The 55324-nt window shown below is 42.0% G+C and overlaps 1 protein-coding gene across 1 annotated transcript; it reads right to left on the reverse strand.

Moving 5' to 3' along the window:
- Positions 1–21846: 21846 nt before the first annotated feature.
- UHMK1 (U2AF homology motif kinase 1) lies at positions 21847–46644 on the reverse strand. The gene is made up of 8 exons (XM_047704706.1): positions 46209–46644; positions 44580–44872; positions 43484–43675; positions 41407–41501; positions 35678–35754; positions 35429–35527; positions 32790–32878; positions 21847–28715 (listed from the first exon to the last, which is right to left on the reverse strand). The coding sequence occupies exons 1-8, from the start codon at positions 46474–46476 to the stop codon at positions 28569–28571; spliced, it is 1260 nt and encodes a 419-aa protein (XP_047560662.1). The 5' UTR covers positions 46477–46644; the 3' UTR covers positions 21847–28568.
- Between the last annotated feature and the right edge of the window lie 8680 nt (positions 46645–55324).

Consider the following 55324-nt stretch of genomic DNA (forward strand, 5'->3'; position numbering starts at 1 on the left):
TCTGCTTCTCAGCTCAATACACAGGACACACACAAAGTCTATCACAAGTCATTCGTGTCGGGGATATCTTCCCCACCTATCATTTCTTTAGGACTCTACCAGAGATGGAATCTGCTTTATAGTTCCTAGGTAAATAAGGACAAGATAACAAGGGGACATCGCCTCTAGGAAATCTCAGGCAAAACAAAAAATTCCTCCACATATTTTTGTTCCAGGCCACACAACTCCATTTGGCCTGAGTTACTTAATGTTAACAGAAGAAAGACCCCGATATCCCAAAGTCTCTGACAGCACTAAATGGCTTGGCCTCTAAACTGAGTTACAAAAATATGGTCTTAAAACTTACGTAGGTCTGTCAGAACTGCTGGGTAATTATTTCCTGTGTCCCTCAACAGCCTTCGTTGATGCACTGACTTTGTTTCTGACAGCTTAGCACACTACTCTGAGTATACAGACTATATGAGTGTGGACGTGGAAGCCACAAGTGTGAGCTGAGTCCCAGTTCTGCACTTACTTAACCCCCCAGATGAGTTCACTGATGTCTCTGGCCCGTCTCTCTTCCTATCCGCAAAATGGAGATCATAGTGGGACAGACCACTAGTGTTGCTGTGGGGACCAATTTAAAGTGCTTAGAACAGTTTCTGACTCAGAACAAAAGCTCTGTAAGTTTTTGTTTAAAAGAATACGATTTCCTAAGTTTGGCTTTCTTGGTATCAGGTATTGGGAATTGAATGGTGTGGCAGAGAGACTCTAAGGGGTCACCCATAATTCTTACCTTCTGGATTGAATACACCCTTCCCCTTGAACATGGGAAGGACCTGTGACTTGCTCCTAAGTAACAGAATAAGGAGACAATGATGGATGTCACTCCCATAAATATGCTCGGGTAATGGGTCCCGTAACTGGGTTCCATTAAGACTTCTTGCCAGAGAGCTCACGCTCACTCCCTAGTGGGGCCCTAAAGAGACAAACTGCCATGAAGCAAACGGCCTGCAGACAGGGCCATGTGCAGGGAACTTCAGGCATCTTCTGGGAGCTGACAGGGGCCCGGAGCCAGCAGAAGTAGAAGCCAACAAACAAATCCCATGATGTCTGCAGTCCTACAGCACAAGGAAATAAATGCCACTCCAGTCCAGCCTCCAGATGAGCATGCGGCCCAGCCAGCACCTTGGCTGCAGTCCAGTGAGACCCAGAAACAGAAACCCGCTCAGCCTTGCCCTGTCTATTTACTGCAGCCTTATGAGAAATGCTGAACCGGAAGCTGAAGACGTTGAAGAAAACACACAACCATTCTGACAGGTCTCACTTTAAATTCATAACCACTAGCCAATACTATATACTCTACTTCCCTAGTCCACTCTTGTTCTTTCTTCTAAGTGACCGTTTCACACATTTTCTCCCTCAGAACTCTGGGATAACCTCCCCCACACTCGCTCTTGCCAGATATCCTTGCATCTTGTTGCTGAGAAAACTGAGAACTTGCCTGAGCTCCCGCCACCCCATCCATTCATCTCCCTCTATCTGTACCCATATTTTTTACTTTATCTCCAAGTATTTGGAATAAACAGTCCACTGTCCAAGCTCTCTACCTATGAGCTACAGCTCATCTTCTCCTGCCCACCCAAAGGTATCACTCCAGTACTTGGCTTGCTAAAAGGCATCTCAAAATTAACATGTCAAACTGAACCCTGATCTATTCCTATCATCCCACCCCATCCCACTTCTTACCACTCCTTATCTCTGTTTTTACTCCATGCTCATGGTTTCTCAGACCAAAAACCTTAGACTCATCGTTGGCACGTTCTCTCATCCCAGATCCAATCTACATGCATCCCATGGGCTCTGTCTTCAACATGTACGTAGAATCCTACCTGCTCTCACCGTCACTTTCTCTCATCCTTCTCTAGTCATCATCATCACTTCCCTGGATCATGCCAGTAGCCTCCCAGGAGGCCTCCTTGCTTCTACCCTTACTCCTTTCAGGCCATTCTCAATGGAGCAGCTAGAGTGATGTCTGAGTTACATCACTCCTCTGCCTAAAACCTTCAAAGGGCTTCTCATTTCAGCTGGAGTAAAATGCACAATCGTCAAACAACCCACAAGGTCCAACAGGGTCACCAACACACACGCTTCTCTCCCTAACTTCTCCCTTTGTGTTCTCCATATCCTGCCCTGCTTTACCAGACCCGAGCCAGACTGGAGATTAGAATCGGTCCTGAGAGTGGTGGGAAGCTTCTGATGCGTTCTGTAAGCCACGCTTCTATCTTCTCTGCCTATAATGTGGGACAAAAGATGGAAGATGTCACAACCTGTGCACCCCATGGGCATCCGTCTCTTATATCATAAAGTTGTTGTGATGAGCCTTGCTGCCTCCAGCAAGGGCACAAAAGTCCCCTTTGCATAACTGGCATCGCTTGGGACTCCTTTCTTAGTTTCCTTTTTGTGGTGAAAAAAAAGATGAAAAGCAGAAAATTCAAATACCAGAAATTTTTAGTATTTTTAGAAACTCTTCTTAATTTTATCAGACAAGTATTACAAACATTAAAATTCAGAATGAACCAGAGAGAAGGATAGAAGGGAGGGAAGGGGGGAGGGAGAAAGGACGAGAGGAAGGAGGGAGGGAGAGAGAGGAAGGAGGGAAGAAAAAGGTAGAGACGAAAGGAAAAGAAAATCCCCCCAAGGGCGTGCGATAAAAAACAATTCCTACCCACAGTTATGGTTTCTAAGTACTTTTCTGAACTATCGCCACCTGGATGCTGCCCAGGCAACTGGGAGGAGCAGAACCTTCTCAGAAGTGATTTCGTGTAGCTCATCATTCCCTGCCCTAGCCGAGCTCACTTCTCACCCACGAGTTTCCGAACAGACATCCTGGAGTCTGCTTATGAACCCACGACTTTTCTGGGTTTTCATGCAACTAACTTCTGACTAGATTTGTCTTGGCCATAAGGCTGCTGTTAAAAGAGATTCCGGTTCTTCTCTGGAGGGGAAAAGAATGACTTCAGCTGCGCTGTATTTTCAGCAGTTACCTTGAATAAGTGATAAAATATGAATGGGGCGAATGGGGCACCCAGGAATAGACTAAATCCTTTTGGGGCGCCCGGCTGGCTCAGCCAGTGCAGCACGCAACTCTTAATCTCACGGTTGTGAGTTCAAGCTCCACGTTGGATGGAGAAATTACTTAAAAATCTAAATTAAGTGGCGCCTGGGCGGCTCAGTGGGTTAAAGCCTCTGCCGTAGGCTCAGGTCATGATCTCAGGGTCCTGGGCTCGAGCCCGGCCTCGGGCTCTCTGCTCAGCAGGGAGCCTGCTTCCCCCTCTCTCTCTGCCTGCCTCTCTGCCTACTTGTGATCTCTGCCTGTCAAAAATTTAAAAAAAAAAAATCTTTAAAAAAAATTAAATTAAAAAAATTTTAATTTAAATTAAAAAAACAATAGAATAAATCTTTTTTTAAAAAATTTTTATTTATTTATTTGATGCGGGGCTCGATCCCAGGACCCTGGGATCATGACCCAGAGCCAAAGGCAGAGACCTTAACCGCTGAGCCACCCAGGCGCCCAGAAGAAGTCGCTTTGATTGAAGTGAACATACAAACTCTTCCACTCCTAAGAATCCCTGATTAAATTACATGATGATTCAATTCCACTGATATCCCTTTGAGCTTTTTAAAGATTGGTGTGGGGACACCTGGGTGGCACAGTAGGTTGAGCAGCTGACTCTTGGTTTCAGCTCAGATCCTGATCTCAGGGTCTTGGGATCGGCGGGCTCTACCCTCAGCATGGAGTCCGCTTGAGAGTCTCTTTCTCCCCTTGTGCCCCTCCCCCCATGAACAAACGAACACATATTGTTGTGTCCTTTTGTTTACATATTTGGTGCTGAATATACTATCCTGTTGATATTACGGTTTTTTAGGTTCTAGTACCTCTATTTTTAATTTATTTTTTATTTTTTTAAAAGATTTTATTTATTTATTTGACAGAGATCACAAGTAGGCAGAGAGGCAGGCAGAGAGAGAGGGGGAAGCAGGTTCCCTGCCAAGCAGAGAGCCCGATGCGGGGCTGGATCCCGGGACCCTGGGATCATGACCTGAGCCGAAGGCAGAGGCTTTAACCCACTGAGCCACCCAGGCGCCCAAATACCTCTATTTTTTAAAGCTGTGATACTTTGGCTTAGAAGTCATCTTTTATTAAATAACTGTTTAAAGATTATTTGTTGTTAGCCACAAAAGACAACAGTTGTAGGCCACACTTTAGTACACAGAAAGAGTGATTTGCTGAAAAGTAATTTAAAATTATGAAAATATAAATAGAACTTTCCAAACAGCAGTTGGTGATTCACCTGATTATAAATGGTTTGGATTATTTTTAGGATGAAGAAAGCAAGCATCAAATTAACCTGCAGTGTGAAATATTTCCAGTTATGCGCTTGGAAGTTTTCTGACCACAAAAATTAAGAAACTTTTCTCATAATCATTTTGCCTATTTTTTCCATCACCCATTGTCTTCACAATTAATCCAATAAAAGTGCCTATGAACTATGTCCTAAACATGATTTATTGTTCCAAGATGGGCAGATTTCCAAAATTTCAATATTAAATATATTGATAACATTTGATATGCACAGCAAAGTACATTTTGGACAAATTTCACCCAAAATTTGCTTAAATAATGTATGCAAATCCTTTAGTAATTTATAAACTAAACTATAGATAAATTTCCACTATTTCTTAGATGCTTGGAAATATTAAGTGACTTTTGCCCAGTGCTCTTCATTTTCCCTGTGGATTCTCTGGTTTGCTGTCCTCTCCTCTCAGCCTGCAGCACTTCCTTTATGATTTCCTGAAGCCGGCCAGCTAGCAACGACGTCTCTAAGACTTTCTTAGTCTGTGGATATTTTTAATGTGCCTTCATTTTTCAAGGCCTAGTTCTCCTGCCTATGAAGGCCACCCACTTATTTCTGAGCAAATTTGCTGATTCTACAGACCATGTCATTGGCTCTTGCTTTCCTCCTAGATCAATGCAGCTCCCTCCAGCTCTAAGTCTGCTTGTGATCCCAGCCTGCCCCACCTCCGGGACGTTACCACACCAGTGTGGCTGGGAGAGGCATCCCCGTGCAAGAACACTGAGTTGTTCACTTTGTGTGCAGAAGTTCAAGGTCAGCAGTCTCAAAGACACATGCTTCTTAATTTGCTGTCTGTGGTCTTTGAACAGAGCCCTTGAAATCATTGTTTTTCAACATTTTTGCCCAGTTTTATAGTTGTTTTCTGAGGGAGAGGATTTGCTTCCAGAAGGGCTGCTCTCAGATTTATACAGAATAGACTCTCCAAGGGTTGAATCTTAGAACAGTCCTTGATTTATAATTTTGGCAGCTTGGAGCAGCGGGGGTGATGGTCCTATCCTATCAAAGAAGCTTATTGCTCTAGATGGTCTCATGGTTACTTAATCTCTCCTGCTGGAATTGTAGCTGGTTCCTTTTTTATCAGAGATAATAGGGGACTCAAATTTACTGAGCACATATGAGGTTACTGACCTCATACATTCTCGCAGATACGATTTCTCTGTAAAATAATGATAAATGCAACATGTACTTGTTTTTGAAAATTTGACAAATACAGAAAAGATTCCCTTCTCCAGAAGTATCTTATAATGCCACCTAGAGAAAGACATACTAATACTGTAATTTATTTCCCTTGGCCCCCCCCACCCCAAGTGTGTGTGTGTCCATGTTGCTGTGAGATTAGCTGTAGAAGGTGAGAAATAAATTTCCTACTCCTCTCCCTGCAAAATCATTGCCCTCTCCTTAGGAGATGTATCTAGAAAAAAGTTGCCACGGCCAGTGTCAAAGAGGTTATAAGCCTGTGTTCTCTTCCAGGAGTTTCACGGTTTCAGGAGTCACAGGTCTTTCATCCATTTTTAAATTCATTGTTGTGTGTGGTGTAAGAAAGTGGTCCCATTTCATTCCTTTGCACGTAGCTGTCCAGTTTTCCCCAACACCATTTGTTGAAGAGATGGCCTTTTCCCCATCGCATACATTTGCCTCCTCTGTTGAAGAGTAATTGACCATATAATCATGGGTTTATTTCTGGGCTCTTTTCTGTTCCACTGATCTATGTATCTACTTTTTTATGCCAGTATCTTGATGTTTTGATTTCTACAGCTTTGTAATATAACTTGAAGTCTGGAACTGTGATGTCTCCAGCTTTGCTCTTCTTTTTCAAGATTGCTTTGGCTGTTGGGGGTCTTCGTGGTTCCATACAATTATTACAATTGTTTGCTCAAGCAAAAATGCCACTGGGATTTTGATATATATTAAATGTGTAGATTGTTTTGGGACGTGTAGATGTTTTAACAATGTTTGTTCTTCCAAGCCAAGAACATGGAATGTCTTTCCATTTCTTTGTGTCCTCTAATTTCTTTGGTCAATGTTTTACAGTTTTCAGAGTACAGGTCTTTCACCTCTTTGGTTAGGTTTATTCCTAGCTATCTAATTATTTTTGGTGCAATTGTAAATGGAAAGGAAACAATGAACAAAACTAAAAGATAACCTACTGAACAGAGAAGGTATTGGCAAATGACATATCCAATAAAGGGTTAGCATCCAAAGTATACAAGGAACTTATAAAACTCAACACCCAAAAAACAAATACTCTGATTAAAGATGGGCAGACGACATGAACAGACTTTTCTTCAGACATACTACTGGCCAACAGACACATGAAAAAATACTCAACATCACTCAGCATCAGGGAAATACAAAGCAAATCTACAATGAGATACCACCTTAGTCAGAATGGCTAAGATCAAAAACACAAGAAACAACAAGGATTGGCGAGGATGAGGGGAACCCTTGTGCACTGTTGGCGGGAATGCAAACCAGTGCAGCCACTCTGGAAAACAGTATGGAGGTTCCTCAAAAGGTTAAAAAAGAAAACTGCTCTAAGATCCAGCAATCTCACTACTGGGTATTTACCCAAAGAATATAAGAGCACTAACTCAAAAGGATACATACACCCCTATATTTATAGCAGCATTATTTACAATAGCCAAGATATGGAAGCGGTTCAACTGTCCACCACTTGATGAATGGATAAAGAAGATGTGATGTGTGTACACAATGGACTATTACTCAGCCGTCAAAAAGAATGATATTTGCCATTTGTAATGACATGGATGGAGCTAGAGAGTATAACCTAAGCAAAATATGTAAGAGAAAGACAAATACCACACGATTTCACTCATATGTGGAATTTAAGAAACAAAACAGACAAGCAAAGAGGAAAAAGACACAAACCAAGAAACAAACTCTTACCTAGAGAGAACGGAGAGGAGGTGTGTGGGGGGAGGGGTAGAACAGGTGATGGGGATGAAGAAATGCACTTGTGATGAGCACTGGTGATGTGGGAAAGTGCTGAGTCACTATACTTGTACACCTGAAGCTAATATTACACTGTATGTTAGCTGGAATTAGAATAAAATTTAAAAAATGAAAAGATCGGGGTGCCTGGGTGGCTCAGTGGGTTGGGCCTCTGCTTCAGCTCAGGTCATGATCTCAGGGTCCTGGGATCAAGCCCCACATCCAGCTCTCTGATCAGCAGGGAGCCTGCTCCCCCCTCCCTGCCCCCCGCCCCGCCTGCCTACTTGTGATCTCTCTCTCTCTGTGTCAAATAAATAAATAAAATCTTTAAAAAAAGAAGAAGAAGAAGAAGAAAAGATCATGGTCTTCTTCTAAGATTCTGAGGCTTATAAAAACCTTGTTCTCATCCCAGCTGCCACACCACCCTTGAGCTCGAGTGCTACAACATCCATTTTGGTGACACAAAGACAAAGCAAAGATTCTACTCTCTCAGGACAAACCAAACGTTTAGCTCCAACAAAGTGCATTATTCTCTATACCTAAAATGTATGGCCATTGTCAATACATGTTTTAGCCTCTAAGAAATTTTTTTTACTATAAATATGGATTGAGCTGCTTTGCTCTTAAGAACTATTGTTGACACCATCAGGAGAAAGCGTGGACTAGAGAAGAAAAGAATTTCAATCTGAGCTGGTGCTTCCCCTTCTTTTTAGGAAACAAAAAGTAATTTACAGTCAGGCGCGGGAAAAAGCAAATGCTTCAAGAACCAAGGTGGGTTATTCAGAAGAAGCAGCCGGATCAGCAATCTTGAAGGTCTGGCTCAGTTTTCTCACTTTAGACGTAAGGTTCCCAAGCCAAAGAGGGTGGGCTGCTCTTGGTTCGTTAGTATGGCGCTCATCCTCCAGGTGAGGTCAGCAGGAAATCCTTGGCTGCTCTCACCAGGGGGGGGAAGCTGAATAGAAAATAAACACCCCTGCCTCCCCGCCACCCACACCCCAGAAAGGAGAGTTGGTTCCTCTTCCCCCAGGAACGGACCCTGACTGAGTGCTAGAGGGCCATCACTTGCATCTAGCCCAAGCCTGAGGCGTTCTTCTTAAATGCTGCAGACAGGACCGAGAAGAAAAAGTTCCTTCTCCAGTAAGTGGGACAGAATTTCCCCAGAGAACAGGAGCCTAGTGGGCACTCAGCTGAGAGACTCTGAAGGCCAGCCTCTAGGAGAAGAGTGGCTGCGGGAGGAGGGGAGAAGGTGCCTGTGAAGTCCTAGGTCGGTCAGTGCATGGACTCTGGGGAGGTTCTGCTCCGGACTCCATCCTAGGGAAGGGAGCAGGCTAAGGGCACGTGGGTGCTACGCCAGGGTTAAACACTGTATCAGAGGGACCCAATATGCGGCCCAACTGTACTGAGGCTTTTTAACCACCGGAAGTAACATATTTTTATTATCCTAATAAAATCAGCCCAAAGGCAGAAAACCAGGTGACCACCTGACGCTGTCTACCTAAGGAGCACATTCTTGAGTCCACGGAGCCGTTCAGCTCCTTACTTCCACACACTAATCGTTGAGGATCTCTACATAGCCCGAAGGCCCATTAAACTGCTTCCCCAGAGAAAAGACAAATTCTAAGGAGAGCTGTAAAGGGCAGCTTAGAAGACTGTAACACTTTTACAACCTGCGATGGCCACTGAAAAGCTCTTTCAAAACTATTTGTTCAGGGCTTCTACCTAGGATCTTAATGATCCCATCTAGAATATATACCTTTTAAATTCAATGGCGATGATCCTAGCATCCTGGGATCAAGTCCCGCACCTGGCTCCTTGCTCAGCAGGGAGCCTGCTTCTCTCCCTCTGCTCGTGTGTCCTCTCCCTTTCATTTTCTCTCTCGTGCTCTCTCTCTCAAATAAATAAAATTTTAAAAATAATAAATTCAGAGGTGATTTTAGATAGGAAATGTCCAAACAGGAAATGGAATTTTCATATAGGATACACGTTCCCTGACTAGAAAGCGGAGGCTTGTGCTGTCCCTCGGGCTCAGGCTGGACTTGGGGCCAGGCTGCTAACTTGACGCGACCAGGAAAACCTGCTCTCTGCTACCTATGGTCTTTGAGCGGCCGTCAGATTGTTCTGACAGAGCTAATAGTCACTGGGTTTACCCTTTAGAGAGAACTTTATTTTTCCAACAAAAGGCTGTGGTTTCAAGTTGCTAAGGAACTTTGGAAGGGCTGAGCATGGAGGGGTGTGAGAACAGTGAGAAGCCTGGGAACCCAGACAACCAGAAGGTTGAGACCCGTCACAGTTGGATCCAATTCATGTCTGTCATTACTCACCTCTTGTTTTCCCTTGAAAACTGAAAAATTAATGTCCCAGATCATGTTCCTGGAACTCCAAAGAAATATCATGAGTAATGAGTAAATGTGACTTTTACCCAAGAAATGTCGTCTATCTACATAGAGCGTGTGGACGTTGGGTACACACAGGAAATTACTCAGTTTCATTAAAGGCAATTGTGAAAAGTAGAATTAAAGAGACTTAGGGCTTGAAATTCTGGCCACACTGGGGATAGACTGAAGGAGGCCACGGCATTTTACTGCTGACATATTAACCAACTTCAGAAACAACTGGCCCCCACAGGCCCACACCAGCATCAACAGTAAAATATCATTTGTAAATTAGTCATCCGCCAACTTACCAAGTTTCTCCTCCTAAAGTAATAATTCTCTTTCACCTATTCACACAGCTATAAGCTATAAGCAAATGAAGGGCTCATTATCTTGGAAGGAAAAGGTATTATTAAGATTCCAAACCAAAATCTTGTCCACATCCACACTTAAACCTGACAGTGAAATTGTATTAATGAGATTAACGTTAATATATAGTAATTTTTATATGAAGTAAAAATTTGATGGCTGCAATATTTATTTTTTGCCCACAATATCAAAGAGTAAAAATGTACAATTTAGGGGCACCTGGGTAGCTCAGTGGTTGAGCTTCTGACTCTTGATTTCAGCTCCGGTCATGATCTCAGGGCTGTGAGATCGAGCCCTGTTCCACGCTTAGCGGGGGCCCTGCTCGGGATTATCTCCCTCTGCCCCTCCCCATGTCCGGGCCCCTTCAAATATGTAAGTAAAAATTTTGAAAATATATATTTAGAATTTATATTTAATCATTCTTTGACAGGCTTGAGAATTTAATGAAAAGAATAAAAACAATGGTGCGCGTGGGGGGCTCAGTTGGTTGAGCTTGATCTTGGCTCTGGTCATGATCTGAGGGATTGAGCCCCGAGTCGGGCTCCATGCTAGGCGTGCAGCCTGCTGAAGATTCCTTCTCTCCCTCTCCCTCTCCCTCCCCCTCTGCCTCCCACCCCCACTTCTCAAGTGTGCGTGCACTCTCTTGCTCTCTCTCAAAAAAGGAAAAAAAAAGTTATCTAGCACCAAAGCACCAATCTCCAAGTTCTCTTCCTTGGCCTCAATCTGCAAGTCAGATGCTGAGGTCCTTGAGGGAAATGCTGCAATGATAAGAGAGTGTTCGACCAGCCGGGAGCCATCTCTGATTCAAGGGGTCGAGGGGGAATGCTTAGTCCCTGCTCCTGATGTTCTGTGCGGAAGGAGCTCCCTTCATCTTGTCTTGCCATTGCTTCCCCCTCACTCATTTCCAGAGGAATGGGAGCAGACTGACGGGTCCATCTGGGCACAGGGACCAGGCATGCACAGCTCTTGTTTCTGTAGACACCAGCCATTTGGTAAGGTCGGTGCTCTGCACCCACAAGAGGAGGCGGCCACTGCGTGTTAAGTCTATCCAAGGGTCTGGGGCAACATTAGGAAGCTTGTGGGAGCCATGCACCTAAACTACATTCTCCAGCTGTCAGCCGACAGCGACTATTTGAGCTCCACTGGCCTGATGACTTCATATTGATAAGTTGGCTCAGAAGAAAGGGGTGATTTTTTTTTAAGCTCCCTCATGCTCTGGCAGAAATAATCATAGCATTCCTATGAGATCATGTCCTTTTAGCTATAAGATAAACAAGACAGAGTCACTGCTCTTAGAATGGGAACAAACCGAGGAAGGTTATTTAGTGTGAAGAAACACTAAGGGTGGTGAGCCCAAGAATCATTGGGGCATGAAGGGTGGAGAAGTTGACTCAGTCCAGCAATGGTGTGTTGACAAAGACAGTGGAACACGGGCTGATTCTGGAAGGATGAGCAGTTGTTGGCCAAGCGGTGATGCACAGAATCGGAGGGTGCACTCTCGGCAGACACTGTAATGCTGGCCCTAACACCTGGGGGAGAGCTGGGGAGCGGAGAAGAGTTGGGTGAACATGGGAAGTAACTGGAATGCCTGTTAAAAACACCAATGACCGGGTTCTACCCCAAATGTACCGGTCCAGAAGGAGCAACCTGCGAATGTGTATTTTTAATCGGAACCCCCGTTTTTGATCAAGAAAGTTTAGGAACTACTGCCTTAATCTGGGGAGCCACTGAAGGGCTTCAAGAGTTGGGGGAATCCGATCAGAACAGGATTTTTAACTCCGTTAGGATAATGGAGCGTGAAGGTGGGAAGATCGTTGTAATAGATTCCACAAGAGACTATGAGGGTCCCAAAATGCTACTGACAATGGGTATGAAGTTAAATGACAAAATGTAAGAGATACTAAAGGTGTTAGAAGGGCAGGACTTAACTGACTGCGTGTTGACGGTGAGGGAGAAGACCTAGAAGTCTCCGGTGTTTCTGATGCAGGTCACTAGGTGGATGCGCTATTCCCAGGAGACAGAACATGGTTAGATATCTCCTTAGCTCATGAGCAACTGACCCTTCTGTAAGCACTGGCCCCTCTCCGAAGGAAGAGTCCACAATAGTCTTTGCAGAGTGTAGTTCAATATTTGATCATATCTTACTGATCTAGAACGGGTACTTAAAAACCCTGAGCCACTTAACACACTGTCTTCTGGTCATTTGTGACTGAGCTTACCGAAAGTCAGCATTGTTAAATGTGGCTGGAATTTTAACTGACTATGGGTAGTCACATCCCATCAGTGGCTGGAGAAGCAGAGGGAAGACAGTCATAGTTCTAGTACCAGCAGGAGGAGGAAGATAAAGTGGGCACCTCCTCAGAGCAGAGAGGAAGAAATCAGTCAGAGAAAGCACTGGCACCTTCCCAGCTTCTGCGTCCTACCCGCGTGACACTGCGCAGCACTGTGCTCTTGGACGCCATCAACTCAACCGTGGCCTTATAAAAATGCTTCTGGGTTTTGTTCTGTTCAGCTCCGCTAGTACTGCTTTGCTATTTGCAATATAGGCATAAAGACAGCCACATTGGGTTGAGGACATAGGGAGAGTCTCGGTATCCATGGGACATTCAAATGGACTCATCTAATAAGATGTTTGACATGTGAGTTTGGTGCACAAAAATAAATAAATAAATAAATAAATGGGTGAGTGGTTGGGATGAAATAAATATCTGCTTGTGTTTGGCATAAAAGTTGAGGCTGAATAAGAATGGCTATGGTCCTCTAGATAGATCATGAGGAAAGAGATAAAAAATATAAGTTATCTAGCACCCCTGGGTGGCTCAGTTGGTTAAGTGTCTGCCTTCAGCTCAGGTCATGCTCCCAGGGTCCAGAACAGTTCTGCATCAGCCTCCTTGCTCAGTGAGCAGTCTGTTTCTCCCTACCCCCTGCTCATGTGCTCATGTGCTCGTGAGCTCTCTCCCTTGCTCTCTCTCAAATAAATAACTAAAATATTTAAATATATATATATAAACTATCTAGGGGCACCTGTGTGGCTCAGTCGTCAGGCCTCTGCCTTCGGCTCAGGTTGTGATCCCACGATCCTGGGATCAGGCCCCACATCAGGCTCCCTGCTTAGCAGGAAGCCTGCTTCTCCCTCTCCCACTCCCCACCGCCCGCTTGTGTTCCCTCTCTCGCTTGTCTCTCTCTGTCAAATAAATAAATAAAATCTTTTAAAAAAACAAAAAAATACACATAAACTATCTAGACACTAAAGTGACTGTAGAGGAAAGTTAAAGCCTTGTTATTTCTGAGAGAGTAGAAATAGTCCTTTGGGTGTTGTGGCTAAAAACAGAACTTTTCATAACTCTTAGAATTATTAAGTATGGTTAAGGTCCATTAACATCATAATTACTCTAATAATACTAGAAGTAATGAGTAATGACAGACATTATTAGAGAGAAACCTCCACACTGAATTTCACAAAAAAGTATTATCCCAGAAGAATACCCCTGCTCATGCCTTCCATTTCTGTTCAGGAAAAATCAACAAACTTGGACAACTTCGATGACCCCATCACCCACTACCCAGAATGCATACATTCAGGATGTAACACAACTGACTTTGCTAAAGAAACTGGGAAAGATTTCTTAGTTCAACTACAAATGGGACCAGAACGCCTCAGTGAGTCAAAAACTTGACCGCACCTCATAAATCAGCGGTGGCCCTGGGATTTTTGTCTGGGACGATTTCCAAACATGTGTTAAGTATTATTTGTCACAGAACTTTGTGCAATAAAAAGTTTATTTTTTTTGTTAAGTGATCACTAGGACATTTGTCAATTATGATGGTTCTTTGGATCCTACTGCTCCTTCCTTTTCCTCTTAGAGTCACACATTCCAATTGGAATATTTTTTGGAAATTTGGGCCCTAAAACACATGCCATTTTCATCATGCCATTCCTCTGCCCCCAGATCCATATGTAGTAACACAGTAAACGGACAGGAAGGGGGCACCTGGCTGGCTCAGTTGGTGGAGCCTGCAACTCTTCATCTCAGAGTTGTGAGTTCGAGCCCCACATTAGGTGTAGAGATTACTTAAAAATTGAAAAAAAAAAATCTTGCAAAGAAAAAAGACAGGAAGGAGGGACGCCTGAGTGGCTCAGTGGGTTGAGCCATTGCCTTCGGCTCAGGTCATGATCCTGTGTCCTGGGATTGAGTCCTGCATTGGACTCCTTGCTTAGTGGGGAGCCTGCTTCTCTCTCTGCCTCTGCCTGCCACTCTGCCTGCTTGTGCACGCTCTTGCTCTCTGACAAATAAATAAATAAATGAAACATTAAAAAAAAAAAAGGCAGGAAGAAGACATATTCTTTTTTTTGAAATTTTCTTTGAGCATGGAACTTAAAAAATATCATTAGAAACAGAATCTTAAATCTATCATGGGTCTATACATCATTAGCAATTAACATTAAATTTTTGAGGGACAGTCTTGGAGAGAGTTGGTTAATGTTCTGTATATTTATTATTCTGTCAGGCATGTTCAGGTACTTAGTAACCATAATTCTGCTTTCCTCTTCCCTCATAACGGAGGGACGCAAATGACGACACATACATTCCAGTCAGTATTATTTCCCCTAAGGAAACAGACTTTTAAAGAAGTGTTAGCATTTATTAAATTGCAAGACTTGGGACAAATTTAATTATACAATCCAAACCAGTTTTCCTCAAACTGCTCTGCAGAACACGAACATCCCATGAATTTTAAACAGACATTGAAGGGACACCTGGTGGCTCAGTCGATTGGGCATCCAACACTTGATTTCAGCTCAGGTCGCAACCTCAGGGTCATGAGATCAATCCCCACATCAGGCTCAGCACTCGGCGTGGAGTCTGCTTGTCCCTCTCCCACTGCTCCTCCCTCACCCGCCCGCTTGTGTGCACTCTCTCTCTCTCTCAAAAAGGTAAATAAAATCTTTAAAAAAATAGACCTTAAATACCAAAGAGTCTTGACTGGGTCCTAGGTGGGGGACGGGGGAAAGGTTATGAAAGACATTGAGACAATGGAGAAAAACTGGATATGGGCAGTACACTGGGAACTTCCATATCAACACCAAATTCTGAGGGTGTGCTAAGGTATCATGGTTACAGACAGCAACGTCAATTTGTCTATTCGCAGGAAAAGCATTCTGGAGTCCTTCGGGGTCGAATGTCATCATACTTGCAACTTTCAAATCATTCAGAAAATAGGTTACGTTTATCTACAGTTATAAATGGGGACGAGCAAGAGGTAAATCATGCGGCCAAACGCTAACGACAGGTGAGTCTGGGTGAAGGGTCTGCGGAGACCATCTGAGCTCTCCTTCCAGATCTTTGTCTTTTGTGCAAGACTGTTCCAAGGAAACTGGAAGAAAGCCTGCAGTGCCTCCAGCTTATTCAACGCACGATGTTGTCATCCTACCCTGCTCCCTGAAGCTGCTCCCGATACCATGCGGCATCCGGGAGCTCCAAGGATAGTTTGGAAAATGCTGAACTAAACCCAGGAAGCCCTTCTCTGGTGTTGGCTTGTTCAATTCCTGCTTCCCTGATCTTTGGGCTTTCATTCTTAAAGATGAACCTTTACAGGCTTGATCCTTGCTCTCAAGACACTTAAACACGTTTGTTCGTTTTTTTCTAAGATTTTATTTATTTGATAGAGATCACAAGTAGGCAGAGCAGTAGGCAGAGAGAGAGGAAGAAGCAGGCTCCACGCTGAGCAGAAAGCCCAATTCGGGGCTCAATCCCAAGACCCTGAGATCATGACCTGAGCCGAAGGCAGAGGCTTTAACCCACTGAGCCACCCAGGCGCCCCTTAAACACGTTTTTAAATGCACTTAAACATATGGCTTGCCTTTTTAAGCAACAACAAAAAAGTATTAGGCATATTGGGCTTCCAAGAAGCTCTCTCCAGCCATGTCTGTCCAGTCTGTTGATCAAATGTGTTAGCAACCTTTGTAAATTGGCCATTTTTATCAGAACAGTTACTTTTTTTTTTCTTAAGATTTTATTTAGTTAAAGAAAAAAAATTTGGGGGACACCTGGGTGGCTCAGTCATTAAGCGTCTGCTTCAGCTCAGGTCATGATCTCAGGGTCCAGGGATCCAGCCCTGCATTGGACTCTCTGCTCAGCGGGAAGCCTGCTTCTCCCTCTCCCACTCCCCCTGCTTGTGTTCCCTCTCTCGCTGTGTCTATCTCTGTAAGATAAATAAATAAAATCTTATAAGTAAATAAATAAATAAACATATAAAAGATTTCATTGATTTGAGAGAGAGTCCAACGTGGGGCTATTCTGCAATTTTTTAAAAAAAAATTTTAAATTTTTTATAAACATATAATGTATTTTTAGCCCCATGGGTACAGGTCTGTGAATCGTCAGGTTTACACACTTCACAGCACTCACCATAGCACATACCCTCCCCAATGTCCCTAACCCCACCACCCCTTCCCATCCCCCTCCCCCCAGCAACCCTCAGTTTGTTTTGTGAGATTAAGAGTCTCTTATGGTTTGTCTCCCTCCTGATCCAATCTCGTTTCATTTATTCTTTTCCTACCCTGGAAACCCCCCACGTTGCATCTCCACTTCCTCATATCAGGGAGATCATATGATAGTTGTCTTTCTCCAATTGATTTATTTCACAAGCATAATACCCTCTAGTTCCAACCATGTCATCGCAAATGGCAAGATTTCATTTCTTTTGATGGCTGCATAGTATTCCATTGTGTATATATACCACATCTTCTTTATCCATTCGTCTGTTGATGGACATCTAGGTTCTTTCCATAGTTTGGCTACTGTGGACATTGCTGCTATAAACATTCAGGTGCACGGGCCCCTTCGGATCACTACGTTTGTATCTTTAGGGTAAATACCCAGTAGTGCAATTGCTGGGTCATAGGGTAGCTCTATTTTCAATTTTTTGAGGAACCTCCATGCTATTTTCCAGAGTGGTTGCACCAGCTTGCATTCCCACCAACAGTGTAGGAGGGTTCCCCTTTCTCCGCATCCTCGCCAGCATCTGTCATTTCCTGACTTGTTAATTTTAGCCATTCTGACTGGTGTGAGGTGGTATCTCATTGTGGTTTTGATTTGTATTTCCCTGATGCTGAGTGATGTGGAGCATTTTTTCATGTGACTGTTGGCCATCTGGATGTCTTCTTTGCAGAAATGTCTGTTCCTGTCTTCTGCCCACTTCTTGATTGGATTATTTGTTTTTTTGGGTGTTGAGTTTGCTAAGCTCTTTATAGATTTTGGATACTAGCCCTTTATCTGATATGTCATTTGCAAATATCTTCTCCCATTCTGTCAGTTGTCTTTTGGTTTTGTTAACTGTTTCCTTTGCTGTGCAAAATATCCTGATCTTGATGAAATCCCAATAGTTCATTTTTGTCCTTGCTTCCCTTGCCTTTGGCGATGTTCCTAGGAAGAAGTTGCTGCGGCTGAGGTCGAAGAAGTTGCTGCCTGTGTTCTCCTTGAGCATTTTGATGGATTTCTTTCTCACATTGAGGTCCTTCATCTGTTTTGAGTCTATTTTCGTGTGTGGTGTAAGGAAATGGTCCAATTTCATTTTTCTGCATGTGGCTGTCCAATTTTCCCAACACCATTTGTTGGAAGAGGCTGTCTTTTTTCCATTGGACATTCTTTCCTGCTTTGTCGAAGATTAGTTGACCATAGAGTTGAGGGTCTATTTCTGGGCTCTCTATTCTGTTCTGTTAATCTGTGTGTCTGTTTTTGTGCCCGTACCATACTGTCTTGATGATGACAGCTTTGTAATAGAGCTTGAAGTCTGGAATTATGATGCCACCAACTTTGGCTTTCTTTTTCAATATTCCTTTGGCTATTCGAGGTCTTTTCTGGTTCCATATAAATTTTAGGATTATTTGTTCCATTTCTTTGAAAAAAAAGGATGGGATTTTGAATAGACTGCTTTAGGTAGCATAGATATTTTCACAATATTTGTTCTTCCAATCCAAGAGCATGGCACATTTTTCCATTTCTTTGTGTCTTCCTCCATTTCTTGCATGAGTACTTTATAGTTTTCTGAGTATAGATTCTTTGCCTCTTTGGTTAGGTTTATTCCTAGGTATCTTATGGTTTTGGGTGCAATTGTAAAGCAGATCTTTTTTTTAAACATTTTTTATTTATTTATTTGAGAGAAGAGAGAGACAGTGAGAGAGAGCATGAGCGAGGAGAAGGTCAGAGGGAGAAGCAGACTCCCCGTGGAGCTGGGAGCCTGATGTGGGACTCGATCCCGGGACTCCAGGATCATGACCTGAGCCGAAGGCAGTCGCTCAACCAACTGAGCCACCCAGGCGCCCTTGGGTGCAATTGTAAATGGGATTGACTCCTTAATCCATCTTTCTTCTGTCTTGTTGTTGGTGTAAAGAAATGCAACTGACACTTTACTGAATTCCTATACAAGTTCTAGCAGTTTTGGAGTGGAGTCTTTTGGGTTTTCCACATATAGTATCATATCACCTGCAAAGAGTGATAGTTTGACTTCTTCTTTGCCGATTTGGAGGCCTTTAATTTCTTTTTGTTGTCTGATTGCTGAGGCTAGGGCTTCTAGTATTATGTTGAATAGCAGTGGTGATAACGGACATCCCTGCCGTGTTCCTGACCTTAGTGGAAAAGCTTTCAGTTTTTCTCCATTGAGAATGATATTTGCGGTGGGTTTTTCATAGATGGCTTTGATAATATTGAGGTGTGTGCCCTCTATCCCTATACTTTGAACAGTTTTGATCAGGAAGGGATGCTGTACTTTGTCAAATGCTTTTTCAGCATCTATTGAGAGTATCATATGGTTCTTGTTCTTTCTTTTATTAATGTGTTGTATCACATTGATTGACTTGCGGATGTTGAACCAACCTTGCAGCCCTGGAATAAATTCCACTTGGTCGGGGTCATTCTGCAATTTTTATTAAGAATTCTTGACTATAAGTATGGACTGTAAGAGAGTCTGTAATGCACAATCATTAAACCATTTTCAAATTCCATTTTCCATGTATTATACCTATTATGTGCATTAATAAATTATATTTGTGTTTTATAAATTATATACAATGTCTATACTATGTTTCATAGATTTACATAGGAAATAAAAATAATGCTCAGGTCAATTCAAAGGAAAGGAAGTGATCACAGCAGCATATTGAAATACCCGCTAGCATATTGAAATACCCACTAACTCAGATGTCTCCCAGAGTTAGAAGACCCAGCAAGACGTCTGGGACAAGGACCTGTGAACAAACCGGTTTAATTGAGATTGTAAGGCAGTGAGGCATATTACTGATGTTTTTGTGGGAAACTATTCAGTAGTCCTGAAGGAAAAAATGACTGCTTTATAATTAGAACATCTATACTGTTAAGACCACAATTCTTGAGAGATCAGTGATAGATTAAGGAAATTAAAGTTGAGAATTTGCAATAAACTTTTGAAGATGAAGCTCAAAAATGCATTTCTGGGGCGTCTGGGTGGCTCAGTCATTAAGTCTGCCTTCAGCTCAGGTCACGAGCTCAGTCTGCCTTCAGCTCAGGTCATGATCCCAGGGTCCTGAGATCAAGCCCCGCATCAGGCTCCCTGCAGGAAGCCTGCTTCTCCCTCTGCCTCTGCCATGCCCCTGCTTGTGTTCTCTCTCTTTCTGTCAAATAAATACATAAAAAATCTTTTTAAAAAATTTACAAAAAAATTGCAGAATAGCGAAGTACAATTAAAACACCCTATATTTGGAAATTGGAAATTTGCCTAGCAAATTCATGTTAAGAAGGGACTTCAGGGGGTGCCTGGGTGCCTCAGTCGGCAAAGTGGCTGCCTTTGGCTCAGGCCATGATCTTGGGGTCTGGGAGTGAGCCCCAAGCCCCACATCAGGCTCCTTGCTTAGTAGGGAGTCTGCTTCTCTCTCTCAATCTCTCTCCCTCCACCCCTCCCCACTGCTCATTCTCTCACATAAAATCTTTTAAAAAGGGGGGGGGGGAGGACGAGGACTCTAGGACTTTGATTATTCAGATATGCGATTTTATGCAGAAGGAAATGTGAAAAGTGACAATTGAGCTCTTTGAAAAGATTAACAGGACTCTATCCCCCCGCTAAGATGCAGGGACAGAGAACAGAGTGGTGTTTTAGTCAGAGGCTCGATACATAGCAAAAAGCCATGAATCTCTAAGTATGGGTAGCTTCGTGCGGAGGGAAGCGTACAGTGTGAACAGCGACAGAGACAGGAGATGAGGTAGGACTTACAGGTCGAGCCAGACTCTGAAGTTTTAGGTGCCAGTCTCAGGGGATTAGATATTATTTTGAAGGCAAAGGGGAGGAAGGAGCAGCATGACGGGACTCATTCTTCATCATGCAGAGTCAATCTAGGAAGGAGAGACCAGAAGCACCGGAGACCAGACACGGGGAGTCCCTAAGAAGCCACAGCACGGAGGGACAGATCAACGACTAGACTAAGTGGTGGGAGAGGAAAGGAAAGGAAGAGGGATGGGAGGGGAGTCCCAGGCTGACTGGAGGTGATTTAGCAGGGGTTGTTGCCGCCAACCCGTGGAAACAAGACGCCCATTTCCCCAACCAGACAATGGAGTGAACACTGGGTACCCTCCACTCCCCACAGCCTTGCTGTGAGGACAAAGTGTGTGAGGAGGGCGAGGCGAGGTGACACACAAAGCGTTTAGTACACAGACTGGCACCAAGTAAGTGCTCAGCGTGTTCCTGTGATTACGGCAGCCCCCGGGGAGAAGGGCGAGCTGAGAAGGACTCCCAGGCAGTTCTTCAAGTTGGCCTACTTCTGAGTTCAGTCCTAGCCCAGTGCCTCTCCGACAGAGGTCTCCATGCCGCCAGCAGCAGCAGCGTCACCTGGGAACTTGTTAGAAATGCAAATTTGCAGGCTCCCCAGAACGACAGTCATAAACTAGGGCTGGGGTCCAGCAGTCTGTGATCTAACAAGCCCTCCCAGGGGACCCTTCACTCGTTGAGGAATTGCGGATTTAAACATTCCTTTTCTCCCGTCTGAGCTCTTGAAACTGCCAGAGGGTGCGCCTCGCCAGGCCACCTTTCACTTGAACTGCTTGCCCAGACCAGACCAGTCTAGTCCAGTCCAGAGGCTTCCTGAAAACACGCCGCTCCCAGACACAGCGGTATATGACTACCACCTGTGAGTCTTATGAGAAACTGGGCAAGCGTATGTTCCCTACCTGGGCCTGAGGCTCCATTTGTAAACTACCTATCAGTACCGTCATCCCAGGGACGCTCCCTAATCGAGGACTGTTCACTGATACTACGGAACCTACCATCCCATTTTGTTCTACTATAAAAATGATACCACAGAAATACCAACACTGTCAGAAATTAAATCACTCATCACTTGATGAAAGCCTTCCGACTTGATAAAAGAACAGAGATTAGAACACGAATCTCCCAACTATGAATTCTGCAGTCAAAAGCTCTACCACTGAGCTATACCCCCAAACGAACATACCAACTATGAATTCTGGTTCTTTCATTAGATAAGTCTGTTTCTACAGCATCAAGAATGTTCATTCGAAAATAAAAAGTTACATTTCAGTATTGTCAGCCTGATGCCCTACTTCCATCCATGAAAGACCGTATTAGAAATGGATGGTTGAGACCACATGGAAATTTTTCAGCGATAGCTTTTAATAAAAATTAAATCATAAAATAAGTCTACTTACCTGTTATCTAACTTGGAATATTTACACTAACTGCAGGAACAGGTGAAATGAAAAAACACCTCATTTATTTTTAAGCTTTATTTTATCACCCTTATGAAACACACATCAGAAAGCATATCAACAGTGCATCTTATGGTAAGTCAGTTTACAACAAAACTGAACAAGGCCATTGTGTTTACAGAAAAAGTTTTCAGCAAAAAACTACACGCAATACATCCATTGAAACGCAGTGTCCATACTTTTTAGGTATACCTAGGTATATAGGAAAGTGAAAAATAAAAGTTCTTTGCTACTTAGCAAGAAAAAAACAAGTTTAAAAGACTTGAATAGGAATCGGGAATTTAGGGATTTCAGAAAAAACTTCTTGGTACTGATACACATCTACATTTATAGTCCCATTTAGTTACTTTAAAAAAAAACAACAACAACAAAAAAAAGTCACAAACAAAAAGACATCACCAAGAACAGAGAACCACAGTGCCAAGAAATGCCAAGACCAATGGGCTATTGAAACGACTGGTAGAAATGTTACAGACTATTCACTAGGTACTGTAATATTCTTGTAGTTCTGAGGTGAAGGTAAACCAACAGGAGACAGTACTCCTTATAACTGGCTTTGGTTTTGAGTGATCTTTCACATTTTTTCTGACCAGACCTTCTTACCAAAAGCATAGCAATTACATGTTACTGAGGGAAAAGAGTAGATTTTAATCCTCACAACTAACCTCTCCAGTGCTGATACAGGAAGCCATGAGCTGTTACCATCCACTGATCATAGCTAGATTTCTAAGAGTGATCAGAAAGGTAACAAAGATGGAGCCCTTTTTGGGAAAAAATTTCTTCTACCCCAGATTTGACACTGTTAAGAGGATATAAAGGAATGTTATATCACTGAAGATTTTCTCAACCAAGAATTAAGAATGAAAGAGTAAATCCTGCTGGAAAAGATACAACAGCTTTACACTCTGCAAAGTAAATATGCTACAGAGATGCAGCTTTAACTTTCTTTTTAATTATAATAAATAAACACTACTTACTCCCATAAGGTGCTCGAAAACTCTGCAGCAAGTGCATACTGAAACCCACTGTACCCAATGTGCAAAGGGAAATCTGGAGATGGCTAATCCCCAGTTTCTTTCTGATCCCGGATTTGCATGAGAGTTGATGCACAGCAAACACACAAAAACCGGAGTTTAAATGTTTATTTTAAAAATTTAGGTCAAACTGAATATGGATACCTAGTCTGCTTTTATAAGCTCTTAAAACGATTTTCTGGGGAAACGACGATGAGGAATGTGTCAGAAAGGCAACGTTCTATGCTTCAGGTACCACGTCTGGATTTTTACAAATAAATGAGCACTTTTTGATCAAAAACTAGATGGAAGATTACGAATACCAAGTAAGGAAGCGATATTCCTCCCCTCACCTCTCTATTTTGACTTTTCTTTTTCTTCTTTACTCTTAAATTTGGCAGATTTCTGACAGCCCATGCTAATGAAATAATACATCCATCCATAATTCCAGTCACCGAAGCAATTCCATGTCCATATGCATGATCTGGAACACCTCACCACGTCTGCTCTCACACACTCCTGACATCGTAATACCAGTAAGAGGGGAGCCTAGAAGGGGAAGCCAACTGCACCTGGGAGGTGGGGCGGAGGGGTAAGTAACTACATGTCATCTTCTCGCTAACAGCCAAGAGTCTAACAAAATAAGCTCTTTTCTGCACAACAAGGATTGATAGTTGGTTAAGGCAAGTAAGATAGTATGCTTCTCTTTGCCTCTAAACTAAAATACTATGACCCTAGGTACAGTTTCTTTTAGGATACTGTGGAAGCTACTCTGTTTAATGGGAAATAACACTCAGGCAATCATCTGATAAGCTTCCCATGAACCCCAGCATTTATGGTGACATAAAAAGAACTGCACAATTATGACGACAGTCTGAAAAGCACAAACAGAGGGAATCTAAAACATCAATCCTCAAAAGCCACGTAAGAAACAACAAAAGTGCTAAGCTGTAGGAAGATGAATAAAAACTTTTCATTAGGAAAACAAAGGTTGTATAAACTTTGTATCTTATATCCTGAAGATCACCTTAATTACCACCTATAAAATATACAATCTCCTACATGCTCTCTGGTTTATAGTCCATTTCCCCTATAAAATTGCAGCAAAAATAGTTAAAATTGTTCACCTCCTTCTTAAATATCCACAGTACTTGTCAATTATGTGTCACTGTGTCTACCTACTGTCATCACCCAATTTTAAAGAAAACTGACCAACAGCGAGGTGGGAGAGGAGGCTAAAATAACCCTGACATCCTGCGGTATCGGGCAGAGAAGCAGCTAACCTTAAACAAAACGAAACAAATTCTTTAAATTTCTGGGGACTTTAAAACTAAAATACGCATGTCCCTCTGTAACTAAGAAAATGTAACGTATCCAAATATACCACAAGAGGTCCAGAGCAGTTCCACATCATAGAGACTCAACATCTTTATATTCACCAAGAAAGCTTACTGGCAATACGAAGGGAAGACTATCATCTCAAGTGAAGGTGATTTATTGAGCACCTTAAGAAGAAATGGAAATTCTCTTGAGCTAATGATGCCCCAAAGCTGGTCTGTGCGTGACCACATTTGCCAAGAAATAAACAAATTCTATCAGAGAGCCAGAGTAGTAGATTTGAAGAAGGAACCTAGTACTGAAAATGGAACTAGACCCCAGGAAGTATTAGATTCTGCCAGATAACTCTGGCTTTCCATCACATGTAATATTGGGGGGGGGAATCAAATATGAATAGTTTCACACATATAAAATAAAGGGAAACAAGGGAAATTTTGGACTTTTATACTATGTGACTTAATCCAAAAGTTATTCCAAGGAAAAGGCAGAGGTGCAATAAATTATCATCATCTGGGAGTTTTCACCCAAATGAGTTTTAATATTTTCCAGGAAACACAAGGCACTTGCTTAAATCTTTGACTGTCTCCACATCCACCAGACTAAAATTTCGTCATGACGCGATGCCATCTGTACCCTAATCTGAACGATACCAGCTAGCATGTACCCTTCCATAAAACTATCGGTAAAACACACTGAGTGTCTCTCCCACAGCCTCACCCAGTAACTATGATATTATAATCACCATCAGTTACAATGGTGCTGATTTTTATTAAATGACAGAAACTAAAATGTCATGCTGCAGAGTCAAACCAATGGCAGAAATGATCAAGTCGGGACGAAAATGATGAAAGAGTGTTCCCTGCACCGGATGAGCAAATGCAAAGGGGTGGGGAAACGTGAGCGCTCAACCTCGGGTGTGCATTTATTCCAGAAGGGTAACTGATGCCCTCAGCAGGGTGAAAGCCCGGTGCATTAAAATAGAAACACACCTTATGCCCAGACTCTCTCTTCAACGTCCTCTCCATGGCAGCACAGTTTCAGGCAGCATTCCTGATCACAAATGTGCTCAGAGACTAAAGTATAATGTAGAAGGCAAGTTAAATAAGAATTCAAGGATTTTTTTTTTTAAAGGTTAATTTAATGTATCTCAGCACGCTTTAGCAGCTGAAGTACCGAAAAGAAGGCAATCCTTGTCTCAATGAAAACAAAGGAAAGGACAAGTAAAACTGCATTTATGGTTTTGTTCTAAAAGCAGCCAGTTTTGGCTCAAGGCATAGCAGGGAGGGAATTTCCCCGAAGAGCTGCGATACCGATGGCCACAAACCAAAGGAAGACACCCAGTGGTAGTAAGTGCAATCTCTTACTGCCAGAGGGTTACTGTTTTATTGTCCCTTTAAAATGCAGCCAACGGTTGCTTGGACTGCTGCTTTCTTTTACTGAGGTGTCCAACTCAACTTGCTCTCCTTGAAATAGGGCATCCGAGTTTGGAAAGTGGCTAGCTAGTCACCTCCTCCGGATGTTTCCCAAGAACCAAAGATTTCCTATAGAATAACCAATTTATAGGTATTTCCTGGGCCAAAAAATGTACCATGATGAAACCACGGAATAATGAGAAATTGGAAAGGCAAGAGGGAAGGAAGCACAGATGTTAACTGAGGGAGAGAAAAACTACCTGAGATAAAATTTGTCCCAAAGAGTAAGGTTTAAGTGACAAAAACCCTCGCCTCTTTACCCTGCCTCTCAAAAAGAAAATTCCTAGGTTTTACTAATTAAGGAATTAAAATCTCTGTGTATCTATTTCACCCTAAAGGTATCATAAAAATTGCATCTTCTGATAATATTTGGTTCAGGTTTGAGAAATTAAGATTAAACTTCGTGTAATATCAGAGGAGCGGGGGAGGATCTGCAAATGTCTTCTTTGGTAGTCATGGGCTAAAAGCTGTAAGATCACCACTTAAATCACAGGAGGCATCTTATTTCAATTCTGTGGCTTTAATATAAAATTCTGAATTCAATGCATGGTTACTTAGGCTCATCAGTTAGTCCCTTAGTTCTCTTAAAATCTAGTTAGCATCTTCTGTAATACAACTCTACAGTGTTAAACACTACATATAGGTATGACTACAATAGCAAAGAAGAAGACAAAGAATGCTGTGAAATTCAGCATCAAGACGCTAGCAGCACACCGCATCCCTAAGCTCAGAAGCCCACCTGCAGCTCATCTGTCAGGGTCTTCTCTTTGTAGGGGTGGGAGGGGGAATGAGAGAGGGACACGTGCACACCTAGAATACCTGCCCTTGAGAAGAACTCACTCGTGTTCTGTGTTCATCTGTATACACCAAGAACCTGGTGTTTCTAATCATCCTGGGAGCTGTCACCCCTACAAACATTGATGTTTTAGGAAAGCTTAGGTCTCCGGAGTACTGGTTATACTCTCTTGAATTGTTATTTGAACATATACTAGCTAATCAACTTCTGAGAGGGCCAAAACGAGAACTAACAGTTCTTCCTCCTAAGGGCACATACTAGACACAACTTTCCCTTGGGGACCGTGCCACAAGGCCTTCTGGCAACTCATAAATCAGCCTCCTTACACCAAATCTGGCTTCATAATAAATAAGAAGGGAGAGTCCTGAATGATATAACTGTAAATAACTCAACTGTCAGAGAGTAACTGTCTGAAAAGGGTAAGATAATTCATCCTCTGAAATGTAAATTCCTAGTTGGGCTCTCAACAACCTGCGCGGCACACACTTCAAAGAAAGACTATGAGGAGGCTTCCAACGGGGAAAGGTATAAAAGGCTTTTTCCTTAGGAAAAAAAAAAAAATGAAAACTTTCATTTAGGTAAGGAAATAAAAAAAAATTCATAACCTGTATACAACTTATTTTTTTGTATAATCAGTGCTTTATAAAGGTTTCCTAAGTTCTAAACCTTAGAAGTCAATCTACATGAAGTGGGAGGAATCCATAATTACAATTCCTAAAACCATGTCATCAACCCATGTTCATGAACTCACGCACACCAGCACCCTGGGCTCGGGGGGACAGCAGATTGCTGTGAATCCTTCTAAGAATTTGGAGTTTTTCTTCCTTTCTACTTCCATCTTATTAGAGCTACACTTTTCTTAACTTCCCTGCAGTCAGAAGCCAGAGTACTTTCAGAGTAGCTTCTCTTCAGCCACAGAGACAGGAGACAGTCACAGAGAGGAGACGCAGTGGAGGGAAGGGGAGGACAGAGAGAGGAAAGAAGAAAAAAAAAAAAGAATCCTGGACTATTCACTTTCTCTTTGCCCATTTTTTTCTTTTCCCTTCACTGAACATCTTTCTTTTTGGCCATTTCAATTTCCTTCATTGTAGGCAGAACTCTATCTTGAGAAATCTTACAATGATCACGGGAGGTTCGGTACAAAAAAGATGAGCTAATACAGGGTCTCAAGGAAATTAAAGGATGGGGCAATCTTTTGCTTTGTTCCAATCACTTTAAGAGAGTTTCAGTGTAACTCAGTCTAGACTCATTTGTTCTGAGCCTCTCAGGAATGATCTATTTCTCATTTACATTCTATCAGACAGACCAACTCTCGAACATACATCCTAAATCTGACAGATACGAAACAGCTAGGGAAAAGAGAGGTGTAGACTGCATTAGCTCACAAGATTCACACTATAAAGCATGGGGACTCAGATCTTCTCTAATCTCTCATACCTGCACACTCACTCAAGCATACGTACTAGACATAAAAATTGTGCAAGATCAAGCATCAGCTTTCTATTTGAAAAGCCTTAATTAAAAAAAAAAAAGAGATAGGCTCACTGCAGTTTCTTTAAAGGAATATTCAGTACTACAGTACTCCTTTAAAAAAATTCATAACTCAGTGTGAGGAACACAGTAGGTCATCGCTGCTTGACGGTTACTTAACAATGACTGGGAGCGTCCAGAGCCATCTGTGAAGATCTGGGATGAGGAAGAACCGCCCGACAGAGTAAAGGAACGATCCGTGAGGGCCATCACCGACTCTTACCAAATTTGTTAATATTCACTATGACATGATATTACTCATCCTTGCTTCATGATCACATGAAATAATTAATATCCTTTTAGGTTACATACTGAAGAGCAGCACTTGCCCTACTGCACAAAAAAAGGGATGCCCGTATGGATGCTCTAAAACCCCTCAAGGTATAGCTGAGAGGTCTTGTCCTACTCGGTGCCAAATGTTTGCAATGCAGCCATTGCTCAACTGCACATTAGTAGGATTAAATAAATGTACAAAGTATTCCCTTAAAATGGTAAGGGGGTACTTCTGCATTCAGATATAGAATACAATAACCCAGGAAATGGAGGAGAAACAGGAAAGAGTCCTCAGGTTACTGATTAAAGCAAAGTTTGATACAGATATCCCCTCTTGTAGGCACTCAGCGGGTAGAATGTAGCCACAACAAACTTCCCATCAAACATCCTTCCAGTCAGTAATTTCTGAGCAGCTTTGGAATCACCAGCATTTGCATACTCAACAAAGACCTGTAAGAGGACAGAGAAAACAAAGTCGGCTTCATTTCCATCAAGACTATTCCAGAACAGGGCTTTTCCAACTTTAGTGGACACGCAAGTAACTTTTGGGGACCTTGTTACAACGCACACTCAATTTCAGGAGGTCTAACGTGGGCCTGAGTCTCTGCATTTCTAAGTCAACTCCCAGGCGATGCCAATGCGGTTGGTCCGTGGACCACATTTTTGAGCAGCAGGGTTAGAACAATTCCTTTACACAGTTCAATTCTGAAAAATCCATCGAAGACAAGTCGAGTGAAAAATGTACACCCACTGGCCATGTTCTTGCAGGAGTGGTGAGCAGCAGCGGACGCGTGCCAGAGGCAGGGCCATATAGCCTGGGGAGCAAATGCGCTCCATGGTGCCTCAAAGACAGTCCGCACTCTTAGAAGAGGAAGGAGGAGAAACTACCAGTCAAGGTCACCGGATTTTACACCTATTAAAGACTCATAGAAGCCTTAACTACTGTGAAGAGTAAGTTTAAAACTAGGTAAAATCTCTGTTTCCAGAGTATCTGAATTCTGACCTGAGACAGGTAGAGAATACAGCGTAATAGTTTATGCTCTTTTTGTTGATGGCTCGGAGGGAAAATCATTTTAAATGACTTGTCCTCAGTTACCCATAAATTTGTGAACCAGAAAAAGAACGGCCTCATCTTTCTCAGTTACGTGCTCATCTGAGATGTCAACAGTCTTCAAACTTGGGTGCCAGCACCCTAGACACTCGGACTTTCAAAGGGAAGCAAAAACAGATTGTCTGAAGGAAACCAATTTTCAGCTTTTACTTGTACCTTCTCTTAAAATCGGATCTACCCAGAAGTTCGAGGCAAGAGTCTCCTTTTTCATTTCCCCTTTCGTGGAAGCCCTTCTCCCACTGATAAAATTATTTCCAAAGGGTATTAAAAACCTCCAGGGCATGAAAAGGAAAGACAATCCCAAATACAGCACTCTTTAAATGAATCTTCCTTCACTGGTAAGCAAAGCACTACTCCCAGACTGCTCACTCCCCGTCTTATGTGAGTATTTCTGTTATGGATGATGCATGATGTCAGGCCTCAGATACTCTGGCCCGGGATGGAATTTTCTGAATTCCTGTATACTGTTAAGTGGAAAGGTGACAGACTCTCTTCCTCTCCCATGCCACGACTATTCCCAAGCTACGTGTTCCTCATGTAGAAATCATCCAGCACTAAAAACTGCCCTGATTTTCATATGTATAAAGCTAAGTGGGGATTTTTAGCTATTCTTAAAAGCCATCCTTAACTGTGCTATTAGCTGGAGATAAAAACACTTCCAAATGGCCAACTCAGTACAGTCAGTCAGGCTGTTTACTTTAAACCGAACAGCATGGAGAAAATGCTATCGATACCATCCAGGGATTTCTTTCAGAGTATGCAGACTTCACGTAATAATGTAGGTGAGAACTATATTACCTAATTATATCTTAAAACCATACTCTAGCCAGTCAATGCTTGTTTTATTCATTTTAGAAATACTTAATACTTTATATCCCCTTTTTTACAGAAAATGAAAGTATATGCTGGCTATAGGACCAGTTAGTTCTAGCAACATATGCTTTTTCACTGACTACAAAAGAGAAGTTAGAAGATGATGCCCAGTGAGAAGAAGCTCTTTCTGTAATTTTTTTTAACCTGATTCTCAATGACTTCTAAATCCATACACCGAAGTTCAACAAGTGGACACACACTTAGGGAAGGAATGCCCTGCTCCCTGCTCTCTAGCATGCTCCTCACCTCATAGACAACCCACAGTTTTATATATTACATCATTCCAAACAAAAGAGGAGAAACATTTTTATAATTTACAATGAGATTAAATAATTTTATAAATTTAATCTTGACTACTTTTGTAATTATGAGATCCATTCCATAATTCATGTTTTCAGTGATTTTTAAAATATTCTTAAAAAAAAAATCCACAGCATTGTTAATTTGAATGGAAAATTCAAATGAAGACTGACTTTGCCAACAGACATTTCAATGACCTGGAGAAGTTAAACCTGTGAGGTCATGAGTTCATCGGTTGTTTTCATTCTCCTCTAAACGTCAATGAAAGCTTCTTAACATAGCAAATTTCCTCTTGCTGATGAATATTTATTTTTTTGTATTGTTTGAAACCGGGATACTTCTATCCCGAAAATATTCCTTCTGTTTCTCTATTCTATGTCTTCTATTTCAAACGGACGGTTGAGGTTAACATCGGGTCAGATCGTGTTAGTCCTTCATTCAAAGTCTTCAAAGATCTTCCCCTCTCATTTAGAGTAAATGCCAGTGCTGTCTCGAGTCCCACAAGGTTCACCCTACACCCCCTCACCCCTGTGAGCAAATCCACCATATCCCCTCTTTCTCACTCTGCTAGAATCACACTAACCCTTTCAAACCTGCCAGGCAAACTCACGGCCTCTGAGCCTGCTATCCCTTATGCCTGGAACTCTTTTCCTTATCTCCTTCATATTTCCACTCAAACGAAACCTCAGTATGGCCTTCCCCACCACTGACATGGAACTATAATCCTCCCTACCAGGCACTTATGAAACCTCTTCTGAGACCTTCCCCCCAGAGCACTTATCACTATATCCTTGTGCTTATTTTGATCACTGTTGTATCAGGGCCTAGAACATAACAGATGCTCAATACCAGCCGACTAAATAAACAGCAATTATGCATAGAGTATGCTGCCGGCACTAAACGAGGTAAGTATTATTACTACATTGGCAATAACTTTTCACTAAGATTAGAGTGAAATTTCTTTCATTTCTTTCTTCAGTTGCCAAGCATTTTCAAGATACTGAACCAAAGGATAAAATAACAATCCACACCCAGAGGTGATTTCACCCACCAGGGGGCATTCGGCAGTGTTGAGAGGTACTTTTGATCACCACAACTGAGAAGGGGAGTGGGGAGGGGATCTACAGAGCGGAGGGCAGCAACGGCTGCTAAACACCTAGAGCGCACGTGGCCGCTCCCACAGCCAAGATGCTGGCTCAAAGGTCAACAGTGCCCAGGTTGAGAAACCCTGAATAAAACAATGTTCTGTTCCCAGAAAAGTAAAAATACACAGATAAAAGAAAGATCTTCAAAAGAGCTTTCAGAAGATTTCTCTAATTATGCTGAGTGAAATAAGTCAAGCAGAGAGAGTCAATTATCATATGGTTTCACTTATTTGTGGAGCATAACAAATAGCATGGAGGACAAGGGGAGATGGAGAGGAGAAGGGAGTTGAGGGAAATTGGAAGGGGAGGTGAACCATGAGAGACTATGGACTCTGAAAAACGATCTGAGAATTTTGAAGGGGTGGGGGGTGGGAGGTTGGGGGCACCAGGTGGTGGGTATTGTAGAGGGCACGGATTGCATGGAGCACTGGGTGTGGTGCAAAAATAATGAATATTGTTATGCTGAAAAAATAAAAAAATTAAAAAAAAAAAAAGAAATTAAATTACCCACAGAACTGACAAATAGTTGGCCTTCCACAAGAAAAAAAAAAAAAAAGAAGATTTCTCTAATATTCTTTCCCCCCAAACTGAGACTCACGGTTCTCGCTTGTACATTTTAGAGATGCGAGCACTAAGGATCATCATCACACAGTCAGTCAGTCACACTGAGACCAGAGCTCCGATTTCAGGATTCTGTCGGCACACTTTCCCTCTTTAAATTAGCACCGATGATTCCATTAAAATGAGAACCTAACCTAAATGGTTTTCTAACTCTACTTAATTAGAACAAAAGTAGGCCATAATATTTCTGTAGCTGACATGACCTGAATTAGCATATGATACAGTTGGTGTCACTTTTCACAATGGCTCAAAAGTAGAGAACACTTTTTAAGAAAAAAAAATTCTAACCCATATAAAAAGCATGCATATTACAGAACCTTGGGGAAAAAAATGAAAAGTACAGGAAAATAAAAACAACCATGATGCAAAATTCATCATTTCTAGCAACATTTTCATGTACTACAGAACTAAAACATTTGCTCAGGATTTTAGTAACTTCTGAATAATTCTGAAACTATAGAAACATTCACTTACTTGTCCTCTGCCAGGATTTTCCTTTGGAACAAGGAGAGATACCACTGGTCCATATTTTTGACACTCCTCTTTTACATCCTCTACAACATCTGATTATGAAAACACAGAACAGTAACCGCTTTGCTGTAATTACCAAGCATTCATTATTTAAAAATTTTAAAGCACCAAAGAATTCAGGAATCCATATCTAAGTAATGAGGTCATTTTCTACATCATCTAAAATTAAGCTTAAAACTAATATAAATTCAATACATCTAATAATTCTGTTAAATTTAATATTTTGAATAGTTAATATTCAAATGACCCCCCCAAAATGTCTTCTTCCCAGTTTTCCAACTGCCTCTCTTCCTCTCCTTGAAGGCAACAAACATTATCAGTTTCTTCTGCGTCCTTCCGTAAATATTATAAGGTTATATAAGCAAACATGATCATACATACTTTTTTCTAAGTAAAAATTCCAATCTCACTTTTTCTATATTAATACATTGCATCTTGAAGATTCTTGAATATTACTGTGTGCAATTTTCTCATTTGTTTTTATGACTGTGTAATTATTTCACCCTATGAGTGATCAATAAATTCTCCACTGTGTCCCCTACTACTAAATAAACTATTTCCAATTTTTTGCCCTTATAAATACTGTAAGAGATAAATCTGTATCTATCTCATTTCACTTATGTATTTCCAAGTTGACTCTAGAAGTGGAACTGCTAGGACAAAATGAATATGAATTTGTAAGTTTGTTAGAATTACCAATCTGCCTTTCATAAAGTTTAGCAATTTAAACTCTCTCCAATGATGTGAAATGTATTTTGAAAATATTCTCCTATACTCTACCAGTAAGAGGGTTATCAAACATTTTCACCATCCACATTAGGTGACAAAGATCTCATCCGTACAGTTTCAGTGAGCATCTATTTTTAAATTTTGTTCTGTTTTAGTCCATTTACCACTCTGCTCTCAGACTGCTCTTACAAAAACCTCAGTCTGACTATATCACTCTCCTAGTCCAATTTTTTTTTAAAGATTCTATTTATTTATTTGACAGAGAGAGAGAGATCACAAGTAGGCAGAGAGGCAAGCAGAGAGGGGGAAGCAAGCTCCTTGATGAGCCAAAAGTCCAACACAGGGATTGATCCCAGGACCCCGAGACCATGACCTGAGACCATGACCTGAGCCGAAGGCAGAGGCTTAACCCTCTGAGCCACCCAGGCACCCCTCCTAATTTTTTAATGGTTCTTATTACATTCAACAGAGAACAAATATACTGGGTACTTTTAACCCAGGGACTATTCTGCTCCTGATACAAAGTTCTTTGGTGTCACACTGCAGTGTTATTATCCCTGGGATAAAATCCAAATTCTTTAGCACAGCAAACGAGTCTGTTATGTATCTATATTCTTGGCTATTTCTTTAACTGCTCCCCAATAAATAACCTACCATACGGACACACCCAACAGTTCCCTATTCTTGGCACATGCCATACTTTCTCTCATCTTTGTGTCTTTGTGCCATTTCCTCACCAACCCCTCCACTGGGAGCCAAGCCACTCCAGTTACTGACAGAGCCTGGCTATCACCTCCAGAGACACCCTCATGGTGTCATGAGTTTAGTGCTTTTCCTCTCTGCTTCTGTGTATTACCCTACTTCCGGATTTATCAAACTCTAACCATTTGTTGACATAATTCTTTCTCTTACACTAAAGACAAGGAATAATCCTGCTTGTTCCTATACTTGAGGCAAGAAGAGAGCCAGTCCTCAGTGAACACGGAAGGAATGAGTTGTTAAAACCAAACCTAGAGCTAAGATGGAGAAATGGAAGCACAGGGCAGGACTAGAAAGAGCAGATGGAAAGAACATGCTGGAAAAATTAATCTTGATTAATTCAGGAAAGGCTTATGAAATGTGAAGGAGTCCAATGGGCCCGAGGAATCATCTCTGCCTAAACGTGCTGCTCTAACAAGATGCCACGGACTGAGTGGCTTCCATAACAGACACTGACTGGGTGGCTTCTATAACACATATTTACTTCTCTGGTCCCGAGGGCTGGGATTCCCACAGCAAGGTATAGAAGATTCAGTGTCCCATGTACCTGGCGGCTTTCTTGCCATAACCTCACGCAGCAGAGAGAGCTCTCCTGTTTCTTCCTCTTTTTAAAAAGGCCCCAGCCCGGCGCCTGGGTGGCTTGGTGGGTTAAAAGCCTCTGCCTTTGGCTCGGGTCATGATCCCAGGGTCCTGGGATCGAGCCCCGCCTCGGGCTCTCTGCTCAGCAGGGAGCCTGCTTCCCCCTCTCACTCTCTGCCTGCCTCTCTGCCTACTTGTGATCTGTCAAATTAAAAAAAAAAAAAAAAAAAAAATCTTAAAAAAAAAAAAAAAAGCCCCACCCTCAGGACATAACCTAGTCCTATTAAATCCTAAAGGCTCCAACTCAAAATACTAGCACACTGGGGACTGGGACTTTGCCACATGAATTCTGGGGGGACATATTCAATCTACAACAGGAATCAAAAAGTGAGATCCTTTAGAAATCATGTAGTTCAATATCCTCAATATGTAAATTAAGAGAATAGAGAACCTTATGAAACAATACGTCTACTCTACTTGTAAAAGACATAAAATACAATTTAGGAAGCAGTTACCTTCATATTCCTCTTCGTTCTCCAGATAATCGTCATCCAGCACATTCAGTAGTCTTAGCACTGGAGTAGGAAGCATCACCAGGTCTTCAATATGAGGTGCTGTTAAGGTTCATCGTAACACGGTTAAATGTAAACTCACCAAAATCAACGGATGAACACTAGGCAAAAGAGCTTGGGAGTGTAAGTGAGCTCTGATGTCTTATTTGATTGTAAAACAACCAAGGAAAAATAAACACGTATGCAACTTACCAAAAGGAATGCTAAAGAATGGGCTGCATAATGCCATTTCAGCAGGAATCCTTCTGCTTGGATCATCATGAAGCATGCTAAAACACAAAAACATGTATCTTTATAATTACTGTCAAATTCTGAAAATGAGGGGCACCTGGGTGGCTCAGCTGGTTAAGCATCTGCTTTCAGCTTAGGTCATGATCCCACGATTCTGGGATCGAGTCCCACATAAGGGTCCCTGCTCAGCAGGGAGTCTGCTTCTCTCTCTCCCTCTGCCTGCCTGCCACTCCCCCGCTTGTGCTCTCTTTCAAAATTAAATAAATAAAATCTTTTAAAAAAATCTTTTGAAAATGAAACCATTAAAGAAATTAAAATGACTAAGTGTTCATCACAACATTAATTATATTAGCATGGCTTACTGAGCCATTCAGCTACAAAAAAATATAAAAGCTTTCTTTTTTTCTTTTTAAGATTTTATTTATTTGAGAGAGAGAGAGAGAGCACAAGCAGAAGAGGGGCAGAGGGAGAGGGAGAAACAGACTTCTAGTGGGCAGGGAGCCTGATGCAAGGCTCAATACTAGGACCCCGGGATCATGATCTGAGCCAAAGGCAGACATGTAACCAACTGAGTCACCCAGGTGCCCCCAAAGCTATTTCTAAGTAAATGGTTCAGTAATTCATGATACATACCTATGGCACAATATTATATTTTAAAATAATGTTTCTGATTAATAAATGCAACATGGAAAGGTTATCCATACTATATAACATTAAGTGGGGAAAAAAAAAGCTACACATAAATTTAGGTAATCCAAATTAAAAAAAAAAAAAGATGACAGTGGTGAGATGATTTTTGAATTCTATCAAATCCCCCTATAACAGCACAACTTGGTAACAAAATCAAAAACCCATGGATGACGTTTACCACAAAACTAAGCAACCCCAATAAATACCAAAATACAAGAGGCTAGGAACAAACCATCATAGTAGTAAGCCTTGCACCATATCAACATCTGTGTGGAAGGAAGCAGAGAAAAGCAACAGATGATCTGATGAAGCAGAGAAAATAACCCAAAATATCCAACAGGTACAGACTGGAAAGCACAGTAAGTCAATTGGAAAAAAGCAACTGTAACTACAAGGGGGTATACATTCTAATTCCAAGTGAATGCAAGAAGTCTGTAAAATCTGAAGGGGTTGGAATAACCTAGACATTATGACTTCTCAAAATGAACTAGCTAAAGCTCCCTCCCAGGGCAAAGTCCCACAGAGAATAGAAATCTGGAAAATGGAATCCAAATTGAGTAGGATGTAGTAAATAAAATTAACAGAGAGAGAGAGAGACACCAGGAAAAAAGGAACGGAGGAGAAGAGGCAGAGACTTCAGAATAAAAACATCCCCCCCCTTTAACATTACATAAAAACAAGAAGAGCCCTCTACAATTAGAAAAGCTATCCCAACTACACCTTCTTCTGTAAGTTTAGGAAATGAATTTCATATAAAAGTGAACCACATTAAAAAAAAATGTGAACCACATAAAAAGTATTACTAATAAAATTATTACACAAAAGACAAAACTGCAAAATGACAGCCCCGAGACAATGAATGCATGCCAGAAAGACATGATAAGAACACAGGTGGACATGATAACCTACTGTTTCAAAATGAGCAAACGATGTTTTTTAAAACAATAAAAGATATGATGAATCAAAATTAGAAAATCTCAATAATTAGGTAATAGAACTCCAGAAAGAATTAGAAATATAATAAAAAATCACTTCATAAAGCTACAAGAACTTGAAAGATGAACAAATACAGCGATAGTATCTCAAAGATAGATAGAAGGCAGAAAGGAACATTTTTAAAAATCAAAAAGAAACAGGGACGCATGGGTGGCTCAGTCAGTTAAGTGTCTGCCTTTGGCTCAGATGATTATCCCAGGGTCCTGGGATAAAGTTCCACATTGGGCTCCTTGTTCACCCAGGAGCCTGCTTCTCCTGCCTGCCACTTCCCCTGCTTGTGTATGCTCTCTCTGTCTCTGACAAAGAAAATCTTTAAGAAAATAAAATCAAAAAGAATACAAGAGATTAAAAAAAATTTCAAGAGAAATAAGAATAATGAATACTGTCAAAGAAAATCCAACATATGTACAATAGGAGTGCCTGAAGGAGAAAACCAAAGCAAGAGAAAGAATACTAAAAAGAGTAATTTAAGAACACCACCCTAAAATAAATGAGCAAAAAGATCTGAAACTATTTTCCTGACAATATCAACCCAGAACAATCAAAATCAAGATATATTCTGGTAAAATCGATAGACTTTTTTTTTTTTAAGATTTTATTTATTTATTTGACAGAGAGAGAGAGATCACAAGTAGGCAGAGAGGCAGGCAGAGAGGGGGAAGCAGACTCTCCGCTGAGCAGAGAGCCCAATGCGGGACTCAATCCCAGAACCCTGAGATCATGACCTGAGCCGAAGGCAGAGGCTTAATCCACTCAGCCACCCAGGCGCCCCCAAATCAATAGACTTTTAAAATGATGAAATTGTCCGGCCATCTAGACAAAAAGACCAACTGATTTTTTTTTTTTTAATATAAAGACAATTAAAAGTGTCTTTAGACTTTTCAAAGGCAACACTACATGCCAGGATAAAATGGAGTAATATGTTTTAAGACACTCAAGAAAAAAAAGAATGCCACTCATTTTTTATACCCAGATGAATGACTCTCCAGTAAAATAAGCACAAATGATCACCAGCAAGCAAGAGCTCAGGGAACATGCCTACGGTCTCTAGACATCAAGCTTCAGAAACTCAAACGATGAGAGAGACAGCCCCACAAGGACCAGGGGTGAACGGTAATGTGCAGCTACATGCAGAACTAAGAATAAATGTGAGAGTTCAAACAGAGTGTATGGCACATAATAGTTACAGAAACTGATGACACAGATACAACTAATTTTCAAATGAGAAAGAATGGGAAAAGCACATGCAAAAATAATTTCAGTAACCTTCCTAGAATATTATGATTCTGAGACTGTTTTAATTGTAAGCTGGAATAAAGCAAATGAGTAATTACAAAATATTCTAATTCTAGCATTCCCCTTGTCCTTAAGAACCATAATTCTTTACACAGAAGGAGAAAGAGATGTGAAATACAAGTTAAATAAAACCTCTGGTCTCAAATTTGAATTGGAAATATCAGTATGAACTAAGGCCTAGAAACAATGACCATCCCAGTAGCAAGGAGTATTCCTAAAACCCAGACTGTTTTTTTAAAATACTATTTCCTACTAAAAGAAATCAGGCTTCTTGGACAAATGGCTACTTCCAAGTGTTGGGCAGGAAATGTGTAAGACGAATTGGGAACATCTTGTCACACCAGAGAGCAAAGAAGCTGTAAAAGATAATAAGGTCCGCTGAAACCAACTCACACAGCTCACAGTCATCAAAGACGGGGCAATTTTAGCTTCGGTGAGGATAAGAACTGCAATCATTTGCAGTTACCAAATCAAAACACACTGAACTTTCAAAAGGAAATGGTCCCCTTTGGAGGATGACAGGGATCAACTTGTTACGAAAACTAGTAAATAAAGAGAGAAAGAATCAAGCATTTATTTTGTCTTTGGTTAACCAAAGGAAGCAGAATGACAGAATGAGTACATCCTATTCCGCAGCCCCTAACAAAGTAATGGATCCAAAGTAACGTGAACAGTTACTAACACATAAAACAGAGATGGCTATATTATGTGCCTCCTTATAATAAAAAAACATAACACCATCTACCGTCATGCCAAAAAAAAAAAAAATGTAACCCTCTAGATATGACTACCAATATATAGGAAAACACAGAAATATGTTACACTACACAAGGATTAACACAATCAGCAAAATTCAGATTGCAGACAGCTATACTGAGCCAACAACCTAGGTTGACCAACAAGTAAACAAGGGAAAAGCGGGGTAGGAGATGGAAAAGGATCTTTCAGATTAAAAGAAACCTAAAAGAGACTTTTGTTTAGAAGAGCAACAGTAAACCATAGTGTTTAAGGATACATGCTATAATGAAAACAAGGAAGTAATTACCATAAAAGTCAAGGCAGTGGCTACTTTTAGGGAGGAAGAGGACTGAAAATTAAGATGGGGACACAGAGAATTTCTGGGGTAGCTGGCAAAGTTTTATTTCTTTTTTTTTTCTTAAAGATTTTATTTATTTATTTGACAGAGAGAGATCACAAGTAGATGGAGAGGCAGGCAGAGAGAGAGAGAGAGAGAGAGAGGGAAGCAGGCACCCTGCTGAGCAGAGAGCCTGATGCGGGACTCGATCCCAGGACCCTGAGATCATGACCCGAGCCGAAGGCAGCGGCTTAATCCACTGAGCCACCCAGGCGCCCCCAAAGTTTTATTTCTTGACCTGAATGGTGACTACAAGAGTATTCCTAAGGATTCATGAAGTTACACATTTGTTTTCAGCATCTGTGCTCTATTCTACAATAAAAAATGGTTCAAATAATTTGCATGCATACACAGCAAAATCCATAGAAAAATACTAAAAAGAAATACACCAAAGTGCTAACACTAGAGAGTAGGTTTATAATTTTTATTTTGCTGATCACAATTCTCCATAGCTTCCAAATTTAGTGTTAGCTGCACAATCAAGGGGGGGAAAATCCAAAATAACAAAGTCAATACTAGCAGCTCTTTCTGCCCACGGGGCCTGTCTCCTGCTTTAATAAATCACCTTTTTGCGCCAAAAAAATAAAAACAAAAACAAAAACAAAGTCAATACCAGTATTTATATGATTTGACTTCCAAGTTAGAACCCATTATTCACATAATTTCACAATGCCATCTTTTCCACGTAAAATGCCAGTTGTAAAGCTAATACCAATCAGATAGTAACAGCTATTGAAAACTAATTGGTAAAACACACAAACATACATGAATAAGTGCCAGTAAAATTTTTAAGTTCTTATCTGAGTGAATTCTGTGGACTGTAATGTCCATTTCCTGTTTTGATATTGTACTCCAGTTACATTAGATGTTACCACTGAGGGAAACTGGATGAAGGGCACACAGACCTCTCTGTAACATTTTTGCAACTTCCAATGAATCTGTAATTGTTTCAAAATAAAAAGCTCTTAAAAAAAAAAATCAAAAACAAAAACAAAAAACCCCCAAAGACCTAGTTGAAAGGTTTATAGGGTCAATATTCCAAAGAAAGAGTAATATTCTGACTTGATCGGGAGATCTATCATTTTGCAACATAACTATTATTTTATTCGTTTCTGGTCCATAATACTAGAAATGTGATAAGCCAACTACTTGGTAATACACATTATGTCTTATTTGAAAATATCTGCTGTGCTTGGACCTATTCAGAAATCAGAAACACAGTATCTGTCCCCAGAGTGCCCGGAAGTAATTATTTAACGTATAGTACATAGCTACCTTATTTTAAACTTTTTTTTGGTAGTCCAAAAGCAAACTCAGTCTTTAGCTAGTAAAGACGCTCTTTAAAACCCTACTTTCAAAAAAAGCCTAAAACAAACAAAAACCAAAAACAAACAAAAACCTAATGTCCACCAAGCATACAGGACTGCCAGAGCTACAAGAGACCAAAGATATGGCTGCCAGGAAGAGCCTCAACGTGATCCATTCAGTAAAATAAACAAAAACAAAGACAAAACGAAAATAACCTTTATATGATAAATGTACAAACAGGAACTTGAAAATACACACGATGTACCTTTTGATAAGGTCTCTTAGGTGATAGGCTGGGATTGCGGCATTCACCACTGCTTTACTGGCGAATATGTGATCAATAATAGCAGAACTGTTTGCCTAAAAAAAGGGAGAAAAATCTTCCTTCGGTTATTCAATTCATTCTGTATTTACTGAGTACTAGCCACATAGCACCATACTGTTTGGTAGGTAAAATGCAAAAGAAAACACTCTTTAAAGAGCTTATAATCTTACTGGAGGGGATTATGTGCATAACTATAAGCCTCTGGAGGAGGAACTTTCTTCTCTATTCTCAGCATTCAGCACAGTACCTGGCACTCTGTATGAGTATTTACTAGACGAATGAGTAAGAATACCAGAGCAACCTTATAAAAATGTAGTTTCATACAAAGTGAGAAAATGAGTGTGTGAGAGTTGAGTCCAAGTGTCTTGGTGAGAGTCTTTAACTGGTTTTCAGATACAACTACACCACCAGAGAGGAAGTAATGCAGTACCTAAAAATTGCATCCCTCACATTATTCATACTCTAAATCCTATGGAACATAACTTTTCTCCCTGAGTACTAAGCTGTCTCAGAAGTGTGTACATGAGTAAAAAGACCAGATGTGATCCTTATCACTATGCTAAGAACTAGGCATCGTTTATTTTTTAACCTCAATTTCTTCTGTAAGAAAAATGCTACTACCCTCATTTTATAGAAAGTAAATCATGGTTCAGTAGCCCTAAATAACAATTAAGAGGTGAAGGAAAGATATAAACCCTAGTAGTTTGACTTCAGAGCCTACACTCATACTCACTTGGCAATTTTGCCTTCCCAAAGGTGATTAAAATATAAAATACTGTCTTTATTTAGAGGAGTGAATACTGAGGATTTAATATATATCCTACCTCCCAATTACATACAAAAATGTCTGAACGTGACCTAGTTCTGATCAGCTCAGGACCAAGCAGATACAGTCCAAAGGTCTCAAAGATAATCAAAACGAATGCAAGTAATTGATTTGTATTTGGATTAGCACTGAAGAAAGACTACTCAGTCTCTAGGTTGGAAGAAAGTACCAATGCAGAATAACGATACTGGTTTTACTTGCATGGTAGCATTTTTTGCCAAAAGTAAGCATTAGGTACACCCACAAGACTATTAAAGCATTCCTTCCAGAAATACTTCCAGAAACAGATGACTAAGGGCTGAAAAGAAATATAACTCTACATGGTACACTAGCCATACACAAACTATGTATTACTAGATGCTCGAAAAATACTTGTTGCTAAATATGAAAACCAATAATGATTCCTAAACATTGTATTACTTATCAAACCTCTAGCCTAAAGGATGCTGATACCATCATAACACTTGGGCCCTACAATATGTTTGAAAACATAATGTAGTTAATTTCTAAGGTATGAACAACAAAAAGTTCATCGTTATGTCAGAGATTTGGAATTTCGAACTCACATTCCCACAGAAACAATGTTATAAGCAGTACTCAGGATAGTTCATATATGGAATATAAATTAATATAAAGCACTGTGGAACTTGGAGAGAACGCTGAACTCAAACAGGAAGAACAGAGTATGAAGCCCAGGTCTGGAACATCTAATGGTATGACCTGGACCAAGTAAGTGGTTTATGTATCTGTGCCTCCAGTTTTTCGGTTGTAAAAGAATAACCAATACACGAAAGATCTTCAGAGCATTGTTAGGAAATTCAATGAGATTGTGCATTAAAATACTTTTAACTATAAAGTAGTAACTGTAAAGCTTTATGTAAAGATTATCATTAAACTTATACTTGTATTAGCAATATTGTAGGATGTAGTATAACTGAATCACTTCTGCATTTATTCATTCTATCGAGCACTTATTACACATCAGGCCCCAGGCTAAGATCAGCAAGTGTACAATACTCACTAGCACATCTGTAGCTATGAAAACGAATAGTAGCATTGAAGGTATCAAACATGCAGGAAGAGGAGTGTATTAGAGATGAAGTAAACAGCGTCCCCAGTGAGAATCGTGATAAACCAAGTACTTTTAAATCAGAATGAAGGACTCCAAACGAAAGCACTGGTATGATTTACCTTCCATTCCTGAGATCTGACTGTATGTTTCAATTTCATTCCTGAGAACATTTCCAGTAAAATGATTCCTAGGCTCCAAAGATCGACAGCTGAGGTACATTCTGTATCACTCTGCAGGCCAGCCTGGGCCAAGCAATTCTGCAGTTCTGCTTCTGGAGCCCGATACCCGTCTGTCTGAATATACTTCACATCCTAAAGATGAGTAAATATTACAACCAATAAAAAACTGTTCACTTTCCATCACCACAGCGTATTTACTCCTCTAAAAGTATAATAAACCACTGTCAAACTGAATGCCAAAAAATTTTTAGTCCTTGGCTACCCTAATTATTTGGTTCATCATCTGGGCACTTCTCACAGGCAAGCTGTACACTCTCCACACAGCAGCTCATTTCTTCAGAGAGTCTCCTGTCTGTTAGGCACTGCTGATAAATAAGGACACTCTGGAGGGTTTGCCAGAACTGTTATGTGTGTTCTGCCATGAGACAGAGTGCCAACACTGAAGGCAGCAGTAAGAGTAATTACCCATTACTTAATTAGCCTACCTAGCCCAAATATCCACCCTTTTTTTACATGGTGGCAATGAAATTCTTTTTATTTGCTTTATCCCCAAGAATTATTTTATTTTAAAGAATTTTTTTTTATTTTTTTTTTAAAGATTTTATTTATTTGACAGACAAAGATCACAAGTAGGCAGAGAGGCAGGCAGATAGAGAGGAGGAAGCAGGCTCCCTGCTGAGCAGAGAGCCCTATGTGGGGCTCGATCCCAGGACCCTGAGATCATGACCTGAGCCGAAGGCAGAGGCTTTAACCCACTGAGCCACCCAGGCGCCCCTATTTTAAAGAATTTATTTACTTATTTGACAAAGAGAGAGAGATCACGAGTAGGCAGAGAGGCAGGCAGAGAGAAAGGGGGAAGCGGTCTCCTTGATGAGCAGAGAGTCCGATGCGGGGCTCAATCCCAGGACCCTGAGATCATGACCTGAGCCAAAGGCAGAGGCTTAACCCACAGAGTCACCCAGGCACCCACCAAGCATTATTTTAGGTAGAAATAGCTCTAAGTGTTGACCAAAGCACCCCTATTATTATTTCTTACCTGATTGCCTTCTTTGAAGCTAAGCCCAAAGTCAATGAGTTTAAAACATTCATTCTCTGCACTCCACAATATGTTACGTGGTTTGAGGTCTGCATGGACATAACCCTCATGATGAAGAAAAGCAAGGGCTTCCAGAACATCCCGGGCACAATGCTGTATCATCCACATGGAACAACCCTGATGACTGGAATATAAAAGCAATTCCGATACACTGACATCCAGGAGTTCAAGCAACAGACAGCGTGATGGCACATTTGGAGAGAAGTGGATTGTAAAGACTCCATACAAAGTCACTAGAAAAAGAAACGAGTTATAATGCTTTAAAAATCAGACTCAGAGTAAGTTACAACTAACATAGCTACCTCTTCAGTGCAAATCTGGGATAACTCAGATAAGCGTCATGCTTCCGCTGCAATTTATTTCTCCCAAAAGTAAGATTTTTTGGCAACTGGGTTATTTTAATGAAACAAGATGAGAAAAGCTTCCACAGCTCAATACTAGTCAAAGATATTACATATGGCACAATAAACAAATTGTATTTCACTAAGTATTCACAGTAGGTGAATATACACTCAGGGTACCAAGCAAAAATAATTAAAAATAAAATCTAAACATTATGGACCCTTAAGATGGATGTCATAATCTGCAAAAACAAAATTGGAAATTGGTTCTTGATCCAAAATAGCATTCTATAATCTAAATATTAAAAGGAGGGGGGAAATAAGTAAATAAATATTACAAGATTAAGTCTTTCAAGATGACAATTTAACTAAGTCTTGCGGGGATTCAGCAAGTCCTCAAGCTTGCAAAACCGGAAGAGAAAAAAAATACCTTTTCACTCTTAAATTACCAGGGTTATATACATCATTTAGCAAGCTTAAAAAAAAAAAAAAAAGTCAACACTAGTGGTTAAGAAATTCTTCTCTAAAGTGATAATATAAAAAAAGCAACTCTTCAAATTACACACAGATTATGCTTGCCAGGAAGAAAGACATTTCTTTATTAGCCAAAGCTATAACTATAAACTCAGTGTACTGACAGTGAAGACTTTTCATAAATCAATCATCAGTAACCATATATCTTATACTGTGAATATCTATATCATGTAACAGTCTTACCAGGGTAAAGGTATAAAGTGTTCCTAACTTCCACACTTCCGGAGGACTCCTATGTGAATACTGAGTCATTTCCCCCTAAATCCATACCAAATATGTATCAGATAACATCTGTACGAGTTATTAGCATTATCACAAGCCCCAGAAGGATTTCTCATTTTTCCACTGGTATGCAAAGATTCAGAATTTCCATACAAGAAATAACAAATCTAGACAAGATATGCCTCTTTTCCCTTAAAAAAGATAACCCTATGCTAATAAGTGCTACATTCTCCGATGCAAAACAGAACTTAACTGAGCATCTATTACGTGACACTGGGGAAAGCAAACCACCACCTCCACCCTACTGCAGACGGAGTGAAGGGGGATGGGAAAGGGGCCTGGATCGGGTGACGACGAGAGGGCCAGACCCAAGTCTCCCCACTTAAGGACAGGACCCGGAACGCCAGGCTGAGAGGGGGTGTACGGCTGGGCCGGGTCCTGGGCAAGAAGAGAACTGAGGCAGCGGCATTACCGATGTTCCTGTGACCCTGCAACTGCTCCAGCGCCGCCCTCTCTTTGCGGAAGCCATACTCCGCGGCCGAGGCCGCAGCGCCCGTGGTTCCCGGAGGCAAGAACTGCTTGAGGGCGCCGGGGGGCGAGCCGGGAGTGCCGCAGCAGCGCACCCGGTACACCGAGGCCGAGGAGCCGCTCCCCAGGCGGCTCTGTACCTGCCACAGCCGCCCGAAGGCTTCCAGAAACCGCGGCGGCTCCGCGCCCCACGCGCAGCCGGATCCCGCCATCGGTGTGGACGGAGGGCACTGGCGCGGGAGCTGAGGCGACGCCCGGGGCAGGCCGGCCGGGCCCGCGGTCACATCCCCGCCTGCGGGACCAGCGGCTCCGCAGGGAGGTGCCTGCCGCCGCCTCTCCCACTGCCGGGACCTCAGGGCGCCATGACACCGGAAACCGAATGCACCCGGGTCCAGAAGCCGGAAGTGGAGGAAGAGCCAATCCTGAGGGCCGGAGGAGGCGGGCCCAGAAGGGGCGGGCCTAGAGCTGACAGGAGGTGTTGGTTGTAGAAAAAAGCCCCGAGAGCGTGAGCGCTCGTTGGAGTGCGTCCTGTTTAAGGCCAAGGCAAAGTGCTTTATCAAACGTTACCAGAAACTAAGACTGGCCCTTTTTCTTGTGGGGCGCGTCCCTCACCACTGGGAACCTAGGAGAATAAAGCCCAGCCTGCATTTCCCCTAGACGGTATCCCAAGGGAAGTAGCCCAGTTACAGCAGGAGGGGGTTCGCCACCGCCGCCACCCCCTCGCCAGGGGGTTGCCAGCAGCCGTAATTCTGGAAGCCCAGCCTCTGTGCTCCTGAGTCCACTTAGCCTTATCAGAATGCATGCGCCCTGGGTGAACGTGGACCTTTTACGAATTGTATGTTTCATGTATTCGTTCAGTTCTTTTGCTCATTTAATAAACGTTTACTGAGTAACAGAGGAAGCAAAGAAGAATCCCGATCCACAAACTGGGATGTGCAATAAACGTAGCCTTCCTTATTTTTCTGCGATTCAAGCTCCATTCAGATAGGGTGGCAGAAACTTAGTTTCAGACAGTTTGCCCCTATTCGCTTTTCCACGGGTTTTGCCTAATTTCCTGGGCAGCCGGGGTAACTTCTGTGGTGCAAAATGGAGAGGCAAAGGAACCATCTGCTCTTCGGTATCCTGGGTCATCAGCTCGTCTGGTTGCTCTTCTGGTTGCTGAGATGTGCCTTCTTTCTGTCTACATGGCCCTCTCCGGGTCTGGAGCAGGGAGAGCTCTGTGCATTTTCCAGCGATTTCTAACAAGCAATACGAGTCTCCCAAGAGCTTGGGCTTTTGGAATACAAAAATCGAATAAAACTCATAGGCTCTTCTAAGGCAATGAGCACAGGCGTTTATCTGATCATATAAAGGGAAGGCAAAGTGGGGAAACTGGAGAGCGGGGAGAGAAATTAGGTCCTGAATTGAGAAAAGAGACGAAATAGAAATAAACATGGATTTCAAGTAACTTGAATGGAGAGATTGAATTAGACATGTGTATCAATAGGATCCGAGGAGTCAAGGTAAAAATTGTTCTAAAGGAGTACAGATAAATTGCTAGGACTCTGTAGAAGAACTCTGAGCAATTCACATCTTAGAAAAGTGTGAGTAAAAAGCATCTTGTTCCAGTCTATCCTGTTGAAAGAGCATATTATAATCAGAGAGAGAGTAAATGCTGATCTTGTAGAAGGTGACAAGGTCCTCCCTGTGAAAAACAACCATTGTTAAAATCCATATCTTGGTTACATATAAGCCCTTCTCCTGAATGCTACAATCAGAAGTTAGCACTTTGAAACCAATCTCCTGTGAAGCTTGATTTCTTTGTAATTTTCCAAGATGTCTTCCCATTGCTCCCTTGCTGACAAACAAGGTAAAGGAACTAAATTGTATAATTGAGCCACCTTCAAAAGTGGTACCAAGAACAACCCAAAACAGATATACTTTGGAATCCCCTTAACAGAAGGGCTGGCGTACATTTTAATCGTTGAGCTCTTGAAAATCCAAATCTTTCAAGCATGAAAGTAGCAACTCTGGTGCCAGTCTCCCAAATGGCCCCAAATGATCCTTGTCTCCTAGTGTTCATAGCTCCTTTCACCTTGAGTAGTGCTGAGCTTTGTAACCAATAGGATATTGTGGAAATGATGGGGTGTGACTTCCTGGGTCATAAAAGATATTGCAGCTTCTACCTTGCTATCTGATCCTTTGTTTTTTGGGAAGCTAGCTGCCATGTCATGGAGACCCTCTAGATTTCTCCATAGGGCGGAATTAAGGAACTGAAGCCTCCCACCAGCAACCACGTGCCATCTTAGAAGTGGTTTTTCCAGTCCCAGTGAGGCCTTCAGATGACTGTAGCTCTGGCTGAAAACTTGACGGCAAACTCATGAAAGACCCCTAAGCTAGAACCTCCCATCTAAGCCATTCTGAATTCAGTTCAGCAGAAATTATGTGTGACAATAAATATTTATTATTGTTTCTAGTTGCTAAGTTTTGAAGTAATTTTTAAATGTAGCAATAAAAAACTATGAACTAGAAAGGAACAGATATTTAACTAATGTCTGCAAAATTTAACATCATTACAAAATTGCTTTGTAGACTAGTTGCATACATCTGTGCCGTAATTAGCAGTCAAAGAATACAGGACTTACAACACCCATATCAATATAAAACATTGTTACTAAAATTTTCTTTTCAATTTTATAAGCAAAACATGGTATTTTGATAGTTTTTGTTCTTTTTAGAGTATACTTTTTCATACTTTTATTAGATATTTTTATTTTCTCTCCTGTAAGTGTTTTTGCAAGAGCACTTGGTAGATTTCCTTTTTCCCTTTAGTTTCCCTCACTCCTGTTGTCTTTCTGCTTAGATCCTCTCCATTTCACCTGGCCAGGATATAACGGGGAATCACTTGGAATTCCAATTTTTAACTGGGAGGAATCCACTGCCCCTCTCCAACCCATTCTTTCTTCTCTCCTGAAGAGCATCTCTTCACAATGTGCTATGGATTTGTGTCACCCCTTCCAAAAAATTAATATGTTGGAACCCTAATCCCTCATATGATAATACTTGGAAGTGAGGGTTGGGGAGGTAATTAAGCCTTTAGAGTGGAATTCTCATGAGGGGAATAATCCCTTTTTAAAAAGAGATGCCAGAGAAAGGGGCACCTGGTTGGCACAGTCAGTTGAGTGTCTGACTCTTGGTTTCATCTCAGATCATGATTTCAAGGTCGTGAGATCCAGCCCCATGTGGGGCTCCATGATCAGCAAGAAGTCTGCCTGACATTCTCTCCCTCACCCTCTTCCTTCCTCCACCTCTCTCATGTGTACACACCCTATCTCTCTCTAAAAAGAAGAGGGAGAGATACCAGAGAGCTTGTTTTCTCCCTCTGCTCCCCACCATTGAAGACACTAGGAGAAAGGGGCTATCTGGAAGTAAGAAGAGAACCTTCACCAAGAACCTGACTGTGCTGGCACTGGGATCTCAGAATCCAGCCCCCAAGATCATGAGAAATAAATGTTTGTTGTTTCAGCCTCCCGGTCTATGGTAATTCACTATGGCAGCTTGAACTAAGGTGCAATGGTTGACATAAGCTTTGGCTACTGAGAATTCCTATAGAGAATCTATTTCTTCTTGGTCATTGTAAATACCTATTTTAAGAGACTTTGTTCTTATTCCCTTCCTCTACACCTTTCAGGTGAGTGAGCCAATTGGTGGTCAGTCACAAAGATCGTTTCCCATCTTTAGAAAGAAGCCGAACCAGGTTTTCGGATGCTTTCCCTGTAGGTCTGGAGAGCAAGCCCTGGCTTCAGAGTCGGACCTAATTTCAATCTCCCACTGATGTCTATGTGACCGCAAGTAAAGGAACCAAACTCTCTTGGTCCTAGTTTCTTTGGCTAATTTTAAGAGGGGATGGAAGATCTGTTTTGTTATAATGAAGTAAAACAACAAATGTGGATTGTCTCACGACACACGGTGGGTTCTCAGTAAGATTTGTTCCCTTTGATGTAGTGTTGAATGTAGGTGAGGTGCACAGCAGAAGGCCAAGAGTTCTTGAGATGTCAGGACCCTTGGGCAGAAAGAGCTGCACTGGAGTTGGGAGGGATGACTGATTGGTTATGTGCCATGGGGTTGGGGGAGGTAAGGAGAAAGGGAGCGTCCAAAAGGACTTCATAGGCTAAGGAAGACCCTCGGGATACTGAAGGACTTGCTATTATCAAGCTAAGGTTGTCCCCTTCCCCAACTATTAAGATAGTTGGAAATCTGCTGGAGGAACGTCACATATGCCATCCAGGAATGTGGCATGGTGGTTGCAGGGGTGGGGGTGGGGTGTCACCATGTGCTTTGTCCTTGGCTAGCCTTCTGCTCCCCTGTTACTTTCACTTATTTGTTTTTTAATTTTTAAAAAAAATATTTTAAATTTATTCATTGGAAAGAGAGAACACACGAAAGCACAAGGAGGGGACAGGGTCAGAGGGAGAGGGAGAAGCAGACTCCCCGCTGAGCATGGAAGGCTAATGGGGAGCTTGATCCCAGGCCCCTGAGGTCATGACCTGAGCCCAGGATCATGACCAACTGAGCCACTCAGGCGCGCCTCACTTATTTCTATATTTCCATACTTGGACTTAGCCCATCAGAACAAAATAAAACCTTACCTTGAATCCTCCTCAGGGGCCTGCAGAGATGCCACAGATGACTAATTGTGTCCCTTGCCACTACTTCTAAATCTTTCCTTCAGGTATCCTGTCCCCTTGTGCCATCTAAGGGACCTGAATCCGCTTTCCTTTCCCCCTACCAGTCTACAGCCCTTCGGAAAGAGGAGGTAACAGGTGGTGCAGCAAGTGCATCTAGGAAGTCAGCGTGGGCGGGCTACCTCAGGGGATTCCAACACCTCCGGAGGCTGAATTTGAACCGGGAATGTCTGGAGACCATGGGCACTCGGGGCAGAGCTGGGAGTGTTCTTCAGAGCGTGCACTGGTGCCCTCTGTTGTTGCACAGACACATTGCAGCCTGGAGGCCAGTCCCAGAGCGCGGCTCGAAAGAGGCCCCCACACTCAGGGTACAAGGGGGAGAGGGAGGCTTTTCTCTCCAGGCTGTAAAGGGGGCGGCTCACCCACTGGGTCTAATCCCGGGATCCCTGTCCTTCCCCAAAGGACACAGGAGGCCAGGCAGGTCCATTGACAGGGCTGCAGCCTCAGAGCCCAGGGAGGGGTACAGGGGTCGGGGAGACAATGATGAATCTGGGACCAAAAGGAAAACATTATTGTGAGAAACTATGGAAACTGAGTTGACAGAGAACTTACTGTGAGTTGTTCCATGGTGAGCGCCCTTTGAAGGACAATGAGCTCTTTATAGGAACTGTACAAAAGTACTGTTTCCTATCTGCAGCCCGGTCGCGCCCTCTGCGGCCATCGTCCCAAAAGAAGAGGGGCGAAACTGGACGGAGCTGCCTTTTCCTTTGATCTGCTCCAGGATGGAAAGCCGGAGGAGTACATCAAAAAGGCGTGGAAAGGAAGGGGGAGCATCATAGACATGCCTGTGGTTAGTTAAGGTTTTTCCAATTCTTTGCTCTTTCCACTTCTGCCAGGAAACACACACACACACACACACAGTGGTATGTGTTCATGGAGTTGGAAAGCCACACAGCCTGGTATGAGCATCTGATTCCCACAGAGAGGCAGGTGTGGAGGCCTCACATAGCACCTCACAGCTGCCTCCGACTCGCTCTTGTGCGAAAAGTAGGTCCTGAATATTATAGGGGGAAAGAGTGGAAAAACTTATTCCTCAAGGCACGAATGAAAATCAGTCCAGTCTGGACCTTCACAGAGGGGACTCTGGGGCCCAAATCCAGAAAGCTGGAAGGCCCAATGGCTTGAAACCCTTCATTCACTTATCCATTATTTCAAAAAATATTTATAAAGAACCATTAGATTGGGGGCACCTAGTGGCTCTGTGGGTTAAGCGTCTTCAGCTCAGGCCATGGTCCCCGGGTCCTGGGATGGAGCCCTGCGTCTGCTCCCTCTCCTTCTACCCCTCCCCCCCCCCCCGCCATCCCTACCCTCACTTGTGCTCTCGCTAGCTCTTTCTCAAATAAACAAATAAAATCTTAAAAAAAAATAAAGAACGATTAGATTTTCCTTAACAAAGAACTCACAGTGTGGTGAGAGAAGCAGACCCCTCTCCCTCTGCAAGGTGAAGGACTTTGCTTAGAACACTGGGGGAAACCTGTCCCGTGAGACTGAAGAGAGTCCCAAGATGGTGACTCTGGGGGAGCGAGCTGATGAATGGCAAAGCACCCATGACCCCCAGCTTTTCCATTAAGGTGTCAGGACATCATCATAGAAGGAGGGGAGAGGTAGAGGTGGAAAGAGAAAACTAAATTCACTGAGAAGCATGCTGGAGAGGAGGGTGGGTTTAAATGGACAGCCCCTGTCTGTCTCTTAGTGGGACCTGAGATGGGCTCTGTGACAACCTTCATTAGCAGTTCTGCACTAGACTCATGGTTGGGGAGAGACTAGGGGTGGGGGTATGTCTCCGCACCCCCTGTCGACTGGCCCCAAGAGCTATTCGTCCTGGGAATTCTGACTGGGGCATGTCAATGCCAGCATTTTGTGAGTACCTCAAACTCAGCATATATCCAACTACACTCCCAATCCCTTTCCCCAGCTGGCTTTCTCCACATTCTTTTCCAGCTCAGTTAATGGAAACTTGGTCCTTCCAGATGCTCAGCCCCAAAACCCTAAGGCCACCCTTGATTCCTCTCTTTTTCCCACACTCAGATTCTAGCTATTTCTTTTTTTTCTTCCCTGGGCTGAGCCCCCGCTGCCTCCTGCCCAGATGATTGAAACGACCCCCCACCTGGTCCCTTGTTTCCACTCTTGCCCTCCAAGAATCTACTCTCCACGTTATGGCCAATGATCGAGTTAAGAGCAGACGCCATGTCCGCCCATGCCTTTGCTCTCTCGTCTCACTCAGAATTAAAGCAAAAAACCCCATAAAATGGATTAGAAAACTTCACATGATTGAGACCCCATCTGACCTCTCCAATCTCCGCTCCTCCCACTGTCCCCCTCATCCACTCTGGCCCCAACACACCAGCCTCTCAAATGTTCCTCAGACACAAGTGTCTGTTTCCTTCAGCAAGGAAACTCGCGGAGCGCTCTGCCTAGAACCATCTTTCCTCAGACATCCATATGGCTCACTTGCCTTTTCTTTCAGGTTCCTGCCCAAATGTCACTGAATGGGTGAGAACTTTCCTGAGACCAGCCTGATATAAATCAGCAATTCCCTACTTCCCAGGCTTTCCTCTTACCTTTGTGTTGCTTTCATCTTTATCCATAGCATTTTTAATTGCCACAATGTATATTTTCTTTCTTTCTTTGGTCCCGCATCAGGCTCCCTGTTCAGAGGGAAGCCTGCTTCTCCCTCTCCTACTCCCCGTTTGTTCTCACTCTCTCTGCCAAATAAATAAATAATTAAATCTTTAAAAATAAATTAAATTAAGAATTGATGGGATTTAGGAAAAGAAACCTGATTGGTGTGCAGTGGAAAATGGTAGATTTGCATTACACCAAACCCCACCAAACCCTGCAAATCCTTTTTTAAAAAAGATTTTATTTATTTATTTGACAGAGAGAGACAGACAGCGAGAGAGGGAACACAGGCAGTGGGAGTGGGACAGGGAGAAGCAGGCTTCCTGCTGAGCAGGGAGCCTGATCCTAGGACTCTGGGATCATGATCTGAGCCAAAGGCAGACGCTTAATGACGAACCACCCAGGCGCCCCCCGACCTGCGAAGCCTAATGAGGAATAGCAGTAACCATTTCTGGATATAGCCTGACTTCCCTCATTTCTTGAAACACAAGACCCCTTGATTTGCTTTTTTCCCTACTGACGTAAGTGTAATAACTTTTTACTTCTTTTTGCCTCTTGAATCCAGATTTAATGTTTCTAATGAATATCACAAAATTTGGCCTATTTCATAGCGATAGAACAGATTATTCCTTCCTGAATATTTTTACATATTTTAAGTACTCTTTATAGTCTCTGAGCATTTAAAGCATATTTTAGCTAATCTTAATTTTGAATTTATTATATATATATGCAACAGATTTATGGTGATAAGACTTTCATAATTTAAAAGTCATATTATTTTTGAGACTTGTTTTCCCACAGAAATAGAAGGAAAGTGGGATTATACATATCTAGAGATCATATATCCACAAGTCCTACAATGTGGATTTGCTTTAAGGTTGCTTTGTCTTTTGTCATTATTATCTGCGGGATTTAGTAGAGTCCTTTCTACAGTATTTTTTTTTAAGATTTTATTTATGTATTTAGGAGAGAGAGAGAGAGCGCACAAGTGGAGGGGGGAAGGGGCAGAGGGAGAAGGACAGAGGGAGAAGGACAAACAGACTCCTCCCTGAGCAGGGAGCCCAACTCGGGGTGGGGCTCAATCCCAGGACCCTGGGATCATGACCTGAGCTGAAGGCAGAGGCTTAGCTGACTGAGCCACCCAGGCGTCCCATCCAAGTTAACAGTATTTTTATCACACTGAAAGACCTTGTCCGTACTACTCCACCTTCACCGGTTTCTTCCCCACAGTGACTAGTTTTTCAGGGTCAGCTTACCTTAGCGCAAATTACTGAACAAATATTTAGACGTTAGAAGATCTTAAAAACAGTTTAAACTATGCAATAGTACATGCTGAACTGAAATTATAGGAATCAGAATGCATCATAAAGAATGACGTCAGATTGGGGCGCCTGGGTGGCTCAGTGGGTTAAGCTGCTGCCTTCGGCTCGGGTCGTGGTCTCAGGGTACTGGGATTGAGCCCCGCATCGGGCTCTCTGCTCAGCAGGGAGCCTGCTTCCTCCTCTCTCTCTGCCTGCCTCTCTGCCTCCTTGTGATCTCTCTCTGTCAAATAAATAAATAAAAATCTTAAAAAAAAAAAAAAAGAATGACATCAGATCAAGAAACAAAAATTCTGAAGACTGTGGATCAAGGAAGATAAAAATTTTATGATATTTATTATAAATAATTTTGTAAAAGTGACTGCTGACCCTGGCTCAGTTGCTCAAAGAGAGTA

Source organism: Lutra lutra, chromosome 15 (assembly GCF_902655055.1).
Source record: "Lutra lutra chromosome 15, mLutLut1.2, whole genome shotgun sequence".
NCBI classification, from domain to species: Eukaryota; Metazoa; Chordata; class Mammalia; order Carnivora; family Mustelidae; genus Lutra; species Lutra lutra.

Excerpts from the sequence above, each read along its gene's own strand:
- UHMK1 (XM_047704706.1), bottom strand. The coding sequence starts at position 46,476 with ATGGCGGGATCCGGCTGCGCGTGGGGCGCGGAGCCGCCGCGGTTTCTG. Across the intron at positions 44,873-46,208 it reads GCAGGGTCACAGGAACATCG|TGACTTTGTATGGAGTCTTT; the intron begins GTAATGCCGCTG and ends TTCTTTTTCTAG. Across the intron at positions 32,879-35,428 it reads GAACGAAGAGGAATATGAAG|ATGTTGTAGAGGATGTAAAA; the intron begins GTAACTGCTTCC and ends TTTCATAATCAG.